General features: G+C 35.4%; 2 protein-coding genes across 4 annotated transcripts; one reads left to right on the forward strand and one right to left on the reverse strand.

The window, feature by feature from the left end:
- The first annotated feature begins 206 nt into the window (after nucleotides 1-206).
- si:dkey-81h8.1 (uncharacterized protein LOC100034657 homolog) lies at nucleotides 207-17,896 on the forward strand. 3 transcript variants are annotated; one of them, XM_056480076.1, is made up of 10 exons: nucleotides 207-331; nucleotides 3,282-3,506; nucleotides 5,648-5,777; nucleotides 8,326-8,442; nucleotides 8,556-8,612; nucleotides 11,850-11,987; nucleotides 14,025-14,075; nucleotides 16,170-16,283; nucleotides 16,405-16,470; nucleotides 17,759-17,896. In XM_056480076.1, the coding sequence occupies exons 3-10, from the start codon at nucleotides 5,682-5,684 to the stop codon at nucleotides 17,891-17,893; spliced, it is 774 nt and encodes a 257-aa protein (XP_056336051.1). In that variant the 5' UTR covers nucleotides 207-331; nucleotides 3,282-3,506; nucleotides 5,648-5,681; the 3' UTR covers nucleotides 17,894-17,896. The 3 variants fall into 3 exon arrangements, with proteins under 3 accessions (XP_056336051.1, XP_056336050.1, XP_056336052.1); XM_056480075.1 differs by lacking the exons at nucleotides 207-331; nucleotides 3,282-3,506 and adding an exon at nucleotides 3,529-3,654; XM_056480077.1 differs by lacking the exons at nucleotides 207-331; nucleotides 3,282-3,506; nucleotides 14,025-14,075 and adding an exon at nucleotides 3,529-3,654.
- An 8,700-nt stretch (nucleotides 17,897-26,596) lies between these two features.
- On the reverse strand, nucleotides 26,597-57,832 carry thbs3b (thrombospondin 3b). The gene is made up of 23 exons (XM_056479297.1): nucleotides 57,400-57,832; nucleotides 54,256-54,462; nucleotides 51,313-51,566; nucleotides 47,212-47,314; nucleotides 46,605-46,631; nucleotides 46,405-46,487; nucleotides 44,264-44,315; nucleotides 44,031-44,179; nucleotides 43,582-43,719; nucleotides 43,353-43,427; nucleotides 43,105-43,257; nucleotides 42,186-42,296; nucleotides 41,582-41,689; nucleotides 40,115-40,274; nucleotides 39,907-40,025; nucleotides 38,448-38,500; nucleotides 37,966-38,159; nucleotides 37,515-37,693; nucleotides 36,211-36,259; nucleotides 35,637-35,833; nucleotides 34,678-34,850; nucleotides 30,946-31,085; nucleotides 26,597-30,821 (listed from the first exon to the last, which is right to left on the reverse strand). Exons 1-23 carry the CDS (start codon nucleotides 57,476-57,478, stop codon nucleotides 30,766-30,768), a joined length of 2,859 nt encoding a protein of 952 aa, XP_056335272.1. The 5' UTR covers nucleotides 57,479-57,832; the 3' UTR covers nucleotides 26,597-30,765.
- Between the last annotated feature and the right edge of the window lie 6,177 nt (nucleotides 57,833-64,009).

Consider the following 64,009-nt stretch of genomic DNA (forward strand, 5'->3'; position numbering starts at 1 on the left):
GAACAAGTGAATTTTCCTGTTTGTCTTTCGCTTGGATCTCGGAGTCCAGTCGAAGCCCAATATGTGAAGTCTGTCACAGGACTAGATGCTCTCCTGCACGCCACTGTTTTTGAAAGATTCTGTTTATTTTTTTATAGCCTAAACCGGCTGTTTTGAAAATAAAAATACTGATTTAAAGTGTTTGAAATGCAAGTTTTCTTTAAAACATAGTTACTTTTATTTCCACTAGGTGGCATCTGAACCATGGTTTCATTTATGTGGAGTCAACACTCAAGTCAATTCACTGCCAATACAAACTGATGGTGTTTAAAAGTGCCGTCAAGTCTCTATTGTAAGTGCGCTCTGTCCTTGCCTTTTTGCTTTTTAAACACAGTACCATTCAATGAAACTGGACTACTGGTCAAATGTTAGAGTAATTAAGATTTAATTCTTTTTTATTCTGCAGAAATTATTCACATGCTGATTTGATGCAAAGTTATAAATAAGACAGTTTAGAAAATATTGTTTGCTAATTAATTTTGTGGAAACATTTTTTCAGTATTCTTTGAAACGGTAGTTTAAAAGAACAGTATGCATAACACTGTTATAACTTTACTGCATTTGATCAGTTTAATGCATGCTTGCTGAATTAATTCTATTTATTAATTCATTTATTTATTGGTTTTTAAATCCACTTTGTCATGTATCACAGTTTGCACCAAATATAACTATACACTATATCAGGGGTATGAAATTACTATTAATATGGCTTAATTTAAGAGAGAATATATAATGATAATTCTCAAATTAAGAGGAATTCTCCTGTTTAGTAAATGTAATGTGTATTTATATAGCACATTTATCTTGTATGGCCATACACCCAAAGTGCTTCACAATCATGAGTTGGGTCTCTCCACCCCACCACCAGTGTGTAGCAGCCACAGGACCACGGCGCCAGTGCTCTCATCACACATCAGCTGTAGGTGGAGTGGTGAGACAGTGATAGAGCCAATTCAGTGGATGGCGATGATTGGGAGGTCATGATGGTTAAGGGCCTAGAGGGAATTTGGCCAGGACACCAGGGTTACACTGCTACTCTTTACAAGAAGTGCCATGGGATTTTTAATGACCACAGAGAGTCAGGACTTCGGTTTATCATCTCATTTGAAAGATGGCGCCCACTGACAGTGTAGCGTCACCATCACTCTTACTGGGGCATTAGGACTCACACAGAGTGCAGGTTGAGCTCCCCTTGCTAGCCTCACAAACACCACTTCCAACAGCAACCTAGCTTTCCCATGTGGTCTCCCATCCAAGTACTGACCAGGCTCAGCCCTGCTTAGCTTCAGTGAGTAACCGGTCTTGGGCTGCAGGGTGATACGGCTGCAGGCATAAATCTAGTTTCACACAAAGTTAAAAAAGCAAACTGTTTTAAAAGATCTTTTTACTAACTAGTTATTTAACTGACTATATTTTCGATGCTGTTAAAGAGCCCCTATTATGGGTTTTTGAAAATGCCCTTCCATGTAGTGTGTAACACAGCTCTAAGTGAAGTGAAAAATCCAGCTATGGCTTAAATCTGAAAGTGGACAGAGTTTTAAACTATTGATTTGTCAATAAAAGAGTCGACTCATAGTGCTTCAAATGAATCGTTTTGATAACGAGTCTTTAGCCGTTTTGGTGTGACATCAATATGAAACATAAACCCTGCCCAATTGTTGCGCATGCAAACCCTGGAACATTGAAGCCTGCTGTCCTGCCCACTAACACAGTAGCGAAGAAGAAGACAAACCAATCCCAGTTGAATCAAGTTGTGAAGACGCTGTGCTCAGACAGTTTGAGATACCTGTTGTAATTTGTTATTTGTCAGTCCGACAGTATTTAATTGGATGAACATTTTTTTGTTTTATGCAGAATATATAAATTCATTTAGATCATTTTAATCGTTACTATTGGAATGTGCAAAGACTTTCAAACAGCACAACAAAAAAAGTTTCTGAAGACAATCACCTACTGCACCTTTAAGGTAATTAGAATAAATTACCTAATTTACCTAAATGCATTGCCTGCAATAAGTGTTATGGTACTTCATTTAAGACATTGTTTAAAGCCCAGGGATAATTAATATATGGACAAAATTAAAATGCATAGTTTCATATATGCTCTATTGTTTATTTTGTGGTGTCGCAAAATACATTGTGGTAATGCGTTTTTATAATTTATCTGAATGCAATATTACACGAGGATGCAGACATGATTAACATGAGAATGAAAGTACAATGTTACATTTTTGCATTTTATGTAGATATTTTTTGTTGGACCTGTAATAATTTTCTCTTTAAGTGTTTTACGTTTTATTATTATTTATATTATATCTCTACATTTTTAATCACACATTTGCCTGAAGCTCAAAAAAAAGTCGGAAATATGATCAAATATAAATGAGTAAATTTCTGAATATGTAGCTTACTTAAAAAATAACATAGAAATAGTCCTTTACATGTGGTCAATTAATATATAAACTTTAATTAATTTGAATTTACAGAAATGGTAGACCTACTAGGCTAGGTATACATCGTGGGATACAGTTGAAGTCAGAATTAATGATTTTTTTTTTCTTTTTTTAAGTATTTCCCAAATTATGTTCAACAGAGCAAAGGAATTTTCACAGTATGTCTGATAATATTTTTTTCTTATGGAGAAAGTCTTATTTTTTTATTTTGGCTAGAATAAAAACAGTTAAAAAACATTTTAAGGTCAAAATGATTAGCCCCTTTAAGCTATTTTTTCGATTGTCTACAGAACAAACCATTGTTATACAATAACTTGCCTAATTACCCTATCCTGCCTAGTTAACCTAATTAACCTAGTTAAGCCTTTAAATGCCCTTTAAGCTGTATAGAAGTGTCTTGAAAAATATCTAGTAAAAATATTTTTACTGTCATCATGGCAAAGATCAAATACATCAGTTATTAGAAATGAGCTATTAAAACTATTATGTTTAGAAATGTGCTGGAAAAATCTGAAATTGGGAAAAACAGAAATTGGGGGAAAAATAAACAGGGGGGCTAATAATGAGGGGGGCCAATAATTTTAATTTCAACTGTATATCGTTATCATACGATGACTTTTATAATGATGTTCGACTTTTGCCATATCGCTCAGCCCTACAAAAGCCGGTTTTGATATTTCAAGAAATTTTACAAAGAACAAATATCTCATGTCACTATGATTTGACTTGTTTCTAGTCTGGATTTATTTTAGTAGCCTATTTAGATGGTTATTTGTTTATTATTCTGCAGTGTGGAGTGAGTTGTGGAAGTTGTCCCGCATCTCTTTCAATCTCTTCATAGCGCCGCAGATCTCCATCCTCCTCCTCTCCTCACTGCGGTACTGCACTCACACCCATCCAGTTAACCGGTTGTTTCCCTTCAGATGCTAAGCGTATAGAAGAGCCAAACCGAACGCTGCACTTTCGCCTTTAAAGAGAAAAACACAAATAAACGCAATTATTTTGTGCTGCGGAGGTAAGTGACATCATCACACACGTGTGTTCGCATGAATCTCCATCTGGGACAGGTCGTGCACGCGCGCGTCCGCACCTATGACTGCTGCTGAAGGTTACATGCGTTTAGGATTTTAGGGACGATTCAGACAATACATCACTGCGCTGAGGTGAGTGGTGTTGAGTCGAGCGCTCTGTTTACTGTTATCTGAGGCGCAGTTAATATGATCGGTATAAAGTTGCATGTGTCATAGTGCGGGCCACTGCGGCGCTCAGGAGAATGATGAAGCTGCACGTTTTTGCGGTACAGCTATTTTTGGATGCTCCTCTTGCCTGCGGGCCCAGGAAACCACTCGGTGTTTAATTTGAATGTGATCATGTGAAACGGCTCTATATGGTCTAGATTGCCTGCAAAAATATATTAGAGAGCATGTGTGGTGCGCATTTGAAATGTTTGGAATACTTATACAGAGATTTGAAGTGTTCTGCTGGTGATAAATGCAGAACTAATAATAATGACACAGAGAACATTATTTGGGATTCCTCAGGCTTACACTCTTCTGGAATAATATAGAGATTTTTTTTGTGAAGATGCATATTAAAGAATTTAAGCATAGATGGGGTCTCCATCTTGTTTCTGTCCTGAAAGGGTGTCTAGACACCTTCTCGGGAGGGCTATAAGAGTTCAGAGGCACATAGGCACTTTGGGATGGGTTTTGGACTGTGATTTGCACAAAAGACTGCATCATTCTAGTCTGTTCAGGTTCATTTAATGTTTTTAGTTATATATTTTACAGATTACATTTGGTTAAATTCCCCAACAATCTTCTTATGAGGCATCTTAATGTGTCTCTACAGTCTGTCAAAGGGATGGTTTTCTTGAAAATGAAAATGATTCCATCACCCATCACATAAAAATTGTATTCTTTTAACTCAAATGCAGGGAAAATATAGAGAAACCAAAGTTTGGGATGAAACAATACAACATTTTTATAGTGAAAATTTGTTCCCGTACATGTTGTTTGGTTCTCATTAATTTTTACTTTCTTCTTTCTCTAAATATGCAAGCCAAAACATTTAGTTTGCCAACATTCTTCAAAGTATCTTAATTCCTTATAAACGTTACCCAGGTGTGGAAAACCAGTGGGATGAGTAAAAAATGATTGGTTGAATTTTACTACATGTAATGTAATATCCCATTTTGCATAATAATAATGCAAATGTAATTACATTACATTACTAGTTGATCATTTAAAGGAATAGTTCACTCAAAACAAAACAAAATTGTCTTTTACTCACCCTTCACTTATCACAAGCCTATTTAAGTTTCTGTCTGTTGTTAAAGATATTTTGAAGAAAGCTGGAAACCTGTAACCTCTAACTTCTATACTATTTGTTTTCCTTGTTGTGGAAGCCAATGGTTACCTGTTTTTCCAAAGATCAGAATATCTTTGATCAATACAATTTCCCAGTGACCACCATTATTTTTAAATGGTTTAGGTAAAGCTAAACAAAACCTGAATGTACTTTAGTTTATTTGTAATTTAATGTAAAATTTATTAGTTTTATTAATGTTATTAAGCCTCTCGTGGATAAATTAATATGACATTATAAATATGTACATTAAGCATCTTTTCAAACATTTTTTATTTAAAGATTTTTGCTTATACCATATTTTTCTATTGTAGTTTATAGTTTATTAATATTTAACTGAAAAGCCATTATATGCCTGTTGCATTCCTATATGGAGGACGTTTATGCCTGAGATAAGATGCCAATTTTGTTACTACCTTTTTTTTTGAACCTCTTCGTTGACTTAAATATTATAGATATGCACAGAGTTCACTTATTAAATAAGTTTAAGAAAACAAGCTACTGATTTTTTAAGGAAAGTCAACTAATCACATTTTACAATGCTGCATGGTTTCATTAAAAACATTAACATTTCAACTGACTTTCAGGCAGAAAAGACTGCATGCATGAGCATGGGTAAATTTTATCATAATGCTCATTCATCTATATTTTTGTCCATCTCATCTCTTTTCTCTGCCCTGTATTATCGTCATTCTAATCTAGTTTCCCATTCAGTTCAACTTTCATCTTCGTAACCAGTTGTTCTTTCACATCTTATCTGAAACGGTGTCTCTGTGATTGTGATTTTAGCATTTAACCAGGCCTCAAACTGACTGACATCAGCATGGGCATAGAGAGTCAGGGTCCAAGTCACCCTGCAGGAAATCTGATGCCACGGCAGGTCAAGACCTTTCAAAATGTGGAGCCCAAAGCTCTGGGGGTGAGTCAAACTCACAAAAAGTGCAACATACAGTATCGATTTCTAAATTAGAGGACCAGTTATTTCACCCAAGCCACTGAATTGCACATTTTTACAATCCACATTTTTCCTATGGCCCATGATGTGTTTCGTCAGTAATAGGAGTTACTTCCATTAAACTGTAAACAGCCAATGAAGCACACTACCTGACAAAAGTCTTGTTGTCAATCCCAGTTGTAAGAGCAACAAATAATAACTTGACTTCTAGTTGATCATTTGAAAAAGTGTCAGGAGGTAGATTTTTGATGAATCATCTGTTGACCTGCATCCCAATCATCACAAATGCTGCAGAAGACCTATTGGAACCCGCATTGACCCAAGATTCTCACATAAATGAGTCAAGTTTGGTGAAGGAAAAATCATGGTTTGGGGTTACATTCAGTTTGGAGGCGTGCGAGAGATCTGCAGAGTGGATGGCAACATCAACAGCCTGAGGTATCAAGACGTTAAGGCAAATACTTCAGCAGGATAGCGCTCCTCATACTTCAGCCTCCACATCAAAGTTACTGAACCCAAAGAAGGTCAAGGTGCTCCAGAATTGGCCACCCCAGTCACCAGAAATGAACATTATTGAGTATGTCTGAGATAAGATGAAGGATGAGCCATTGAAGATGAATTCAAATAATCTTGATGACCTCTGGGAGTCCTGCAAGAACGCTTTGCCATTCCAGATGTCTTTATTATTAAAGTTATTTGAGTGATTGCGGAGATGTATGGATGCAGTCGTCCAAGCTCATGGGAGTCATACACAATATTAATTCTTTTTCCACTGCACCATGACTTTATATTCTAAACTGTACATTATTTCTGTGACAAGACTTTTGTCTAAGGAAAGTCAGACATTACTGTCCTAAATAATAAAATGATTAATAATTAAAAATCAAGGCATGATCATATTTTATTTTGGTAGAATGAGTGTAAACTGAGGCCTTTGCCTGTCATATAAACCACTTCTGATACCAAATGATCAACTAGAAGTCAAGTTATTATTTGTTGTTCCTAAAACTTGGATAGGCGACAAGACTTTTGTCAGGTAGTGTGTAATAAAAGAGAAAAAAATGGATACAATGGGGTGCCATTATTCTAAAAAATTCTACTCAGAATTAACAAATAATTTTCAGCAGACCATGAAAAGCCCCAAGAGTCTGTACCCTGCAATATTACAGACATATATTAAATATTACCACAGTGTTGGGAATACAAAGGGAAAATAATCTGGAGAAACACAATGGGGAACTCAAAAGTGCACAGACACCATGTCTTATGATACTCATGTCAGATTCAAATTCTAAGCTTAGTGTTGTTATTAAGAAAAATAAAGCACAAAGCCAATCTTACCTTATTTTCTCCATGTATATTATTATTTATAACACAACTTTATTATTTGAAGTCATTTGTTTCAGCTATTTTAAACTGAAATTTCCCAAATTGGAAGAACAACCCATAATTTTAAACACTTTACTCACGTCAGAAAAGGTAGATACGATCAAAAAGTACATTTGAATAACCAACACAATCTCATGGCAATTCGTAACTTTTTGATTTAGTGGCTAATTCGTACGAATTCGTACAATCTAATTCGTACAATTTTGTACGATTTGCTCATCCCCCAATGACGGTTGGGTTTAGGGGTGGGGTTAAGTGCCACGCCTCCTTTTTAAAATCGTACAATTTCGTACGACTGAACTCGTACGAATTAGCCACTAAACTGACAAAACGTAAAATACTTACATTTTCTCGTGAGATCAGGCTGGAAAAACCCAAAAATATTATAAATTTTTTGAAGACTTCTGAACCTTTTAGTTCCATCTTGAATTTCTTCTAAAACAGGGTATCGACGAGGTCTTAAAAACTGTTAAAAAGTCTTAAATTAACTGAAATATTTTGTTGTAGGTCTTAAATCATTTTAAACAGGTCTTAATTTTCTTCCGTCCATGTAAAGCTACCCAATCGGGCCAAAACCCATCCAATCACTCTGACAAAAGTTTATTTATTAACTCTTATTTATTAACTCTATTTACCAACTCTATTTATATTTATGAACACATTGTTTAATTCTCTTTCTCACACTAACAATTGTTTTTAATGTTTTTTTAATGTTTTAACTGAGCCTGAAAGTCATCATTCCTAATGGTCAAATTGGTTAAATTTCATTCCTAATGGTCCTAAAAAGTCTTAAATTTGACTTGATGAAACTTGCAGAAATGAGCATTTCTCTCAGGCTTTGATTTATTTTCAGTTATTTCATTTTAGACAATGAAAAGAGCACGTTCTTTACTATAAAAGTTTACCATAAATACTGAACTTACACACAGGAGCCTAAGAAAAAATCTATATTTTAGAAAACAATAATGTTAATGTAAATGTTAAATTCCAGAACTCTTCAATTGACCCCCAAACTAAATCTTTAATACCAAGCAAAAGTAAATCTATTTTATTGAATTCAAATATTTCTGCTATTTTTTTGGACATCATATCAAGATTACTAACCATGTTCTGTTATTCACAGTCCATTCAGATCATTATTGCCGTGCTGTGCTTGTGTCTGAGCATCACCATTCTTCAGCTCTACGAAGAGATCCACTTCTCTCCTGATGTCATTGTTGTGATTGTGATTGTTGTTCAGGTACATTAAATTTGCACATGTTCATTAAATCTTGCCATTTAATCTGTCGTGAATGTTGTTGTTACTGTGGATGTTGGGAACTTCAGTAAATCTCTAACCTGTTGTTTTTTTAGCTGCTTGTGTCTGGATCCATTTTAATCCATGCTGGAAGATTCCCATCTCTATTCTGGGTGAGTACAAGTTCAGAGTTGCAGAATCAATAAATCTACCTGCCTACTAACTACAAACCCACCCTAAACCCATGTGACGGTCGTCATTTAGGTTTTTCCTTATTATGGTATGAGCGATTGTGTGATTGGATGACAGCTGACAGCTGTCATCCAATCACACAATCGCTCATACCATAATAAGGAAAAACCTAAATGACAACCGTCACACTCTCCCCCCATGGAAAAGATCAGTCAAAGTTGGAGGCTGTGATCTAAACCTACTTACAACAAGAAATCCTTAGATCTTCCTTAGAAGACCTAAACTTTATGCAGCAATAAAAGACATTCAACAGCTTTCCACACTAAAAACTCTACTCACCAAATAATCTGACATATACATATGGAAATCAGACAAGTGATCACTGGATCTCAGGACTATACAAATCCGAGAAATTCCTCATCTTCGGACTCTTCAACAAAAATTTTTAAACAGTTGACTAAATCAATGTTTCTTAAATTTGTTGTGCCTGTTTAAGATTTTCCTGAAGGATTTGTGCTTTGATTTGAGTTGAGTTTGTTTTGCTTTGCATATCGTTGTGCTTGTCTTTTTACATGACTATTTATGCATTTATGTTTTTGATTGGCATTTGTGTTTTGTTTTTGTGTTTAACATTTTTGCTTTCTGTTTTGTTTAGCTTTTTGTGTTGTTGTTGTTGTTGTTGTTGTTGTTGTTGTTGTTGTTGTTGTTCTGCCTGTTTGTTTTTCGATGTAAATTTGGCTTCTGTTTTGGTTGGCATTTGCGTTTTGATTCATGTTGCATTATGTTTTGCTTTGTATTCTGTTTAGTTTTCTTTAGCTAAGGTTTTAGCTGTTTGTTTTTGTTTGCTTAGCTCTTTTTCTGTTGCTATTTCATTTTTCTTTTCTTTTGTATTTTGTTTCATTTTGCATTAAATTTTACTTTTCATGATTGTTCCTTTCGAGTAGCTTTGCGTTTGTTTTACTCTGCATTTTGTTTTATTTTCTTTATTCTGTAATTATTTTGTTGAATTTTTTGCTTTGCTTTTCATTATTTAGTTTTGTTCTATTTGAAACTGCGTTGCTTGTTTTGTTTGAAGTTTTGATTTGATTTGTGTCTTGATCATTGTGTATTTTTTGCTCTTTTTTACCTTTAGTTGAGTTTTGTTTTGTTTTGTTTTGTTTTGTTTTGTTTTGTTTTGTTTTGTTTTGTTTTGTTTTGTGTTTTGTTTTGTTTTGTTTTGTTTTGTTTTGTTTTGTTTTGGTTTGTTTTGGTTTGGGTTGGGTTGGGTTTGGTTTGGTTTGGTTTGGTTTGGTTTTGTGTTTTGTTTTGTTTTGGTTTGGTTTGGTTTGGTTTGGTTTGGTTTGGTTTTGTGTTTTGGTTTGGTTTGGTTTGGTTTGGGTTGGGTTGGGTTGGGTTTGGTTTGGTTTGGTTTTGTGTTTTGTTTTGGTTTGGTTTGGTTTGGTTTGGTTTTGTTTTGTTTTGTTTTGTGTTTTGTTTTGTTTTGTTTTGTTTTGGTTTGGTTTGGTTTGGTTTGGTTTGGTTTGGTTTTGGTTTGGTCTTGTCTTGTCTTGTCTTGTCTTGTCTTGTCTTGTCTTGTCTTGTCTTGTCTTGTTTTGTTTTGTTTTGTTTTGTCTTGTTTTGTTCCCATAGTTCCATTTGTGTTATTTTATAGTCTTAAAGGGCACCTATGATGAAAATCATCTTTTGTAAGCTGTTAGTTTTGTTCTGTTTGAAACTGCGTTGCTTGTTTTGTTTGAAGTTTTGATTTGATTTGTGTCTTGATCATTGTGTATTTTTTGCTCTTTTTTACCTTTAGTTGAGTTTTGTTTTGTTTTGTTTTGTTTTGTTTTGTTTTGTTTTGTTTTGTTTTGTTTTGGTTAGTTTTGTTTTGTTTTGTTTTGTGTTTTGTTTTGTTTTGTTTTGTTTTGTTTTGTTTTGTTTTGTTTTGTTTTGTTTTGTTTTGTTTTGTTTTGGGTTGGGTTGGGTTGGGTTGGGTTTGGTTTGGTTTTGTGTTTTGTTTTGGTTTGGTTTGGTTTTGGTTTGGTTTGGTTTGGTTTTGGTTTGGTTTGGTTTTGGTCTTGTCTTGTCTTGTCTTGTCTTGTCTTGTCTTGTCTTGTCTTGTCTTGTCTTGTCTTGTTTTGTTTTGTTTTGTTTTGTTTTGTTTTGTCTTGTTTTGTTCCCATAGTTCCATTTGTGTTATTTTATAGTCTTAAAGGGCACCTATGATGAAAATCATCTTTTGTAAGCTGTTTGGACAAAACGGTGTGTAGGTATAGTGTGTCCACTGTCATATTGGAGTGATATAAACCCAATAGGTCTCTTTTTTAAAAATTTGCTGACGTTAAAATGGGATCCAAATCCCAATGATTTTGAGTCCCACCCCAATGTGAGGTAGGAGTGCGGTTTTCCCTGCCAATGCCTACAATTGATTGGCAGGTACAATTTCTTTATAATAACATGTATACACATGTCCACAGAACATTTTTTCGCAAATAAACTGGGATAAAAACATGTTACAACTCTCTGTGATCAGCTGCACCTCAATAATTAAGTGCATGTTTGTAATAAAGATAGTAAAACCAATATGTAATTCTCAGCCATTATAAACAACATGGCTGCATGGTGTCAGTAAACACGCATATATGTGTGTGTGTGTGTGTGTGTGTGTGTGTGTGTGTGTGTGTATCGCAAATCACATTTGTGTGTGACTCATCATTGCAGAAAGGCTTGAATAGATTCCATCACAAATATATAAAATAAACTTACTTGGTATTTCTGACTAGTGACCTTATTTTAGCTTCATCCATGTCTGTCTCTATCACTGACAGCTGTTAGTGGAGTTAAAGGACTGCTGACGTAACGCATGAGAAACAAACACGCACATTGGAGTGGTGGGCAAGGAGAAGCAGCTCATTTGGATTTAAAACCACAGGCTACAAAAACAGCTATGTCTTCAGACACCAAAATGGGCAGATTCTACATTATATAATGAATAACCAATGGGTGTTTTGAGCTGAAACTTTACAGACACATTCTGCAGACACCAAAGTCTTATTTTACATCTTGAAAAAGAGATAAAATAGGTGACCTTTAAAGAAAGGTGTGTCAACTTTTTGACTGATGCTGATCATTATTATATCACTCTTTTCTCAATACTGCATAGTGATACTGCACTTTGTATATTTTCAACAAATTACAGTAATAGTCCTATGTAGTAAATGTTGTCCCATTGTGTCAAGGTGAAAGCCACCCTGGTTGCTCATCTGGTCAGTGCAGCGTTCTCCACTGCTGTTCTTGGGCTTCTCTCTCGTCATCTGCCTTACCGTCAGGACACGTACCACTGTGAGCACTGCCGGAGACTGGAGATCTACTCTGTGGTGAGCTCAATGATCACGCCTTGCATTGTTTCTATATCTGCGCACATATAATAGATCTGTAGATCTTCACACTGTATGTTGAGGATCAATGCATGTTGGTGCAGTGGGAAGGATGAAACAGTGTAAAGCGGGTCTGATGTGATGAACTGGCCACATCAACTTTCTTGTTACAGTTTTTTCTTTAAGACATTTCCTTGATGCCTTTTCAAAGGACTGTACCCAAGTGCAAAACATTGCATCTTCAAATCTTTCAATACAAACTATAATGATGGGATGGAAGAATGCTAAATGGAGTTTAAGAACCATTTGTGTGTGTTTTAACTGTGAAATTAGACTTCAATCATTAACTGTAAGTAACTTCATGTCAACCAGCAGTCATTAGAGTATTTTCTTAATATCTGCTTTATTTTGATTGACCCAATGTACATTCTAACTTGAAATATTTTTGCAACTACATGCTTGTATTTTTTTTTATTAATTCTTATCCCTAATCCTGAACCCAACCTTATAATATAAATCTCTATACTCTTTAAGAGTTAAATAAAGTGTAGTTGCAAAATTGTCTGAAGTAGACTGTTAAAACAAAGCATTTAGTATTGTTGAATCTTATTTTAAAGTTATAATTAGTGATTACATTTTCTGTTTACATATTTAGTCTGGAGGGGCTTGATGAAATGAAGGGTTATGTTATTGGCATGGATACAATGTTTTTTTTAAAGATAGTGAGATGATGTTGTTGTTTAGGATTAATCAGATAATAAGTTTAAATTCTGACCCTGGACCACACAAAAAGTGTTGGGTCGGACAAGTAAATATGTATTAATATGGGTCAAAATGATCTATTTTTCTTTTATAAAAAATCATTAGAATATTAAATACACATATTGTAAATTTCCCACCCTAAATATATCAAACCTCTGCATTACCAGCCTGATCTCATGAGAAAATAGAACTATTTTTTGCTTTGTCAGTTTAGTGGCTAATTCGTACGAATTCCTTGAGTTCAGTCGTATGAAATGTAAGATTTTAAAAAGGAGGAGAGGCACCAAACCTTACCCCTAAACCAAACTGTCATTGCGGAATAAGCAAGTCATACTAAAATGTACGAATGAGATCATACGAATTAGCCACTAAATCAAAAAGTTACGAATTGCCGTGAGAGAGTGTTGGCGTTACTGAGATCTTAATTTGGACAATCTCAGGACTTTTTTTTTCTTTAAGATATTCACGTTGTATTTTTGCCACATATTGTCATATTGTCCTAGAAAACCATACATTAAAGATAAAAAATTATTTATTCAGCTTTCAGATTATATATAAATCTCAATTTTTGAAAAAAGGACCCTTATGACTGATTTTGAGGTCCAGGGTCACAATTGGAATGCAAATTTGAGCATTGTACAGCAGTTGTACAAATGGATAGCAGTGCTTTTTTACATAAGATATGATACAGTTATATGTAGACATTTCTCCTATTTATTTGTTACCGCTTTGTAAGATAATAGTTGGCCTATAATATATTTAGTTATGACAGTAAAAACCTTAAGGATACTGATCCTTTGCACTTGGTACAGGCTTTTTCCATTGCTGGAGAAATGAATAAAAACAGTGCCCTTCAAAGGTATTTGGACTGAAACACTAGAATTGTTACACAGCAAATATTTCAGTTCTGTGCAAATAATGATCATATTGGCACTGCTCCTGAAGAAATGTGATAATGGGATGTGAAATATTGTTTTCCCTCCTATTTTTACTCACATGCTGTGCATATTTATACACTTTTGAAAAGTTTTAAAGGTATCAGAAATATTTCAAGCTTATTTCTGTTAATTAAAGTTGTCTAATTATGCTTGGTTTTTGTCTCAAGTCCAAAACCTTTCTGAGGGCACTGAAGTTTGTCAAGGAAGCCAAAAAACTGTAACAGTTTTTCTTAAATCGGCTAATCGGGTGTGCTTGCAGCGATATTTGTATATGAATAATCGCTTTATAGCTATATTTATCAAATGACCCCGGTTTTCTGTGTCTGCTTTTCCAAAGCAACAATATTGTTACAGGAAGTGCACTTATACTGTCGAGAGAAATTGTAAAGTAAGTAATTCTTACCTTCATGTTTTCTTTTTGTTGACATGAATGTGCTTAAATATTTGCTGATAGTAAAAGAAAAACAGGTAACTTAAGGAGTAATGTTTTCTTAAAATTGTATGATTGTGGCAAATTTTTGTAGCAATTTACGAACAAATGATATGATGGTGGTATATGAAGTGGTTTAGTATGCCAAACTTCACCCTAAAGTTGAGGATCTTCTTATTTTTTTTATTGTCTTTATCTAAAAAAAAGGTATAGCTTTGTGTACATTTGTGTTTCACTACTGAATGCATGTGGGTGATCTTGAAGATTGTGTTGTCAGTTTTGCACTTTGGGCCAGTTTTCTGAAAATGCTTCAGAATGAAAGATACCTCTAATTATTTTGAAATAATGTTATGAAAATTCAGACAGATTTTCACTGCATTTAAACATTACTGCATTAGCTGCTGTATTTATATGTTTGTGCACATGTTTGTTAGTTACATAACTTGAGGCCAGATTTTTTTAAAAAGACCAATTTAAATAAGAGCTCAATTCCAGAATGATGAGCGTAGAAGTTTATGTGGATGATTTTCTGTGCAATTTTAGAACAACCCAAATTAGAGAACACAAACCCAACATCTCATTTACATATACCAATGCAATAAATGCAGCTCAAATTAGCATAGTGGCAAATAATCAGAGCCATAAGATCTGGTACTATAACCAGACAAGGTGCGAGATTTTTTGTTCTGTAACATTTGTGAGGGGGACTAGTCAAATACCAGCCTGATTTCACGAGGAAACGTAAGTATTTTACGTTTTGTCAGTTTAGTGGCTAATTCGTACGAATCCATACTAGTTCAGTCGTACGAAAATGTACGATTTTAAAAAGAGGCGTAGCACCTAGCCCCACCCCTAACCCCAACCATCATTGGGTGATGAGCAAGTCATACTAAATTGTCCGAATTAGATCATATGAATTCAGACGAATTAGCCACTAAATCAAAAAGTTACGAATTGCCATGAGATTGTGTTGCAAAAACAGTAAGAAAATAATAATTTTAGTCTTAAAAAGTGACATGATATATTATGGTACACATATTGGGCAAAGGTATAGTTTTATTTTATTTTGGCTTATTAGCTTATTTATTGTTCAAAAAACAATCTTCACAAAATAGACTAGATTAATATAAGGAGCCACATGACAATGAGAAAAACCTTTTACATGCATGAAAGACATCAGATCTGGATAGCGCTCAGCTCGCATGCCTTATGTTCACTCACAGTGAGCAATATTCTGTGTTGCTTTACTGTATTTATTCGAGGTCATCCACAAGATGTACATTTTTGAATTTTGAGGATTGTGCTGGTATCACGTGACTCATAGTTGTTTGTTCCCAATCATCTTTTGATTCCTGAAGCAAATTGTTACAATCTGTCCAGCTCTAGACAGTGTGCAACATAATCAAGTCCACGCCGTCAATCTAATAATTCCAAAATTTTTCAATTCAAATATTTAAGTAATTTAAACAAGCATCAAATTCAAAATAAAAATCTTGCAAGCAAACAAAAATTCTGGTGCTGAAGGAGTTAAATCAGGCAGCCCAAGTCAAGAAAAACCGCAAGCTTCTCTCGATAGAACAAACGAGGAATCCTTTTATCATGCACTTTTCCAGCAACGCGGCACACCTGTAATGTACTCCAGCCTGCGCACATAAGGGAACAAGTGACCTCAAGACAATAGCGCCATCTAGTGGACATCCCAGGACCAGCAAAAGAGAAGAAAAACCCGTAGCAAAATTAAAAAGAACATATTTGGCAAACAATATATTCTTGGAGGATGTGTTTCTCAGGCATTCCAAATAAATATATGCATGGCAAAAAAAATCATATACCACCCACTCTCTGGATGTAAATACACACAGTAATGTTAAAATGCCCAAAAGACTGCTGTTAGTAAATCTAGTCCTATATATCTTTTATTTGGCATCTTACATACATGTGTACAAGCACTTCAGCTTACTGTAGTAATCATTGTGTCTTGTGCTTATGTTGGTATTCGACAGCGATGTAAAATGGCTGTGTTGTTTTGTTGTCTTCTTTGGTCGTTCTCAGCACTTGATTGATGGCTTCTTGGCTACACTGGTTCTGTTTCTGGTGGTGGAGTTGACGATCTGCATTGTAGTCATCCTGTTTGGACTCAGTGCTCTGGCTAAAGGTGGTGTGCAGGTCAGTTAATAATGTGCACAATAAATATAGGACATAGGAGGATATTATATTGTTTGGTAGACGTTGCTTGAGCAAATTCTTTTCTTGGTTGTTGGTTTTTACTTGTATTTTTTGCCTCCAGCTTCCTGGTTTCAGACAGCGAGAAGCTCCACCTCAGCCTGAGGCCATCACCCCAAGCCAACCTCAGGTACACAGTGCTGCCTGCGTTGCTTAATGATGAGAGTTTAAATTCAACCTTCCCACACTCAAAACAATGACTACTACTTATTTATAATGAGCTGAAACAATATGATTCTTGAGTTTGTTTTGGGGCAACTTGATTGTTAATATACTTAAATTGGTTACATGTAATAAGATAACTTAATTTCTTCATGTTTTTCCCAAAACAAACTGATTGTTTGGAACCGAGCATTTTTTACAGTGTAGATCTAGCCAGTAACTTTATTATATGGTTTCCTTGTTATGCATCTCGTGAGGTATGAATAATTTTGTGCATGACTGTATGTATGAAATCTCATGCTCTCATGTGAACTGTATCTAGGCTTGCAAATATAGCAAAGACATTCAACAACCAAGTAGCATGTACACTCACCGGCCACTTTATTAGTACTTTCTAGTATCGGGTTGGACCCCATTTTGCCTTCAGAATCCTTCGTGGCATAGATTCAACAAGGTACTGGAAATATTCCTCAGAGATTTTGGTCCGTATTGACATGATAGCATCACGCATTTGCTACAGATTTATCGGCCGCACATCCATGATGTGAATCTCCCATTCTACCACATCCCACAGGTCCTCTATTGGATTGAGATCTGGTGAATGTGGAGGCCATTTGAGTTCAGTGAACTCATTGTCATGTTCAAGAAACCAATCTGAGATGATTCACGCTTTATGACATGGCGTGTTATCTGACCTCTAGTATCAACAAGGCATTTGCGCCCACAGAACTGCCTCTCACTGGATATTTTCTCTTTTTCAGACCATTCTCTGTAAACCCTAGAGATGGTTGTGCGTGAAAATCCCAGTAAATCAGCAGTTTCTGAAATACTCACACCAACCTGTCTGACACCAACAACCGTGCCACGTTCAAAGTCACTTAAATCACCTTTCTTCCCCATTCTGATGCTCAGTTTGAACTGCAGCAGATCATCTTGATCATATCTACATGCTTAAATGCATTGAGTTGCTGCCATGTGATTGACTAATTCGAAATTTGCATTGACGAGCAGTTGGACAGGTGTACCTAATAAAGTGGCCGGCGAGTGTATGTTTTGCAACTTTAAATTGTATGAAGATTTTAGCAAGACATGAAAAAATTGGAACTGCACGCATATAATAAACAGAATATGCATTAATGTTGTTGCTAATAGTTCTAATTCTTGGAGTGAGTGTGTCTTAGCTGTAGCTAGGTCCAGTTGTAGAAACTGTTAATCAAACAAACTTGCTTTCGTCCCAATCCTTTCAAACCCTGTAGGTGGAGGTGATGGTGTCAGAAGTGGAGACGATGCCAGAGCGTGAACCTGAACCTAAAACTGAGCCCATAGAAGAACTCCCCAGCCCCCCCACTGAACCTCAGGTGGCCCCCATTGACTCTTTGACAGACGTTTGACACTCATGTATGCCTATGTAAAATGTATGTATATTGCAAGGCGAGGGGTGCTAGTAATCAATAACAATTTAGCTTTGAGGGTTTTGTATTTTAGTTGTGTATGAAATTGACCTGATAGGACTGTACAAAATTGCGGTATGCCTAAAGCTATTCAGCTAAATTAACCTGTTCATATTTCACTCCTCCATATCATTCCAGACCCATAACTTTCTTCTGTATAATGAAAATGAATGGGGACCAGTTTTCAAGCTAAAAGATCAGAAAAATCTACTTAAAAGCAAAAACAAAAGTGGTCCATACAACTTTTATATTAAATCACAATTGTTTTTGAGGTACAATATTTTCTGCCATTATTCCTAAAGTCTTTTATTCCCTATTATAATGTATAAGTTGAAAGTCTCCCCAGACAAGAACAAATGTAGGGCAGGGCTTAATGACAGGCAGTTGATTGGATTGTCACAGTAGATGTTTGTGGTTTGCTATTGGTGGATCTCATGCTAGGTGCTGTTTACTCCAATGTGTTTTCGTTTTAAAGGCATATGTTTTTGTTATGGTGTCCATACTATTCTGGCCTCTTTGACCTGTGAAAACTGAGCATTTTGAAAACGCTAATGGAAACACTGGGGTTCAAGACTTTTGAAAACATCTAATTTACTGTTATGGATGTTTTCATCCAGTCTGGGGTGATTTTAAGTCTTAATTGGGTCATAAATTGTGTTTCAGACAAATCTTATTTTGAGAAAATGCTTTGAATTAAAAAAAAAAAAAAACTCAACGATACACTCTGAGTACATGTACTACTCTTTTGTTATGGTAAGGATTTAAACATCCATTGAATTAAACCGCTGTAAAAATGCATCAGATAAATATTTTTTAAATTAGTTTTGCATAAATCTGTTAATCAACCCCAGTCCTGATCAAAACTACTAAAAAACCTAGTAAATTGCTTAGAAAATGACAGGATTTTAACTCTTTAATTGGCAAATTCATAAATGATGTCACTGATTTGGTGAAAAAACACAAAAATGACGCATTGTCAATATAAAAAGTAATTGTGGACTGGATTTTTATCAAAGTCTTGGACATGTGAAACACCATTGGCTTTGATGCATTGTTTTTGATTGATTTAAATTTTGTCTCTCTAATTACTGTTGGTGGCTGTTTTTGCCCCATTGACTTCCATTATAACCTCTTTCCATTTATAACCACATTTTTTGATTATAAAACCATGACACAATATAATCATGCATTTTTGATTGTTTGTGGTTTTCCCTATTGGGAAGAGGTAAAAATTGTAATTTTTACGGTTGATCATCAGTTGGCACCATTAACCCTTTAGATAGGCCTGTGCAGAAAAAACAGCAATATAAGCTGTAGGCTTCAAAGACCTACACGGGAGCATATAAATTGACTGGTGCTAAACCAGATCCTTGAGGAATACCACAGGGGAAAATGAGCTGAGGCAGACATACACTTACCCATCTGAACAGAGAAACTGTCAGATATTGCATATTATTCCCTGATTTGTCAAACCCCTCTTGAATGACACAAATGGTAGACTGCAAGTACAGATGCCGGCAAAATATGCGCATGCCCAGTGAGCATGAAAGGTCACATTTTAGGCTGTATGAGTGCATGGGGATCATTTGCTGAAACACAGTTAAAATGGCAGTCTGTACAAGGAGCCTTTTCATTCTTAAACACAATTTTAAAACGAAACCGCTCTAGAGTAAACAGCACCTGAGTCCCTGATCCCACACTCGTGACAATAAAAAATCATTAGGTATATTGTTCATGAAGGAGATGGAGTAATTTAGTTGATAAAGATTGTAAAGGAACAAGAATAAAAAAAATCAATATGTGCAGATCAATAATTTATAAAAAGCCTAATACTCCATTAAAAATAAGAATTGAAAATTTTGATTTGATAATGACTAAAAATCTTGCTTAACTGCATTGGTCAACAATGCTCACATACATTATATAAAGAAGAAAAAGACACTTTTATTATTTAGCTTTTTGTTCCAAGGAAGAACGAAACATTTGTAAAAGTTTGAGGTTATGAAATACATGAGATTGAACTTTCATTTTAAGGTGAATTATCACTTTAACATTCTATTACCTGCTGGAAATGGCTGCTAAGTGCTGTTAGCTGATTTACTTACAGCTGATTAACAAAGCAATGCTCTAGTCTAGTTAGTCCTCAAATATCATGGTTATCCTTTAAACCAAGGGTCACCAAACTTGTTCCTGGAGGGCCGGTGTCCTGCAGATTTTAGCTCCAACCCTAATCAAACACAGCTGAATGAGCTAATCAATGTCTTACTAGGTATACTTGAAACACCCAGCCAGGTGTGTTGAGGCAAGTTGGAGCTAAACCCTGCAGGGACACCGGCCCTCCAGGACTGAGATTGGTGACCCCTGCTTTAAACCTTAATATTATATTTCTGCAAGTCCTCTTGCCTGAGACACTAATTTCACCTTGTTTTCTTTCTTAAAAAAGGATAAAAGTCTATTCCAATGACTTAATCTTAGACAATCTTAATCAATTAAACCATCATCACAGTATTTGAATTCACACTTGTTATTGTTTTTCCCCTTTGCATCTGCTTGAACTGTGGCTGGTGCATGTTTGCATTCTTTATGTAATCATTGAGAATTTACACCACGACTGAAACAAACCTACAACAGTTTTCTTTTTGAATGTAATTGGGGTGATCTTATGGCAATTCGTAGCTTTTTGATTTCGTGGCTAACAGTGTTGGTTGTAGCGCGTTAGAAGTACCATGCATTACGTAATAATATTACTTTTCCGAAGTACCGAGTAAAGTAACTAATTACTTTTAAAAATAAGTAAAATGATTTAAAAGTAAAAAATGACCTTAGTCAGGTTGCATCACACACTCCCTGCTGCGAGGGAACAGACAGTCGGCTCAACCCATCATCATCATCAGGTCTGTTTTTTCACAGCAGATGAGTCAATGTACTGTTCCAGTAACTGAATAACTCAGGATATTGGTTTATTTCGAGTCAGAGGGAGTATCTGGTATGTTAGTACTTACTGAAGACACAAACAGTTTCACAAAGACTCAATTCAATGAACTGGTTTGACCGGTTCACTTAGAAGATCCGGTTAAAACAAACGATTCATTCGCAAATCGCCCGTCATCACTACAGACAGTCAGAAACAGAAACAATGGCAGGCCGGAGCTTTACATTTTTGCTATGGATTCTTGTTATTTTGAACTCATCAAAGCAAAGAAGTGGATTGTCGTTAAGTCTAGATTATGTGTAAACTGTAGAAGCGACTACGTTTTATAATATCTTAAGAGTTTTTCGCTTTTTGGAAACGATTTAGACATTAGTTAAGGACACGTGAAGAAATGTATTCAATGTATGAAGCTCAAAGATTGATGTTGATTTGGGGATTTTTTTTATTGTCATATTGTTCATTTTGTTATTAAATATTTTAAAGGTTTAAAATCTGATTTTGCCTTCATATTAATTATTTCATGTTAGTACTCTTATGCTTTATTGCAATCTTTATCTCAGTGGACAGTGGATTTACTTAACTAATAACACAAAACGTACAAAAGTGTCAAACACATTACTTTACATGCTTTCATTAGTCTGGATTTACAGCATGTATAGCTCAGAACTCTGAAAGTTCCCAAAATATTCTTTTATTCTACATTTTTTTAAAGGAAAATGAAGGTGTAGGTCAGGGCTATTCAATTGGCGACCTGCAGGCCACATGCGGCCCAGAATCAACCTCCGAGCTGCCCAGCCCGTGGTTCCGCCCATAGATAATAAATTAATATATATTATTCATTAATTGTTATTTAATATAATTTAATATATTAATATAAATATAAAGTATATTTATTATGTCTATAGTTCCGCCAAAAACGCTAATTCCTACGTAAATTACGTAGCCTGCAACACGCAAACAATGCAGAGCGTGCCCAATTGGAAGCGGTTTACCTGAGCACGGTTCACTCAGGCTCAGGCGCGGTGCACTTGTAGGGTGCAAAGCATACCTGAGCCCGACACTGAAGACGAGACATGACTTTTAAGGGCCTGTTTTATTTAAATGTATTAATCATTCTTACTGTTTAATGAACGCAAATTGTCGTAGATTATTAAAGATGCAAACCCCTCACTGCACCACAGCTGCACCTTTAGCAAACCTCCTAAGCCCGGTTCAAGGCAACTGTACATCGTGTGAGTACGTCCTCAGATTCTGTTAATTCAGCTCTTTTCGTATGCACCTTTTGCTCTGCAAACTGACCAAAGTTAAAAGAGAAACAACGAATAAACCTTATGTTTTTCAATAAATTTGTTTGTGTTGGTTTTAAAATTTGTCCATATGAGCTGCTTTGCCGCTAAAATGACTGGCCCAGCTAACCTTCTTGGTTTGACAATCTGGCCCAACTAAATTTGTAATTGAATAGCCCTGGTGTAGGTTATATAGGTGGCTGTTAAATGCAGAGCTTCTCAATAAAATAGGTGAAAAAACACCTTTGAAAGAAACACAAGTTCTGACAGAGATTAAACCTCAGCCAGGTAAGGAAAAGTAATGCTAACTAGTTACTTTTTTGGGGGAGTAACTCAATATTGTACTTTCAAAAGTAACTTTCCCCAACACTGGTGGCTAACTTGTATTAATTTGTACAATCTCATTCGTACTGTGATTTGCTCATCCTCAAATTTGTCATACGTTGTCATACAAATGAAATAGTATGAATTAATATGAATTAGCCACTTTTGACAATATGTAAAATAGTTACATTTCCTCTTCGAGCTCAGTGACTAGTCCCAAAAACACATTTGCAGCCAATAAGCAGTAAAGGGTGTGATTAGTAGCTATTGTGGAGAAAAGGACAAAGATCCTGTTTGGTTTTGGGCCATGTTTGTTTGGGTGTTTTGGATAAATTCACTTTGGATAAATTCACTTTGTGCATCTAATGCATTTTTAAATGTGATCTCTGTACAACTCTTATTATTATTATTTAAAAATTTGAATTTAATAATCAGCAACTGAAGAAGTCAGAGAAAATCTCTGACATTCAAAACTGATAAGCTACAAAATAAAAAATAAATAATCACAGCATGACTGACGTAAGGATGCACTGTTTAGATGTAGGCTGTAAATCTGCTTTGAATAAACCCTCATCTTCAGCTGTCAAAAACTATTTTGCAGGTAATATTATGTTAATAGAGAAATGACATCCAACTGATCTGTAATAACAAGCAATAAGCTTACCTACCTAAACATAATAAAGAAAAACATCTCTGTACTGTATGATATATTAATATGAATTATTCATTCATATTTACTAATTCCTTGGCTTTTCAGTGTTACAATCTGTAGTAAACCTAATGGTATTTACTTTCTACAGTATATGAGCCTCTTTGCTCATAAGAGAATGAAAAATAAAATCATTTTAATATACCAGGTTTGAACTATTGTACAATATTAAAGGGTTCCACGGTAAAAACAGTGGCATGATTTCCCTGTAGACTTGATGTATACTGTATGTACTTAAATGTAAAAACAGTGGTGCTTGTACACCAGTACATCTTGAACATCAGTTTCAGTGCATAATGACTTTTCATATAATAATCATTCTGCATTCATATCTTATGGATGATCAAATGGAGAGAGTAAGAATATGGCTTTGTGTATCACCTGTGCTTTTGTTCGCTTGCCATTATTATTTCACAAAGCTTAACAGTTATTGTAGTCACTCGTTCACAAGACTCACAGAATGTGTTTTTTTAGTATCTGAACTATTCATATGAGATTCAATGTTAAAATACAGTCATAACTCAAGGAACTACTGTTTATTACAGATCTAACAAACCAAAGTGTTTTGTTTTTCTGCATTTTATTTACTTTTATAGCTCTTTAGTGTACAACATTTGTGTGTTTTCTGCTGTTCGCGCATCGTTTAACTGTGATCTGCTGCTTCGACTTCAGTTTCAGCTAGATGGAGATAAAAGAAACTGGTGTGTCATTTAACAACTCTCATGGTGTATTTTAGATGCTGAATGGACTTATTAAATCACTTTTATGCACTAACAAAATCAGATTGCTGTTTCTTATTTCCCATTTTTTCAGCATATGAACAAATGACATTAATTTCTGATGCCTTTTTCCTACAGAAAACCTTTTTAGTAAGTTGTCGCTGCAACACAATCTCACTGCAATTTGCAACCTTTTGATTTAGAGACTAATTCGTTTGAATTCGTATGATCTCATTTGTACAGTTTAGTACGATTTGCTTAATCCCCCAATGATGGCTTGGTTTAGGGGCGGGGTTGGGTGCCACACCTACTTTTTAAAATCATACATATTTGTACGACTCGACTCTTAAGCCGCCTTTCCACTGCATGCAACAAGCGACAGACCTGCAGTCATTCATTTCCAATGCAGTGTAGTCCGAGAGCTGCGTGGAGTTCCAATCATCTCCGTATGTGGAAAATTCAGATTCGATTTGAGCTGCGGATACGTTAAAACATTTAAACTCCAGCGACTAGACCGAATACGACCGGACGACCGCATGTGATGTATTCCAGGGTTGTCCAAGCAGGTCCGTGCGCACGAGATGAGAAATAGGAGGGTTTTTTTTTCGAAATTTTTTTAAATCAGAAAAAAGTCTATATTAAAAATATTTCTATTCATAAATAAGTAATAAAAAATATACATTTTTATGTTGTCTACATATTCCCTCCAAAATTTTTAGCGGTCTATGTCTTTCTACGTTTCTATGTGTACTAAACATTTCCTGTCAGGTGTGTTGAAGCAAGTTGGAGATAAACTCTGCAGAACATCGGCCCTCCAGGACTGAGTTTGGGCAACCCTGCACTAAACTGACAAACGTAAAATAGTTACATTTCCCCAGGAGATCAGGCTGGTTATTCTCATGATGGTTTAAAATATTTATATGACAACTGTATTCTCTCCAAACACATGCAAACAACACAGATTGAGGAAGAATATAATATCTTGTATAAACGACTGGTTTTATTTGTGACAGTAAATCAGCTTCAGCTAATCTAGAGTCATCACTGACATTAGCTGATTTTGGTTGCTTTAAATGCTTGTGATGTTAATTATCTGTGGATTGTTTACTCTTAAATTACACAACGACCAAAAGAGATTTGGTAAGATTATAATGTTTGAAGTGCAGGCCCGTAGCCAGGGGGGTTCGGGTGGTTCGAAAGAACCACCACTTACTGACAAAGGTCCACACTTTTCCCATACATGAGCTCATTTGTCCAATTTTGACTAACTTGCCATAATAAATCGTGAAAATAACCATCGAAGAAGGCTTTAAGACTGAGCGGAATCCTCTTATGGCTTTTGCTACAGCGTGACTTAGAATAAGTTGAATGTGCTGGCCAGTTTGTGCTTGCCTAAAAAATGACAATAGGCTAGTTTTTATTTTAAAACTTAAACAGCATCCTGTTTTTCTAATGATGTAATACATTTGTATTTGGAAAAATAAGTATTATTCAAATTTTTTTTTCTTCTAAATCTTTAGGAAATGTTTTTGGTACATCAAAAAATGCAGTGGTTGATGACAATCTGACAAACTAATCCAGCTAAGAATAGTGCTTGAAAAGTATTTAAACCTCATAATTAAATAGAAAATGAGGCTAATTACTGCAGAAAGGTCCAAATTTTAAGAATATAGAGTGACCCCTTTCACCAGGCTGACCACGAGCCTGAAGTGTGAATGTATTTAAGATTGAGTTGAAAATCAAACAACAGAATTTATAAGGTGCTATATCAAACATGTTACATTTGATAATAGTTGCTCTCTGAATAGTTTGATTCTAGTCCTCCAGACTTTCAATTTTATCATTCAATAAACTATCAAAGTACATATCAAGTACGTGGTAATTATAGCACAAACCAAGAGCCAAGATTTAAGCATCTATTAAAAGCACAAGCAAGAACAGTTTTTCAATAGTAATACGTTTTACATCCGAGTTACACTACTAGAACACATACATATAATTAAATGCACAAAACCCCCTGCACTAATAGACATTAATTATCTGCAAATAATCACTTGTTTATCTTATGACACAACTGGTATTAAAGATTGAATAATAAAGAGCAGCACCTCTGACTGGAAATCAAACACAAACCCTGGCTGACAAGTTTTGGTATTAGTAATATCATACTGATAACCAGGTTTAAACAATGTGTTATGTTTAACACCGTAAATAACAGTGATTATTTGAACATACTACATTCTGTTACTTTAAAAGTGTTACATTTTATTTCATACTGTTATTTCTTGTCTTGCCATGTTTATTGTATGAAGGTTTTTTTTCTTTTTAAACAATAAAGTGGTTATTTTTGTTTAATGTGTGAACAAATGCATTATCGTTGCTTGAAAAGATTTAGATTGTACCACCGAAAACACTGTTTTGAGGATGTTTTTGTTACCTTTTTGGCCTTTGAATGAGTCTGGAAACTTGGCTGTCTATGGAGGATGAGGGAGCTCTTAGATTTCATCTAAAATATCTTCATTTGTGATCCAAAGATGAAGAAAGGTCTGAGGAGTTTGGAACAAAATGAGGTTGAGTAATTAATGTTTTGGGTGAACTGAGAGCCCAATGTCAGAGCCCAAACTAAGCCATAAAGAGATAAACATGGTCAGCAACAGTACTCTCGGAGAGACATTTCTACACCTTTTAATGATTTTATTTAATGTGGGTCAAGAGGACAAACACTCAAATCTTACATTTTGTGACAACATCCATTTAAAAAGCAGAATTGAATCCTGTGCCAACCAACCCATGTAAATCTCATATACTGAATGAATACACTGGATAGCTTTAACGATCATAACTCAATATCAATAATTGAAGCGTTCTAGGAACAATGTTTTGCTTATACTGCCATGGCATTTACCTCACAGCTTTCTGAGCACCTAATAATAGCTTAAATCTGGGCTACACCACACAAAGATGCCTGACTTTAAATTTTTCATTAAGTTTCTTCACTAAATTCTTGATGCATAGTGTGTACTAGGGCTGAAAATTAACCAAATAACCTCAAAATCCAGCCTGATCTCACGAGAAAATGTAACTATTTTACGTTTTGTCAGTTTAGTGGCTAATTCATACGAGTTGAGTCATACGAAAATGTACAAAAAAAGGTGGCGTGACCCAACCATCATTGGTGGATGAGTAAGTTGTACTAAATAGTACAAACGAGACTACGAATCATTCCGAATTAGCCACTAAATAAAAAGTTACGAATTACAGTGAGATTGTGCTGTCAAAATCACAACCGCAGTGTAAGTACGAAAAGAATCAAGACATTAAAACGAAACATTGAGCTTATTTTTCATAGACAAATGTATATGAATATAATGTAACTACAGTACAGTACATCAGGATTTGCTTATCAGCCATATTTGCAAGCCATCAATTTCACAGTGAACTTATTTAGTCATATATGTTGCCTCTATTTACAATCCTAAAATAGATCGCTTAATTGCTTAGTAATAATAATAGTTTTACAGAGCCCCTATTATACATTAAAAAGGGTCATATTTTGGTTTTAAGGGTCTCCAACAACAGGCTGATATGCATGCAAGGTCAAAAAACACTTTCATTGTCTTATAATATGCATTTATTTTTACCTAATTATCCCAGCGACTCCCATTTGATTCGTTCAGTGATTCATTTGTTCCAAAACCCCTCCTTAGCGTGAAGCTAATCTGTACTTATTGGACCGCTGACCGCCTGTTGCGATTGGTCGACAGCGTTCAGCGCGAGACAGAGTGAAATGCCCAGCAAGGCTTATCAACAATATTGAAGTAGTCAGGGTGCATAGTGTATGTGTCAGCATAGCTGCCAACACTGTTTTTCCTGAGTCTCTTGTATTTCAGACCCATCTCCCGCCACCCTCCCGTTTTGTAATTTATCCTGGAAAACTCCCGTAATTTCAACCACCCACTGTGAATTTTCAGTGACAGATGTCGGCAGGTTTGTGTGTGAGCCCAATGCAGTGAAACACCAGCATATTGCTCTATTCTTAACCATAAGTAAAACAGTGACGCATATTCAGTATTAATCCACACAGCGGCAAAAGCTGAACTATTTTGAAACATGACCGCTGCATGTGTAAGAGCAGCTGACGGTGGCCATAGCAATGACAAACGGCAGTGGAACGTGAGCTCACAAACGCATTTAAATCCATAAACGAAGCTGCACGCGTCGCGTTTTCAACATGGCATTAGGCGCGATATGAGAACACAAAGAGTTAACCTGATACAGTACAAGCGGTTACAAGTAACAAAACACAATTAAATACATAATTTGCCAGATAGAGAAAACAAGGAGGCAGCCATTTTAATCGCACTTACTTACACTTGTGAAATGAAGGAAGAAACTGATCCATGATCCACTGATCCATGTTTTGATAAAGTCCCATACATCAACAGTCTTTTCTGATACTTTCTTTAACAAACAGCCGACAAATGCTCTGTTGTAAGCATGTAGATTGCAGAAGCACTCGAACAACACAAGGCTGGACTATAATGCTGAGGTATTTTTGCAAAAATAAACCTCAACAACTGACTCTTCCCAGTTCCATTTTTAGGTGGGAAAATAACATTAACTTTCCCTCACACTTCCAGTAATATCCAGCTGAGCACAGCGTCTTCATGACTTGATTCAACCGGCCGGCGTCTTCTTCTTTTTCTTTGCTATTGGGCGGGGCCGCAGGTTTCAATTTTCCCAGGTATGTGCACGCAAAATTGGGCGGGGCTTAAGTTTCATATCTACGTCACGCCAAAACGGCTAAAGACTCGTTATCAAGACGATTCATTTGAAGGACTATGAGTCGACTCTTTTATAAATGCATCAATAGTTTTAAACACTGTGCACTTTCAGACTTAAGCTGGATTTTTCACTTCACTTAGAGCTGTTACACACTACATGGAAGGTCATTCTCAAAAATAATTGGGGCTCTTTAAAGATGAATGAATGAGTATTACAGCCATGCCTGTCTAGAGTATTGGTTCCCAATTCTGGTCCTCGGGGACCGCCCCCTGCACATTTTGTATGTCTATTATTTGACACACCAGGATCAGTTCATGGATTTCTCTGTTAACCAGTTGATGATCTGAATCAGGTGTGCTAAGAAAAAAAACACACAAAATGGGCAGAGAATTGGAATTGGACTGTAATTAGGAACGATTGGTCTATAGCAGGGGTACCCAAGCTCAGTCCTGGAGAGCCGGTGTCCTGGAGACTTTACCTCCAACCTTAATCAAACACACCTGAACCAGCTAATTAACCTCTTATGCTGCGGTCACAATTGAGTTTGTGTGTGCGAAATTCTGTTGTACAGCTCTGTGAATATGGGCGGGATTAAACAAGATGATTGAACATAAAAAAGCAAGCGATTGGTCCATGTTTTAAAATCCTGTCCAGAGAGGTCATGATTTGATCTTTGACTGGTCTCACTCAATCATGTGATGCGATTTCGCAGGTCAGAGTTCACCAGCTTTACAACACAGCGAACTGCGAAACTTGACGCACGACCTTGCGTTTCCGGTCTGATGCATTCGCGTGCGTATGAATGGATGTCTAAAGGAAGAAAAATGCAGTGTAACCATAGCTTTACTAGATATACTAGACACTACCTGGCAGGTGTGTTGAAGAAAGTCTAAACTCTGCTGGACAGCGGCCCTCTAGGACTGAGTTTGGGCACCCCTGGCCTATAGTTTTCTTCATATCTTACGTTCTAGTCTTACATCAGATTTTATCACTGGTTTACACTCAGTATTATCTTATTTATCATTTTCGTTCAGTCATTGGTGGTTTTCATCATGTGATCCCTGCAGTCCTGTATTTAAGCCCTCATGTTTGCCATGTTAGATTGTGGTATTGAAGTATATTATGCACAGTCCAGGTCATTGATTTAAGTGACCTGTTGATTCCTGTTGAATTTCAACATTTCTTGACTCTCACCCAAATACAGTATATAAAGTAAACATATTTGCTATACCACATCAAAATACTCAACATTTCAAGCATACATTTACTATGCAATCTTGCAGTGTAGTGTACAATTGTAACTGATGACACTTCTACTCTTTAAAATTTCACAAGATAAAGAAAAACTAATTTAAAGGGTTAATTAGTTCACCCAAAAATGAATATTCTGTTAATTACAAACCCTCATTCCCAATCCTTTATATTTGGAACACTAGTTAGGATATTGTATATAAAATCTGACAGCCCTCACCCTACATAGACAGCAACGAGACATTCAAAGTACAGAAAGTAACCAAAAACATTGTCAAAACTTTTCATGTGACTTCAGACTTCATCTGGAATCATACGAAGTTCCAAGAACACTTTTGTATGACAAAAATAAAACTATAAAATCGAATTTTTTCACTGCGCATTAGGGGAGGGTGCCCTTTGTAAATGTGCACTTTGATTTGAGAGAGAAGACATACAGTATGTACTGTAAACAGTCATATTTACAGTATTATCTATGCACAAAAGTGTTCTTGGAGCTTCGTATGATTACAGCTGAATCACTGAAGTTACATGGAATGTTTTGACAACATTTTGGTTCCTTTTCTGAACTTTGAATGTCTCTGGAGCATTACCGTTAATGGAGGATGAGGGAGCTCTCAGATTTTATCTAAAATATCTTAATTTGTGTACTGAAAATAAATGAAGGTCTCAGGAGACTGGAATGACACAAGGGTGAATAATCAATGAAAGAATTTATTATTTTGGGTGAACTAACCCTTTCATTGTGATATCTTCCTACCTCTCTGAACACACACAAACACACAGCTTTTGACATGAGGTGATGATTATGTCCTCATTTTTATCTGCTTGTGGTACAGCATAAAGTCATCTGGTATAGAATCTGTGAAATACACAAGAGAAACAAACGCTTGTATTATTATTTTGATTAATTGTGTAGCACTAAAAAAATTAATGTTCTAAGAAATGAATTAGTCACACTGACCCAGAGATATTAGTCTACTTACCATTGCATCTGTAGCCGAGATTGGACCATATGACATTCTCCTGAGAGAAGCAGAAAACACCCAGCCTTCCTCCTCTCATAGTGGAGTCAATCACAACTCCTGAATCTGCCACCAGCGCTGTACCTTCATACAGTCTTAATCTGTAGCACAGACGTGCAGAACACAGTCAGTTTCTACAGAACTACTCTATCATTCAAATGTTAAATGTACATTTTTTTAAAATTGTTTATTTGATCCAAAATACATTCAAATCAGTAATTATATAGTGCTTATATTTCAATTTTCATGTTTTTTTTCAAAGCTGTGATTTATTCAATTCAAGTTTATTTGTATTAAATAAACACTAAATATTGTTTCAAAGCAGCTTTACAAAAGGTGCACATTATTGCATTGCATTTAAATTTAGAAAATTTTAAAAATAAAAAAGTTTTTAGTTACCATAAGTTTTTAGTTACCATAACTTAATTAGTTACTAATAACTTTAACAAGTTAACTAGTAACTAATAACTTTTAACAATTAAAGTTATTATATACAAACATAGGTAATCTGCAGTTATATAGTATATAGGCAGAGATGTATAGTAACGAAGTAGAACTACTTCACTACTGTACTTAAGTACTAAAAGGCAGTATCTGTACTTTACTGGAGTATTGTTTTTTTCTCCTACTTCCACTTTTACTTAAGTATATATTTTTGATGAGTTTAATACTTTTACTCCGATAGATTTTTTATGAGCTGCATCGTTACTCGTTACTAGAGGTGTCAAAATGGTCGATATCGGTTCAGTAATAGATCATAACGGGGTATTACGTACTGACGTCATTTATCTCCTATGCGCGATGTCGCAATACTATGGCGAAGGACGGAGGCGCGAGGGCGAGTGAAGGCGGCACAGCACACGAGCCGCTATTTCACTACTACAGAGAAATGTTGTGAGACTCCATCTCTGCCTCTCTGACTTTGGACATTTGACCCGCTGGCATGTTTGTGAGGTAACTTTTCATCTCCTCTTGGCTGTTAAAGCGATACTTGTGGATCCAGACCTGGGCGTGTATGAGGTGCAAGTTTTCTCCACTGTGTCTCATATAGATTACCTGTGATAACCTCGTATTATACATACATAGACTGGAACCGCGGCTGTTCTTCCCGCCATCAGTGAACAACGCTTTCATTTCTAAAGCCGATAGCAGCCCTTTCTGTTGAGAAGGTGAAGACAATAACTAATCAAAGGGGTGTAAGACCTCGCCTGTCAGCATTTAAAAAGCAGGCGGGAGAATATTTACATTAGTTTATTTGCTATAAATGCTCATGCTGTCTTCTGTGCATGAGTTTTGTTTGATACACTCAGAAAGAGTTTTTTCTTTGAGCGGGTCAAATTAAGGGTACAGTTCATATATCTTACTGCTGTGTTAAAGGACACAATTGTATTACAAGTAACCATTTAACTGTCACACCAAGAAAAAACCAATATAATTTTTTTATTTATTGCATTTCTTAACTCCTAATGTCGCTTGTTAACACAATCAATACATTTTCCCCCAACACATCCCATAATTTCTAAAATATCAGCCTCTACCAAATGGTTGAGATGTTGGTTTATGGTAAAAGTACCAGAATGAATAAATATACTATAAAAATCTAAAGTTTAAGACCAATTTAATTAAAACATAATCAAAATGAAACATTTTTGAATACTAAATCATAGCCATAAGCCATAAAATATTTCAGATTTTCATTTAACACAGTAATATACACGTTTTCTTTTTTTTACAATAAAATCAAAATTAAGTGAATTAGAACGTTCGTTTACAGCGTTTACAACCAGTAATTTGTGCTCCGAAAATGGGTTTCAATAGCGTTTTGAGTGGATTATGGACTGTTTTTGTGACACACAACTTTGAAAAGTTTGTTCTTTTTTAACTTTGTTAAAGCTGTTATAATCTGTCAGATCTGTGGTTCAAGCGTGAGAGAAAAACAGTATTGTAAGTCATGTTTCTTTTCGTTCTGCTTAATGACGTGCCCCCCAAAAATAGATTTAAAATAAACAAAACAATGATGTCTTTTGACTGCATTCTTTAATAACTACATTACACAATACTTGTACTTTTACTTTCAGTACTTGAGTAGTAAATTTTGAAATAAACTACTTGCAATACTTAAGTACAAAAAATGTTGAATACTTTAGTACTTCCACTTAAGTATGGTGCTTAAAGAGCACTTTTACTTCTACTCAAGTCACTTTTTGATAGAGTACTTGTACTTTTACTTAAGTCTGGGTCTCTAGTACTTTATACATCTCTGTATATAGGTGATGTCAATGTGTGCATGTTCAATGAAGAGTATTTGTATATTAGGTGTATGTGTTTTTATCCACTTCAGCCATCAGTCCTTCATAAATTATTATAATAATATGCTGATTTTCTGCTTCAAAGTTTTTTTGAAAACAGAGGTACATTTTACTTTTTAGGATACATTGATGAAAAAATAAGTAAAAAAAATAAATATTTTATTGCTTATTATTATTTTATAAATGTCTTTATTTTATTTTACCCTTGAACATTTTTATTTATCCTTTATAAATAAAAAAGAATGCATTTAATAGATTTTTAATGGTACTGTACCACACAAATATGAAGCAGCTCAATGATTTTCAACACGGCTACTAAATGTTTAAATAAATGTTTCTTGAGCAGCAGTAATGATATCAGAATGATTTCTGAAGTTTCATTTAACACTAAAGACTGAAGTAATGATGCTAAAAATTCAGCTTTATAATGAAAGGAATAAATAAAAATATAAAAGTACATTTAAATAAAGCATTTAAAAAAAAAAAAAAAAATATATATATATATATATATATATATATATATATATATATATATATATATATATATATATATATATATATATTTCTGTGTTTAATATGTTTTGGATCAAATAAATATGGCCTTTCTTTTTACAAAATCCAAATGTTTTGACATTAGTGTTCATGTTTAAAGGTTTAGAGCTCTATTTTAATGATCTAGGCGCAGAGTCTAAAGCGGAGGGTGCAAAAGCATTTCGTGAATGTCCGAATCCACTTTTGCTATTTTTGAAACGGAAAAACACGGTTTGCGCCGTGGCGCATGGTCTAACAGGGTTGTGCTTACTCTCTTAAAGAGTTATGGGTGGTTTTGAGCATAACGTGCATTAAACCAATCAGAGTCTCATCTCCCATCCCTTTTAAGAGTCCGTTGCGTCGCGTCATGGCTCATTTGCTATTTACATGGCGACTTTGTGCGTGGAAAAACTGAATGGAAAAACTTGCTTCACTAGCAAGAAAACAGTTAAACAGACCATCTGCAGCGAGAATAAAGAATAAGCCTCCTCCATTCGACCTCTGTACTTTCTCTTTACTAAACGCAAAGATTTGTTTCAAACCTATTTGTGAATTTAGTTCTAATTTCCAGCAAACGAATAAATGAACAATAATGAAATGTGGTAAAAAAAAGTTATATCCAAACACGTTCTATTCTCATGCCCCACATGATGATGCATACTTCTCTAAAACCCGACAGATGGACAAATCTAAACTTGTTTTTATTATAAAACAAACATAAATATGCATATAATAAATACTAATAATAACAACATTAAACGAAAGGAAATTGTCATAATTAAACTAAAAAAGCCCCACGAGATGAAGACGGCATGGAGGTAGTGGTTTTTATATTTCTGTAGAAATCTCTCACCTTATATATCCCACCTGTGGGCGGTGAGAAAGGTGCCAGCGATAAGATGTTCTGTCCTTCCAGCCAACATTTCTGGGGTCCTTCCAGAGCAAAGTAACTTCCCCTGGTGTGTCTCCTGTGTGCCACAGGGCATTACGCAGATACTCACCCGGACCGGTACGAGACTTCACTGCCTGGAGAAAAACAGAGAGAAATATCTGGGTTGCAAACAATATTTCTGGTTGCTTTTCTGTTCTTTGAATGTCTTGTGACCATTCCTGCCAATGGAGGATGAGAGAACTCTTGGATTTCATCTAAAAGAACCTAATTTGTGATCTGAAGATAAATGGAGCTCATGAGGATGAGTAATTAATAACATTGTTTTCATTTATTTAAAGACCAAGTAATATTTAACATGTGTTGATCACTGTTGTTAACTAATGCATTAACTAACATTAACTAATACACCCTTATTGTAAAGTGTTACCAAAACATTGCATATGTTCAGTGCTTTAATTGATAGTCTTTGCTTTTCTTAGCAAGAATTCACTGAATAATTTGCATATCATCCTCAAATCAATTACCAGCTCTAATTTTACTTTGAGAGCTGCAACTTTGACTTTAAAGGAAATCACCAGTGGTTCCCTCAGAATATTCTGTGAATTTGATTTATTTTGTGGTAAACAACCTTTCAATAATAACCAGATGTGCTGCTCTACAACATAAATTACACCCATTTATGTCCATAACACACTTTTAAAGCTTTTAAGTTTATTTTATAGATGTCTGTTTAACTATATGTGTTGTTTTGGGTGCATATAGTTTACACTGCAATGAAAATGTCCAAGTATCATAAAGTTACAGTAACTTTATTCCATAGAGTAAAAATCTCTATGGAACTAGTGACAAATCAGCCTTTGTTTTTTTTTTTGACATCATGGCTGCAGCACTTTATTTTTACTTTATTCCTTTACTCTCACCTTCAGCTGTATTCCAGGCTGAGCCAAGGCTTTGAATGGTAAATTCTGCCAGTACGTCTGTTCTGTCTGTTTCCACATCACCACATAGAAGCTGGATGAGTCCTGATAGCCAAAGATGAAGCCCACGTAATCATCATCAGTGGCTGTGTTCACATGGATCGTGCCCTCAAAATCAACACCATTAAATGCTGTGTAGCCTAAAGAATAAACAAGAAAAATGAGGTTAAAAAGAAGTGTAAGGAGTACTTATAAAAATCTACCTTTTAGTACACTACAGAATAAAGTGAAAATGTCTTTCTATAGCACATTTAAAAGCAACAGTTTTGCCAAATTGCTAAACAAAAATAATACAATCAATTTTAAAAATCCATGCATCACATGAGAAATGAAAAAAATACGTAATATATACAGTATATTTTCACTAGTTTTGTTATTATTTGTATGTTTTACACAAAAATACTCTTACATCATAAGATGTTTCGGTTTAGTTAAATTTTTACTAGCCAATTCTTTGTAATTATTCATTTTTACATACATGCATGCAAAGTAAATCTCAATTTTTTACTGTACATACCCACAGCCAAACCAGGGTCACTGTTCATTGTCTGCACAATCTCCATTCCCTAAAACACAACATTCAAAAGTTCACATTTAGCTGATAATTGCTTATAAAGCTTGTTTGGCATGCTGACTCGGGAGAGAGCCCTGAGCTCATAAGATCCTCGAGCCCAGGGCTCCCTCCCGTTTGCAAGGCGAGAGGGGAGTTTGAGCTCAGGTAGATCTCGAGAACTCCCCTGTTGTAGTAGCTGAAGAACAGATAGTGATTGCTCTCAAGAGATAATTACTTACTAGGAGCATATCTATGGTGCCGATTTGGATTAGTCAATTAACGTAAGTTGCATGTTTTTGGACAGTGGGAGGAAACCCACGTGAGCACAGGGAGAACGTGTAAACTCCGCACAGAAACAACGGCTGGCTTGGTAAGGACTAGAACCAGTGACGTTCTTGCTGTGAGGCAACAGTGCTAACCACTGGGCCATCGGGCCACCCATCTAGGAAAGGAGGAGAAGTAGGGGTGGAAGGAGGGATTCTTCAAAACGAAAATGGCTGTTATATGGAACTTAGGGTATTTATAGTGGTGAATCATAAATTAAATAATGCGGGGCCAGCCGCAAGCAATCATAAGCACGTAATCCTCTCGAAATTAGTTTATAAATAAACTTCACTAATTGTTGTATAATATCTTTATATCTTAAAAAAATTAGTTCACCCCAAAATGAATATTATTTCATGATTGCTCACCCTCAAGGCATCCTCAGTGTATGACTTCCTTCTTTTTTTTTATAAGTTTATAAACTGTTTTGTCTAACTTCTGGCAACCATCAGCCAATGTCTTCTTCTGAGGCACATTGTTGGTGTATTTAGCACCATCAGCTGGATTTCTGATTTGTCTCTCTTTACTGCCCAATAGCATTCTTTTCAACTGTACTAAATGCATTTTAAAAAGTATTTCAAAAGAAGAAAAAGACAACAACAGTAACTTCTCACTAAAAAAATTAATAAATAAAATTTCCTTTTTTTTTAGATGGATGTGCTTTACTGGACTTCTTTCGGACTGCAAAGAAAAAAAAACAACAGCCAACCTTTTTCCATTTTAGAGCTGGAAAAGCCAAATATAATTTTCAAAACAACTTCAAATGAAAGAAAAACGTCATATACATGTGGATGCCTTAAGGGTGAGTAAATAATGGCAAGATATTCACGTTTGGGTAAAATGACCCTTTAAGTCTATTACGTACAAAACAAAGACAGCTCAGAAACTAGTTGATAAAATAAGGCCTAATTTGTAATTCATGTACACTTGTTAGTGATGATCACCTGATTTAGTACCACCCAGTTGGGGTCAATCTGAGCATCTCCTTCCGGGTCAAGAATGACTGTCTGGAAAGCTCTGAAATCTGTCATAGTGACCTCTGCACTTTCAGGACACGCATCTAACAGGTCAGTCACTTTATCGTTGTCGAAGTCAGTTTCACACACGTCACCAACTCCATTGGCTGACAGGAGAGAAAGTCAAAAAGAAAGATGTTCACCTCTAGACTGAGCAAGTATAATGATAGATATGTATAGTGTCAAAATTGTATATTGTGTTGTTAATTGTATATATTTAGAAATAAGCAACAAATAACCAACAGCTAGATTCACCATGCTAATAATTGGAAATCCATGACCACAGTCTGTAAATATTACACTAATACACACATTATATACATATATATTAGTAGCATTCAAATATATATTTTCTGAAATGTAAAATTAAGAATCACACCATCAGTGTCTTTTTGACTGGGGTTGGGAATGAGTCTGCAGTTATCTGGGCCTGGAGGGAGAATATCGGGGATGCCATCGTTATCATCATCATCGTCACATTCATCCCCGATGCCGTCATTATCAGAGTCCAACTGAGAACTGTTGGGCACTTCAGGACAGTTATCCCTCGTGTCCTGATATCCATCACCATCACTACACACAGACAGTCATTTTCATTAGTGCTTTACACAATATTGTACTAGCAGAAACCACAAACCAGAGCAGATATGAAAAAAGTGACATACGCCAAATCAAAAATAACTTTATCTTTCAAAATGCGAAGCTGTCAGATTTACTAATAAATAGCAGCTTGGTTTGGATGTTTGAGTAACCAGAGCTTCATGAACTGACAGTAGACTTTCGTTACTGCGCTTATAGAACTGTAAAAGGTGTTTTGTCTGTTGTTGTGTAAAATAAGATTTCATTTAAACATATACTTACATGTCCTTGTTTGTATCACATACATCTCCCACCAAATCACTGTCCATATCTGACTGCAAATAAGCAAAAAAATTACTGTATTATTACTTGAGAGGCAATATCCTTCATTGGCTCAAATGACACTACTTGTTCACAATAGGGATGTAAAGATTCACCGTGAGCCGGTTAAAAATCGATTCAAATATGCGATGATTCAAACCGGTAGAAATGTTCAACGAATCGTGATACATTTTTTGAACAGAGGGGGCGCTGTGTTTACAGGCGCAAACTCGCTTTACCTGCACATCAGCTGCGAGCAAGAGGTGGAGCGGCAGAGTAAAATGACAGAACAAAACACAAACTGTGGGCAAATACTGCAAAACGTTTACTTACACTAACAGAACAACGAATATGAAGCACATAAACCGTCAGCACAGTGAAAAACTACTGTCACAGATGTCTTTACGAAAAAAAACTATTAATAAGCCAAAGCACATGGACCAAATGATTTGCAGCTCCGCTTGCTCCGACAAGTGCTACGGAGATCACACGGTGCATCAGTGTTTTATAGCGAAAGTCTGAAGATGTTTTTGACAGAGAAAGTTGTTCTGTTACAGAACCAGTTATTAGGTATTTTTACCTTCTCCTTTTCAAATGACTTCATGCATATTTTAATAATTTGCTTATTATTATTGAATATTTAAAAATGTTCAAGATTATCTCTTAAGTGTATCACACTGATACTTGTACTAATTAATTGTACAAGTAATTTCAATTATTCACCTTCATTATCAACTCCTGTTGCTGTACTGCTATATACTTGGTAATTTTATAATCCTTTTTTTATGCCAGTGGCCAGTGCCCTGGAGCAGAGGGTCTACTGATCACCTCTGTACACACTGCTGTCTGTAGCAGGGTGGTGCTGACGTCACAGGCGAGCACTCTGAAGGCACTGTAGTCCATTTATAGCCTAATGTTAGCTTTTCAGTTCTTGCGTTTGCATTTAAGACCCAAAAGTGAAGGATCATTCAGTTGGACAAAACATGTAAGTGTAATGAACTGTGTTTGAACACAGTTCTTATTATTTGCAATCTTTGAAAAGCCTATGGGAAAATCCTATTGGGATTTTATCCAGGGATCCAGTTTTATGCTAGCAGCTCATTGGCCTTCAAGGTGACGTCATAGTTCCTCCACTCTATTCTATATTTTGTCAGGTAATCTGAAAAAGCCTTTTTTTTTTAATATTGGGGTGCATCAAGGTTCAGTGCTTGGACCTCTCCTCCTCTCTATATCAGTGAATCATAAAACACACTTCACTAGCTTCTGCACAGATGGCAGGCGGCTTTATTGTTTTGGATGCCCCTACTATCTCAGCTAGCTTTTTTAAAAGCCTATTCTTGATGATGGCACTTCAGTTGTCTCACTAGACAGTCCCCGTTCTTCTCTTCCCCATAGTTTTAAATTGTTATCTTTGTCTAACCTGCAGTGGATCGTTGACCTCAGGACAGCTGTCACATGCATCACCCACACCATCTCCATCTCTGTCTGTCTGCATGGGGTTGGGTATTTTAGGACAGTTATCCAAAACATTAGGGATCCCTGTAAAGAAAATCAGTGGTAAAGACAGATGAAGCAGCAGAACAATGCTTTAAAACCAAAGAACACTTAAAAGGTGAATGGGACTGTACCATCTCCATCAATATCAGTGTCACAGATGTCTCCCTTGCCATTGCCATCAGTATCAAGCTGATCACCATTAGGTACGTTGGGGCAGTTGTCACAAGCATCCCCATAGGAGTCTGTGTCAGAGTTCTGCTGGTCCTTATTGGGCACCAAACGACAGTTGTCCTGGAAAATGATATATAAGCTATGGCCAGTTCATTTAAACCAATGTAGAAGTGTGATTTACGGCAATATATGCAAATCATATATGACATACAAGTTCATGTATGGATTTCACTAATACACTACCTGACAAAAGTCTTATCGCCAATTCAAGTTTTAGAAACAACAACAAAACAAGTTAGCTCTCATTTTATATATAAACAAGTAATGAAACATTATATGTAAAAAAATCTACACTATTATCTAGTAGACTACAGGCTAAATAAAAGACTTCACTGTGGTCACTGTGCGCACATGTCTGTTTACAGCATTGATATGATCTGTTGTTGAAAAGCCTATGTTTCCTTTTTAATAGTCTATATTTTCTTTGAAATCTGTAATACTATATTATCCCTCATCATCGGTAAAATAACCAGCCTTTGTACTCAAAGTATTTCAAATGTAGATTTTCCTCAGATACTTAAAAATCAGTATTTACTAATATATTTACTAATAATATATTAGTAATTTAGCACATATGCCTATTTGACAGAGGTTTGTGATACAACAATTTACAGTGGCGCATTAATTATATCCTTATTTTCCATGGAGCCATCCACCCGCACAGGGGTGCGTTTCCAAAATACATCCAAGTTACATTCATTTATTCATTTTCTTTTCAGCTTAGTCCTTTTATTAATCTGGGGTCACCACAGCAGAATGAATCGGCAACTTATCCAGCACATTTTTACGCAGCGGATGGATCGCACCTGGAGGAAACCCACGCGGACGCAGGGAGAACATGCAAACTCCACACAGAAAGGCCAACTGACCCAGCCGAGGCTCGAACCTTCTTGCTGTGAGGTGAAAGCACTACCTACTGCGCCACTGCGTCGCCCCATCCAAGTTACACTGGTTTGTTAAATAAAATAACAGTATAAATATAATTAAAAGTGAAGAAGCCTATATTCAATTCCCTATTCGCAGCACTGAAAGTATTCCAGATTACCTCTGAAGAACGAACTCGGTCAGAAGGACGAGAAAACTCATAAATATTGTGAGATGATGATTGCACGACCATTTTTACTTTCTTTTTAAAATGATAGTATGTGTATTTGTCGCAGTATGTCAAGATAAAATTGCATAAAACATCTTAATATTTTAGAGAAAGTAGTCAAAGTTTGCATAACCAACTATTGCTCTTATTCACCCATGACCCTCCCATAGTTAAACAGTAGCTTACTTTTTGATTACCTGACCCATGGATTAAAAAAAATATTTTTCAAGGAAATCAGCTGATTTAACCAATTAATTTCTACTTGATCAGAAACCTCAACGTTTTTAATTCCATCTCCATCTGCATCCTCGTCACACTGATCACCAATGCCGTCTCCATCTGTATCCTCCTGACCAGAGTTTGGAGTGTTTGCACAATTATCCTGCACATAGAACAGTTAGAATTAACAACAGATATTAAAGAACATGTTTTAATAAAGAAGCACCATGCTGTCATCAGCTAAGCCGAAAGGGTTGTATGTATTGAATATGGTAAAAAAAGAAAAGTCCAATAAACAGTTGGTTCACTTTTTAGAGTCAAATTCTTTACATTCTTATTTTCTAACTACTTGCAGTCTAACTTAAACTTGTTGTTTGAACTGGTGTTGTGCTGTACTCATGCAGGTCAAATTAAGCAAATGTACACCTGTTTAAACAACATATTTGCACATTTTGTATCAATTAAGATTTAATTATTTCATCAGATGATAAAGGAATATTACAATCAATACTGTTTAGTATTTTTCAGGTGTCTGGATTGAATAATACTGAAGCAGACAGTGAACTGGAGAATACATCAGGAAAATTTTGTGCAATTAAATTGACGATGCATTCTTAGTAAATTCTATGCTAGAAGTCAGAGGACGTAATGTAATGTACCGCTCTGCAATGTTTGTCATTGTCCATGCATGGAAGAGGTTGATCAGGGTAACCATCAATGTCTGAGTCTGGACCACAGATGTTCCCATTACCTGCCCAGCCAACATTACACTGCAAAGACAAAGTGGAGAGATTTTTTGCATATAATTTTCTGGAGCTTTTGAAAGTAAAAGAAAAAGCAGTAATAAAAATACTAAGAAATTTGGAACTAAGTTTATATTAAGTATCGCTAACTACTATGTAATAACACTGAAATTAATCATTTAACACAATGCATGTAATGTGTATGTAAGTTTTTACATTATACCTGCATTTAAAATGTCTTTATACAAGTACATCTATAATTAATTTTGCATTACATCCATAATTACATTGTCAACTAAAACTTCAACCCCTTAACCCACTTTTGATCATAACAACACCACTAAAGCTGCTCTAACTGTACCCACATCTTAATAGATGTTCTGCATTATTAATACCTAAAACTGTGTTTGGAAAATTCTAGGTAGACAAAATGTAGTCAAAAATGTTACAGAAATTGGGACTAACTTCGTCTTAAACTACTAACACAGGAATTAATCGTTTGACCCAATGCATTTAGTTGTAAATATTTGTTATTAAATCCTAATACTAATATTATTACTTAAATTGTTAGTACATCTATAATACATTTTTGTATTTACATCTGCAATTACTCTTTTAACCCAGCTTCTTACTCCACTTTTAAAAATAGGAATACCGCCAAACTACATTATTTAGTGCACTGTTCCTAAAACTTTGTGAAATAACATAATAGTAATGCACTGGATTACACTTAGTAGAATTTGTCATCTCACTTAAGAGCTTTATTTACAAATAAAAGAATTCCAGGTAGTAAATTGTCTATTTTTACTATGAAAAATAGTTTGCAAAGTCTCACCACACAGGACACGTCACTGCTGCGTCCCATCACACAGTGTGAGTTGACATCACATGGGTTATAGCCGAGAGTTTCACATGTCCTCCTTGCAAAACAGCCTACAGTCTGATTTCCCACAAATCCTGCTTTGCATTGGCCACACTTGAAGAATCCCTGTAAAGAGAGAGACGTTGGTTTTTGTAGTGGGATACTTGTATTTAATTGGTTTTAGCTGCTCTGCTTGATTAAATCTTAGCAGTTTTACTCACCACTGTGTTTATGCAGACTGAGTTTGGCACACATGAACCGGAGAGCTCAGCACACTCGTCTATATCAACACAATGCTGACAAAAATAAACAATTTTTACTCAGTGAAAACCTGAACAAAAGTTAAACTGGTAAAATGAATCACAGACATACTATATAGTCCACTTAGGTCATATCATTTGATTGTGGTTTTGTTATCCTGACTAAATTTGGATTTTGACACATTTTTACCTGCTTGTGACTTTTGGCAAATTCCAAACCAACCCCTTTGAGTGTTGGACCGGTGAATCCTATAGGACAGGACTCACAGGAGAAACCTTTAGCTGTGTTCACACACAACTCTGTAGAGAAACAGGGCTGAACAGTGCACTGTGACATAGAAACACATAGAGAGCAAAGACTCAAATGAAAAAGGAACTGTAATGTCCACTTTCTGCTCCAGCATACAATTTATTATTTTTACTTGCATGTCATGTGCGTTGCTCCATAGTCTGTAAATATCACATTGTTTTTGTTTCAAATTTATTTAGAATGATATATACTTAGAATGAATATTCTTTCCTTTTAAGCCCTCTTTATAAAAGTATGTGGAAAAGCATACTACTTTACAGTAAAGAGGCTTTGTAAGCTTTTCCAAAATTCCACAAAAATATTAATAATAAACTATGAAAATAATAAACCTCATCAATGTCCTGGCAGTGTGTCCCGTTGCCCGTCATGCCCTCTGGACAGGGGCCGCATTGATATCCTGGGTATGTCATGCTCTCCATGCAGCTTACACCAGTATAGCATGGGTTAGGAAGACACCGCGACTGAGGTTCATGAAATCCTGCTCAACCAAGAGTAAAGCAGATCGTCATCTAGGACATGGTTATTAAAACATGAACTGCCTTTATTCTGTTCAATCACGTACCACACACTTGACATTCAAGAATAGTGTTCCTGATCAGAGACATCTCTTTAGTCTGAAAAAACAAACAAACAAACAAACACACAAACAAACAAACAAACAGGAAAGAAAATTTCATTTTACTGTTTATAATCCAGTTGACCAATCGCAACAGACTGGGTCATCGGACCAATCATTGCAGATTAGCTTCGCGCTAAGGAGGGATTTGGGAGCAAATGAATCGCTAAACGATTCATATGGGAGTCGCTGGGATAATTCGGTAAAAATAAATGCAGATTATAAGACCATGAAAGTGTTTTTTGCACTTGCACGCATATCAGCATGTTGTTGGAGACCCCTTAAACCAAAATATGACCTTTTTTTAATGCAAAATAGGGGCTCTGTCATTTAAATTCATTTCATTCTTGTTATCCTTTGAATTTAACTTGAACACAATTTACTCTTGTTGAGCCAATCTTAATCACTTAGTTTGAAAGAAAAACCCAGAACATTCTGTTAACTATCACAGTGTAAATTAAACTACATTAATATCATTTACTGGTTTTATATAAAAGGGTTGGACTGGGCAAGTAAAAATGTTGATTCCAAAATTGGTATTAGTACAGTTATTGCTCAATGAGTGACATAACAGTCATTATCCTGTGTAAATGCATATTTGGCCTAAAATCAAAATCTCGATTAATTGAACATTATATCTCGATTGCAATTAATGAATGATTATTTTATTTCTTTCTTTGCCCTTATAGTTTACTGAGAGGTTTAGTACAGTAAATAAACCCACAAATTACAAGTGAGAGATTTCTAAATGAACGGTACATTACTTGACATTATCTACTATGATTATTTACTGGACATCAATGTTGAACAACTGAAATTAAAACACACATTGCCTAAAAAGGGAAAATAACGTGCACTTATGGACACAAAATCAATTATTGTCAGTGTTTTTCATAATAAAAGTAGACAATAAGCAATATCTCTTCTCTCTTGTATATCCTGTAAATACTATTTAAACACTGCATTTCTTGCATCTTCTGTAAACAAATATTTTAATGTAAATAATCACTTTAATGTAATGGATAATATGCTGTCTCAAGGCATCTCTGGCGCAGCTTCCAATCATCGTCAATGTAAGGTTCAAGAATAGGTCCATTGTCCTACATGACCAGAGATCAGATGTGGCTGAAAATTGGCCACAGAAATATAAATCCACCTCAGCCTTTAACAGAGCGGGGTCATGTGACTCCATATGGGGTAGGGAAAGTAACAGAAAAAATCGTCCTGGAAAAATTTGAATTTCAATTACTTTCAATTAATCGCCCAGCCCTACTTACTGTAAATTGCAGATAAGTTTTTACGCTCAATGGTTTTGAACTTATGAGAAAGAGGGTTACTGTGAATAATAGTTGATGAAAACGCATTTGCCTAATGTGAATTCAGCTTTCTTCATTATGTTTGCCTTGTTTGCTGATGGAACTGAATCTATTTCACATTTGAGTTCACATTGAGCTTTAGAAAAGATTTGCTTCCCGTTAGGATGTAAACCCAGCTATTGTTATCAATAAAGCTGCTAAACACTAAGCACGACCACTATTTTTCTGCACAGAAGTACTTTCAACTTTGATCGCTGGTTAGAGTCTTGGCTCAGTGCTTGGTCAGTTGGCATTTCTGTGTGAAGTTTGCATGTTCTCCCCATGTTTGCGTGGTTTTCCAGCATATGTTTTCAGCATATGTTTTACGCAGTGGATGCCCTTCCAGCTGCAACCCAGTACTGGGAAACACCCATACACGCTCACATTCACACATACTCAAACACTACGGCCAATTTTGTTTACCCAATTCACCTATTGCGCATGTCTTTGGATTGTGGGGGAAACTGGAGCACCCGGAGGAAACCTGCGCAAACACGAGGAGAACATGCAAACTCAACACAGAAATGCCAACTGGTCCAACCGGGACTCAAACCAGTAACATTCTTGCTGTGAGTCGACAGTGCTAACACCGTGCTGCCGTTTTAAATTATTTTATATTTTACAAATTTATGCGTACAGAAGGTAATGAAAATTATTGGTCAAGAACAGTGTTGTTTCATATTATTTTAAACAAGTAATTTGAGCAAGCAGCTTTTCCTGTATTTCTCTAACCTGTTCTCTGATATCCTCTCTCAGCTCTCCCATGATCTGGTTAAAGATGATCAGCTGTCCAATCAGAGCTTTGGTGTGATCACCTGGCCATTATCAAGAAAGTCATCACAGCATGAAGATATAACAACTTTGAATATACATCAAGTGTTTATGTGATGGCATGTTCTATAGTACAAACATACATTATTTTTGATACTTACCAAGAATGGCATTAATGTCACTGACCACTGTAAAGAAACAATAATTACATATAATCAATATATCAACGTTAAACGGTGGTGCAGCTTATATTTTTGTGGAAATGTGATACATTTGATCAAGATTCTGTACATAAAGTTTGACACAGCAGCTTTTATTAACAATTTCAATTCCTTGACTGTCCATTTAACATTCCGTGTATATTCTAAATATGTGGGCATTATTTTTGCATTGCCACAAGAGGGCAGTATGATCATATGACAGTGGTAGGAATTAATATTTCGTATTATGGGATACTCTGCACTATGTACATCTTTAAAACACATTGTAGTATGTGGTGACATTTTTTAGTTTTTAGTTTTGTAATGAGCATACTGCAGTGCAAAGGAAGTATATTTATTTTATGCATATTTTTATTCAAAATTTGAACTCCAGACAAATAAATATGGCACTTTATATTATTCATTGTTTATTTGTTACACTCAAAATGACCAAATGAGACAAGTGCTTGTTGGACACATTATCCAGCATAGCATATTGTGATATATTGAACATTCAGTAGGCTACTCAAAGGACATCATTCGCTGATGCTGTAGGGACCGTCCCTACCTGCGTTGTTTATAGCTGAATCTCCTTGAAATGGACAGTCAATGAGGAGACCAGCAGTAGCCAGGGAGCCTCCAAGAGCCAGTTTAACAGATTCCACTAAACCCTGAAATATAGACATCAATATGAGACATTCACAGTACTTCTGATGAGTATGTCTATCTTTATTCCTTTGACCTATATATAGACATATATAGTATGTCTATTTCTTTATTATTTTTTCAAGACTCTATTGAACACATTCTGTATTATTCTTTCATAGCTTTGTATACTGAAGGCAGTGCTAATTAGATATACATAATAAACTCACTGCAATATGAGAGTTTAATGGGTGGTGGTGATGTGGTTGTGAAGACCTTTTGGGTAGTTGTGGGGTAGTAATTCAAAACAGATCACATATGACATTGCCTTCCATAGTATTTTTATTTACACTTTTCTTATCTTTTGAGCTCAGCAGATGAAATAAATTCATTAAGGTTTGGAACAACTTGCAACCGAATGAATGGTAAGTAAGTGTTACATTTTTGGTGAAGGTAACCCTTTAGTTCAGGTCGCAATTCACACAATAAGATATTAACTGTTCATTAGTAGTTATAAAGTATGATCTTATTCTGCATCCCTAATCCTACCCAAAACCTAAACCCAACTTCTATCTTACTAACTATTAATAAACAGATAATTAGTAGTTTATTAGTAGTGTTAGCTAATGGTTTAATACCGTGAGTTGTGACCTAAACTAAAGTGTTACCATCTACTTTGATGTAATTACTTTTGTTCATCTTTAACATCATTTTATCATTTTTTGTCTATACATTGAAAGTCCATGCAACCAAATTCATTACCAAGAGAGCTCAAACAAGTTAAGAAACCACTTGTAAAAGCACTTACAATCTGGGAAAATATCTTTATCAATATCACATCAGAAGCACACACAAATTCTCACAACACATGCAAATACAACATGTTGCAAATAGTGCAGACCATAATAAAACAATATCGGGGACCCCAAAAATGGACTAACCTGGGGTGCGTTTCTGAACACCATCGGAGCTGGTGTTTGGAAGCTGGAGCTGTAGTTAGAAACAGTTAGAAACAGTTCCTGGCTGTGTTCTATTCCCAGTTATCCCCCTATGCCGTATTCATTTAGAACATTCTAATATTTAAACTTGGAATATATATATATATTTTTAAAAAGTATTAAAGTCATCTCTCTTAGGTGTAATTTGCTTTCAAAGTATTCTTACAGTTCAGTTTTAGGGATCTACATGTTTTCAATTGCGCTCCCTTCGCAGTGCACTTTGAAAATATTGATGTCATTTTGAACACAGACGTGGCTCAAGGCGAAAGCTATAGGTGACCTATTATTTAAAAAGCGGAAATTATGTTACGTCGCCAAAGCTTGTGAAAACAAAAAACATAGCATACGTTAATGCTTTTAATTTGTAGTAGGTTATTTATTAAGTATCTGTACTGTTTATGACATGGGCCTGTTGGTTAGAACAAAATATAAAAATAAATAAACAATACTTAATAATCATCATCATCATCATTATTAAAGTAGGATTAAAAACAATTCCTAATAAATATTACATTTCATTTCTTAATAAATAGCCTCATTATTTATTTATTTATATGGTTTATATATAAGATTAGAATACGTGTTAGCTTTTGTAAGTGAATTTATGTTAATTTAGAATAGAATATCTGATGTTCTCAATAATATTTGTAAAGGAAATATTGTCTCTATATGTGCCATACATATAGTTCAATTAATATGGAAAATGAGTGGATGTTTTTACCAAAACTAATACTGGATTTGTTTTAATACATGTGTGTGTAAAACATTACTATTTTCCACAAAAAAGTAAGGGATTCTTCTCTAAAGAAGTTGTTACCACCCCACTTAGAGCATCATTGTGGGCGTTTTACGTTATAACTAACGTGGTTCAAATGATGGATCTGCGAAAGAGAAACTATGGGTTTTGGGAAACACTCGTCACTACATCGTTTTTTCCCAAACGGTGCATCGTACAATGATAGTTCAGCTGCAAGTTACGTCATTTCGGAAATGCACCCCTGGCTGCTACTGTTGAGTTTTTTGTTTACTTTGATGTTCTTAATGTTCGTATGTTTCCTTATGAAAATGTACAACATGCTTGTTCTTACAGTTGTTCTAAGAGTAACGCTTGCTAACATTGTATTTAAATAACATTTTAATTAACCTTAATTGTGCAATTTATCATATTATTAGGGCTAAAAGTATAGAAACAACAAGGAACCACATGACCAGGATGTTATAATAAACCAAAAAAATCTGACCCTAAACAGGAAACATGTGGGTTCATCAGTTTTTGCAGTTCCACGACACATTTCTACTGTGATCTGCACTAGTTGTAGCACACTCTCTATTTGCATGTATGTGTGTTTTTTGTGAAATTGAAGATGTTTTCTCATTCTGTTAGAGTTTCGCTATATGTATATGTTTCCTTAACTTGAGCTGACACTGAATTGTAAAAGTTATTATTGGAGTGTTTCAATCCGACTTCTGAAGAATCCCAGTTACTTTATAAAAATTTTTTCAAACATATAGAACAAGAAATACATAGAGCACATTAATTATGGTAAACAAAAGCACAATTGTGCTGGGGTGCGTTTCCTAAACAACAATGTATCTAGCGGCTAAACTATCATAGTATAATGCATCATTTGGGAAAAGAAAGATGTAGTGACAAGTGTTTCCCAAAACCCATAGTTTCTCTGTCGCAGATTCATCGTTTGAATCACATTAGATATAACTTAAAATGCCCATAATGATGCTCTAAACAGGATGTTAACAACTTTTTTAGAGAAGAATCCCATAATTTATTTGTTAAATTATATTGTTTTACACACACATGCATTTAAAAAAAAATTCAATATTAGTCTTGATAAAAACAATCACTCGTTTTCCATATTAATTGAAATATATGTAAATGGCACACATAGAGCCCATGTTTCCTTTACAAATATTTATTAGGAAATGAAAAAAAATCCAACTTTAATAGAAATATCAATAATAATATTAATGATGATGATGATGATGATATTATTTATTTATTTATTTTTAAGTCTACTTTTACAATTTGACACATGCAAACCACTGCAGAAATGATTTAAGGCCCATGTCATAAACAGTACAGATACTTAATAAATAACCTACTACAAATTAAAAGCATTAACGTATCCTATGTTTTTTGTCTTCACAAGCTTTGGAGACATAACATAAATTCCGCTTTTAAATAATAGGTCACCTATAGCTTTCGTCATGAGCCACGTCTGTGTTCAAAATGACATCAATGTTTTCAAAGTGCACTGCGAAGGGAATGCAATTGTAGACACGAAGATTGCTAAAACTGAACTGTAAAAATACTTTAAAAGCAAATTACACCTAAGAGAGATGACTTTGATGCTTAAAAAAAAAAATTATTCCAAGTTTAAATGTTAGAATGTTTTAAATGAATAGGGCAAAGGGGGGATAACTGGTAATAGAACACAACCAGGAACTGTTTCTAACTACAGCTCTAGTGGAGTAGTCGCAAGCATACAAGTTTGTGATGCAGTTTGTGAATGTTCATTGGAACGACGTTTTTTTGGGAAATCATTGAACTTTGTAACGACTAAACTTACGACTTTAGTTGGCTACCCATAGTTTTCGGAATATTACCCCTGCTTGATGCAAAAGAGCAAACCATATTTGATGAAATCTATAATATGGTTGAGTAAAGTGAACCATAAGTTTAAATCAAATCTGTTCATCAAATAAAGTGATTATTTCTTTACAGAGGACTGGGAATAAACTGCTTGATCTATATTAATTAATTTTATGCTAGAATTTTTAACTTTTTTAGGCATCAAAGTTTTGTTTGTGTAAACTTTCAAAAGACATGATCAAATTTCTGAGTTTTTATTAAAATTGTCTTCATTTGGGATTTAAAGATGACTAAACTCTTATGGTTTCCAAGAACCTTTATCCTTCAGAATGAACTTTCACTATTAATTTTGCTATACAGTTGCTTGGATTCACACAATGACTATAAAAAATGAATTTAGGCCTAAAAGAATCACCTGTATCCTGGCATAAGACTTCTGTCCGGTGCGAACATCCACAGATTCTGCCTCTGATGGGAGTCCCACAAATGAAGGCAGTCCCTGAGCAGAGTCGACTAAACGGCAGTTCACATAGAGCTCAAGGTTTATGTGACTCCGTCTTAGTCCACCAATTCTGAGTATAAGTGACTGCGTGCGTCCCTCAGCGAGAGCAGGGTTTTGTAAATTTACAGTATGAGCTTTGCCATCAGAACGCAAGTATCGCACCAGTACTGAGGAGAAAAAGCAGAATTTATCTTTACAGAGACAGAAATCATAACCTAAGGCTTCTGGGAACATACTGAAACACAAGGCCTGATATGGCAATATCACGATATACAGCGGGTACAAAAAGATATTCAGAAATTCTGTGTTATATTGCAACCATTTGCAAAAATCATTGAAGTTCCTTATTTTCCTAATTAATATACACACAGCACCCCATATTGACAAAAAAACACAGAATTGTTGACATTTTTGCAAATTTAATAAAAAAAGAAAAACTGAAATATCACATGGTCCCTATTCAGACCCTTTGCTGTGACGCTCATATATTTAACTCATGTGCTGTCCATTTCTTCTGATCATCCATAAGATGATTCTGCACCTTCATTTGAGTCCAACTGTGTTTGATAATACTGATTGGATTTGATTAAGAAAGCCACACACCTGTCTATACGAGACCTTACAGTTCACAATGTCAGAGCAAATGAGAAAATCTGCTGCATTTAAGGTTCCCAAGAGCACATTGGCCTCCGTAATCCTTAAATGGAAGACTAGAACCCTTCCTAGAGCTGGCCGTCCAGCCAAACTGAGCAATCGGGGCAGAAGAGCCTTGGTGAGAAAGTTAAAGAAGAACTCAAAGATCTCTGTGGCTGAGATCCAGTCGGGAGATGGGAGAAAGTTGTAGAAAGGCAACCATCAATGCAGCCCTCCACCAAAGGGCCTGACACATGAAAGCCTGGAGTTTGCTAAAATGCTGAGAATGAAGATTCTCTGGTCTGATGAGAGCAAGATAGAACTTTTTGGCCTAAATTCCAGGCAGTATGTGTGGAGACAACCAGGCACTGTGGAGCATCATGTTGTGGGGGTGTTTTTCAGCTGCAAGGACAGGACGTTGCAATCGAGTGAAAGACAGATGTGGCCAAGTACAGGGATATACTGGACAAAAACCTTCTCCAGAGTGCTCAGGACCTCAGACTGGGCCAAAGGTTTACCTTCCAACAAGACAATGACTACGTTTACATGGACACCAATAATTCGATTTTAATGTGATTACACTCTGATTAAGAGTCTACCATTTAAACAGCGATTTTTAATCCGATTAAGATCATAATCGAACTAAAGAGGAATCGAATTAAGATGTGTGGAGAATGCCGATTTTAGTCGCGTTATTGAAGTGCAGTACAGGTGTGCAAACACCTTAATCGAATTATTACCGTCATGTAGGACTTTTCGCTGCGTTTTGCGACAGGATAGTCCACACACATACACACACACACACACACATGTCTGTTTGCACCTACCCAGTCAGTGCAGACCACAGACACCTGCATCGTGAAAAATTTTTTTTGTCTTCCATTCAGCATGCGGTATGAACTTCCATTAAAACAACACTTCCAGCAGTTCATGGTTGCATTTAATATCTCGTTTGTCATGGAGGGCGTGCATGAAATGTTCGTGAATTAAAGTGAAAGTGCCAAACTGCAGTTAAAGTCAACAAATTAAAAACGAAACACCCAAAATTGCATGAAACTCCAGAGGAAATGCGGATAGCGCGGTGACACAATGACGTTAATCCAATTATTTGTTAAAACATGTAAAACGGGATCATGAAAGTAACATTTAAAAAGCAACTCATGTAAACACCTTAGTCTTATTAATCTCTTAATTAGATTAAAGCAAATAATTCGATTACTGATGTCCATGTAAACGTAGCCAATGTCCCTTGGCACACAGCTAAAATAATGAAGGAGTGGATTCACAACAGCTTTGTGACTGTTCTTAAATGGCCCAGCCAGAGCCCTGACTTAAACCCAATTGAGCATCGCAGGTCGTGGAACGTTTACCATCCAACCTGACAGAACTGGAGAGGATCTGCAAGGAGGAATGGCAGAGGATCCGCAAATTCAGGTGTACAAAACTTGTATCTTTTCCAAAAAAAACACACAGCTTTTTTAGATCAAAAGGGTGCTTCTACTAAACACTGAGCGAGCAAAGGGTCTGAATAGGGATCATGTGATATTTCAGTTTCCTTTTTTAATAAATATGCAAAAATGTCAACAATTCTGTGTTTTTCTGTCAATATGGGGTGCTGTGTGTATATAATGAGAAAAAAAATTTTGCTTAAATGATATTAGCAAATGGCTGCAATATAACAGAGTGAAAATATCTAAGGGGGTCTGAATATTTTCCGTACCCACTGTCTATCATATGGACATAATAAAAAGTCTATCATTTCATATTATGCTCTGTTTGTTTTATGCTGTCACAAAATACATTATTTACTGTAACACTTTTTTATAATTTATATGAGCACAATATTACAAACCATTATGGGGATGCGGACAAAAACATGAAAAACAGCATCGTGAGGAAGTTGCAATTGGTTTTTATTCAGTGATATTTCTTTATTTTTATGTTGGACCTGCAATGATTAGTTTTTGAAAAGTGTTTTATATTTTATTGATATTTATTTTATATTTCTCATATATGAATGAGTACATTTCTGAGTATATACTTTAAATGTAAAAAAAAAATAGTTCTTTACTATGGTCTATTAATTGATTGAATTTACAGAAAAGGTGTTATACAGTGCTATACAGTATATCATTATCAGGATATGAGATGACTTCTTTCGTTATGTGAAATGTTTCTTATATCGCCCATGTCATAATATTTGATGACTGAAAGAACACTTACATTTGTTGATCTTGCCTACAACAGCAATCTCTAGGTATTTCTTGTTGTTGTGCTTATCATAGAGACCGAATAAAACGCCTCCGAGTTTGGGTGGCAGCATGAAGGTGGAGGTGATGTACAGATCTCCAACTGTCTGCAGAGCTCCAGACAGATTCTCTATAGCTGCTGCTGTCTGACGCACATCATGAAGCTCCAGCACATTGATTACTGAGAGAGAGGAGAGTATTAAAGGTTAGATAGTTTACAGTTTATACACATTAATAATCTGCCTTCATTGACATGGGTAGAACAAGGGTAGAACAAAGGTAAGAACAAATTTACATGCTTGTGCATTAAAAGGGATATTTTACCCAAAAATGAAAATTCTGTTGTCATTTACTCACTCTTTACTTGTTTTAAACCTTTGTGAGTTTTTTCTTCTGTTAACCACAATTTTTTTTTTGAAAACTGTAAATATTAAGTTCCATACTATTTGTTTTTTCTACCATGGAAGTCAATGGTTACAGGTTTTAAGCTTTCTTCAAAAATGACTCGCTTTGTTTTTAACAGAAGAAAGAAACTCATAAAGGTGAACAACCAGTTGAGGGAGAGCATTCTGCCAACTATTCCAGCTTAAGTTTTGCGCAGTACTGGGAAACACCCATATACACTAATTCACACGTACACACACACTCATACACTATGGCCAATTTAGTTTATTCAATTCACCTATAGTGCATGTCTTTGGACTGTGGGGGAAACCGGAGCACCCTGAGGAAACCTACGCCAACACGGGGAGAACATGCATGCAGACTCCACACAAAAATGCCAACTGGACCAGCTCAAACCAGCGGCCTTCTTGCTGTGAGGGGACACTGCTAACCACTGAGCTACCGTACTGCCCCTAGGGAGAATAAATAGAATAGATCTCTTTAATGATAGATGTTGTGTATATGGTGGAAATTTTCTGTTGGTATTAAAGAACAATTTCAATGCTTTTACAATGGAGAATAAAATTAGTTTTCAATTTCAAGGTACTGCTTAGTCCTAAAATATGTTATGAAGTACAGTAAAAATATTTGAATTAAGGTTATATATATATATATTTTACATTTATTTTTACTTTAAATCTGCATTGTAGGACTTGACCTCCGCTCTGACAACATCAATGTTAAAACTATTTATGAAAGTAACTTTTATATATATATATATATATATATATATATATATATATATATATATATATATATATATTTACATTTAGTCATTTAGCAGACGTTTTTATCCAAAGCGACTTACAAATGAGGACAAGGAAGCAATTTACACAACTACAAGAGCAGCAGTGAACAAGCGCTATAGACAAGTTTCAGGTTTGTAAAAGTCTAAGAGCAAAACATTAGTAGAAATTTTTTTTTTTTTTTTTTTTTTTTTGAGAGAGAGAGAGAGAGAGGGCACAGTGGTATAGCCAGAGAGGCAGTTGCAGATTAGGAAGGAAAGTGGAGACTAAACAGTTGCGTTTTTAGTCGTTTCTTGAAGACAGCAAGTGACTCTGCTGTTCTGATGTAGTTAGGGAGTTCATTCCACCAACTGGGCAGATTGAATGTGAGAGTTCGGGAAAGTGATTTCTTCCCTCTTTGGGATGGAACAACGAGGCGACGTTCATTCACAGAACGCAAGTTTCTGGAGGGCACATATATCTGCAGAAGTGAGAGCAGATACGAAGGAGCACAGCTAGAGGTCACTTTGTAAGCAAACATCAGAGCTTTGAATTTGATGCGGGCAGCAACTGGCAGCCAGTGCAAACGGGTGAGTAGCGGAGTGACATGTGCACTTTTGGGTTCATCAAAGACCACTCGTGCTGCTGCGTTCTGAAGCAGCTGAAGAGGTTTGATAGAACTAGCTGGTAGCCCGGCTAGCAGAGAGTTGCAATAGTCCAGTTTGGAGAGGACAAGAGCTTGAACAATGAGTTGAGCAGTATGTTCAGATAGGAAGGGTCAGACCTTTCTAATGTTGTAGAGAGCGAATCTGCAAGATCGAGCAGTTCTAGAAATGTGGTCAGAGAAGTTCAGTTGGTCATCAATCGTAACTCCAAGGCTTTTTACCATTTTGGATGCAGTGATGGTTGCTCCATCCATCTGGATTGAAAAGTTATGGTGAGTCGGGTTGGCAGAAACTTCAAGCATTTCCGTTTTCATGAGGTTACATACATGTACCCCATTGAATTTTTTGGTTTTTAAATATTTCCCAAATTATGTTTAACAGAACAAGGAAATTTTCACAGTATGTCTGATAAATTTTTTTTCTTCTGGAGAAAGTCTTGTTTTATTTCGGCTAGAATAAAAGCAGTTTTAAATTTTTTATGAACCATTCAAGGTCAAAATTTATCCAACGTATGTTTTATCCTTCCATTATGATCTGCATAATTTGCATTGATTTTTGTATTTGTGTGTTATGAGAATTTGCTTATGGGTGTGTTGTCAAACTGATGAAGATGTTTTCGTAATTAGTGTGTTTTTCTTATTTGCATGTGTTTGCTTAACTTCCAGTGCATTTGAGCACTCTCGACCACCATACCAAATGGACCCTTTAAGCCACAGCACTGTGATTTCTAATTTTGCATCTTTATATTAAATTATCTGTAAAAACAAAAAACAAAAAAAAAAACATAAGACAGGATTATGTAGAGAATTTCATTGGGTAATGTAGAGGATGCTTTTATCCAAAGCAGGATGTGCAATAATGCAGAAATTAACTTTAAATTTTGTATTTAACTAACAAGTCAAACACAAAGGAATAATTTATTGGGTCACTTATGACCCGTAAAAAGTACATTTCGGACATCCAGTCTTTGTACAGCTTTCACATAACTGCCTGATATCTCATTGTTTGGAGGCATTGTCTTTGAGCAGTTAGACAGGGTCGCTGAGGGAGCATGAAATGAGACAATAAAGTACAATTTAGAGTAAGGCATGAACAGTTTAACAGTGACACCCCTTTTATGTTAAGAATGTGAGAACTGATTTTATTTAGCACCATTTGTTATTTATACAGTAAACTTTTTTTAAAAGCTGAATAAATCCAATAGAATAAACTAAGCTACTAGTTTCCTAAATTTATTTTATATTACATTTTAAAATGTGGATTAAAATGTAAACAAAAACTCACCTTTAATTTCCGACGACTGAGAAAAGTGGACAGCAACATACAGAACAAGCAGGTTTGGCACAATTTTCCTCAGCTCCATCCTCTTGAACCGAGTCCAACAAAAGCCTACAGTTTAATAAAGCGAATGTAATCCAGTTAAGTTCCTCTTTGTCCGTCGTAAAACACACGAACAGCTCGACGCATCGGCGACCTTCATAACATCACGTTCACCCACTGACCGCTTTCTCGGCGTCTCTGTGACCTGAGCGGCCCGGGGTTCAAAGAGTCTGCACGGGTGAGAGTCTGCGGGTCCACCGAGACTCTGCAGCGCGCAACACTTTCTTTCCCAAATGAGAAACAGAAGTTGAGCTGCAGGCGACGGCAGGGGGAGAGATAACGAGCCTTGTCAATCAACCTACAACTATTTATTGCGGGTCTCTCCCGCTGCGTCTTCAGTTTACCGCGCTGAGCTCCTGTCTGACGATTGAATTTCACCGTGCAAAAGAAAATATCTGTCAAAGTTTTGGTTTCCGACAACTAAATATAGATCTTCTGAGCTTGGGCTTAAGAAATGCGTTAACAAAGGCATATGTATATCAGACTATTTTAATGCAAGACGTGGAGTCAAAGAAAGAGCCACCAACGGGATTGTTGCCTGTAGATATAATAATATACGAATTACTTTTTAGGCGGTTCAAACATTGATAGTAAAATTATAAATATACGATTTATACTTATAATACAAATCTAATACTTAGCCTTTAAAAAAGTTTATAGGCAAAACAATACCACTGTACTGCCGAATGCTTAATTTTGATTGGCTGATGAATATTTTTTAATCGATTGAACTGACAATACAAGAACATCCGAACAAAGTCCAAAGGATCACAGACATATCCTAAAAAAGGTCAATGATATACATAGTCATAAGAAAAAATATAATCAAATACAAATACAAATAACATACCAATAGACAGAAAGGGAAAAAAATGAAAATAATAAGAATTATAGTATTAATAGTAATAAAATAATGATACTAAAAATTAAGCACCTAATCGTGGATCTTCTTTAAATGCTGTATAAAATTTCAGGAGTCTTAGTTTTTTTTTATCTTAATGAGATGAAGTGATTTTGGGAGGGAGTTAAATTCTATTCTAAAATGAGCAAAAATGGGTAATCATATGCTAATTTCTGTTTGTGAATGAAAAATTTGCCAATCAAGATAAAAAAATATTATGTGTTCCAGGGGTTTATCTTTTGGCTTATTATTTCTTTCTTCTTTTCAGCTTAGTCCCTTTATTAATCTGGGGTCTCCATAGCGGAATAAACCGCCAACTTATCCAGCACGTTTTATGCAGTGGATGCCCTTCCAGCTGCCACCCATCACTGGGAAACATCCATACACACTCATTCACACACTTACACTACGGACAATTTGGCTCACCCAATTTACCTTTACCACGTTTTTGAACTTGTGAGGGAAACCGGAGCACTCAGAGGAAACCCAGGCGAACACAGGGAGAACATGCAAACTCCACACAGAAATGCCAACTGACCCTGCCGGGGCTCGAACTAGCGACCTTCTTTTTTTTACTATTATTTTTTTTAGGGGTTTTCACCTTTAATGACAGGACAGTGGAGATTTACAGACAGGAAAGCATGGGGAGCAGAGAGAGGGGAAGGATCGGCAAAGGACCTCGAGCCGGAAATCGCACCCGGGTCGCCACGAGCACCTGGGTGCTCTATGTCGACGCACTACCCACTAGGCTATTGGCACCGACTCGAACCAGCGACCTTCTTGCTGTGAGGCAGTTGTGCTACCCACTGCTGGCTTTGGTTATTATAATAAAAAAATTATGTTTTTTTTTTGACTAAAGCAATTCACAGGATTGGCAGAATCAAATATATGAGAACTTAGAAGTTACCAAAATTGCTTGGATATTGGTCTGAGTCTGAGATATTTCTGCTTGTTTGCAGAAGAACAGGAGCTGTCGATGTCCAAAAATTTAGAAATACTAGAATTCACCAAATAAATTTAATGTAAAATTTTAAAATGTATTTCTTTTGCCTTGTTAGAAATGCAGTATTTCCCAGGTAAAAGCCAGGTTCTATTCCAGTCTATATCCTCAACCAAGGACCTCCAGTAAAATTTTCCGCTAGATGAAACTTGCCTTTTAAATTGAAATTGGCTGATGAACATCCTCAGGTAAGCTACCCATTTTCCCTGTAAACCGTAAGTTATTTGCATATCACTGGCCTACATTAAAATGTTTATTTGACGCCCGTTAATTCACAGGCTCTAGGACTATATGTATGTTACAGTTATTATGATGTTATAATGGTTTCTTATTATCTAAACATACTTTTTAACCAAAATAATTACATATGCAAATTAAGCACTATTCCTTTTTTCTTTTATACATTTATTACTCAATTGCTTAATCCTACTGTTTTGATGCAAAGACACTTTAATCAACCTTATCACTATCCTCTATTAAGCATTTTCAGATGAATTATGCTAGAACCTTTCTCAGATGCTCCTAACATATTCCACTGTAATCAAACAAACAACGATGCAAAATATATTTAACCTTTTCCTCCCATTCTTCTTCTTTAAAACACATGGCACTTATTTCTATTATATTAGTCTATAACTCTGCAACAACGCCACAACCAGTTTCATAACAGCAAGTCTATATGGCAAACTTTGTAACTGACAAAATAAACTGTGAGCTGACCGTGGTTGACCCTGACACAGTAGTAGTAATCTTGAGTCTTTGTACTGACATTTGAAACACTCACATTACATACAGAGAGCTCAAAACCCAAGGGAAGTGGATGGCAGCAATTTTCAACTCAATTCTTTCAACTTGAAGCTAAATGGCAGCATAATTACAAATCTACCAAGATCAAGATATATATGAAGATCAAAATATATATGAATAACATAGATAAAAGTACATGCAACCATTTCATCTTGGCACCATATCTGCACATCGATAAGTTAAATTACAATTTGCTGTAAAATTTACAGTAACTTACTGACAATTTTGGTTGTCTATAAACTTATAAGCGCACTGTAAAAAAATTGCAATTGTAGCGTTAAAATACAGCACAATTGTAATTATGTATTTACAGTAAGCATGTAAATTTAGTCTGACTGAAAACAAAATTTGTCAAACAGTAAATGTACTTTAAAGAGCCCCTATTATGCACTATAAAAGGGTCTTATTTTGGTTTTAGGGCTCTCTAACAGGCTGATATGCATACAAGGTCAAAAAACCCTTTCATTGTTCTATAATATGCATTTATTTTTACCTAATTATCCCAATGACTCCCATATGATTTGTTCAGCCATTTATTTGTTCCCAAAGCCCTCCTTAGGGCGATGCTTATCTGCTCTGATTGTTCTGATGACCCTGTTGCGATTGGCTGACTGCGTTCACGTGTGTAGGAACAGCTGACGATGGCCATAGCAACGTCAAACAGCAGAGGATCGCAAGCTCACAAACGCATTTAAATCAGTAAAGAAGTTGTAAAGTTCCTGTCAAGCTCTGGCAGTCCTATACACCAATAGTCTTTTCTGATCCTTCCTTTAACAAACGGCCGACAAATCCCTCATTGCAGGGTAGATTATTGCATTAATCATCAGAACGTTTACTCATTAATGTCCACTCATCTTCAGCCATGATCAATCCCACACACACCCGCACTCTGCTAGTGTTTGAAGGGAAAGGCATGTTCACGTTTTACCGGATCCGGCACTTCATATTTGGTATTGTTTCACATTGCTGTCGATACGAACAGGCAAAATATCCAGACGAACATGGCAAAATATCCAGACGAACAGTGAATCATTTAAATAACTCTGAGTCTAATCTTTTATTACAAAATCTATATTTTTAAACAAGGTGCACTTTCAGATTTAAACATCAGCTAGATGTTTTCATTCACAGAGCTGTGATACTCACTGTATGGAAGGTAATTTTTAAAAACCCATATTATGGACTGTAAATTTACATAAGTTTTACGGTATTTATTACAGTGTAGTTCATAACAAAGTTGATCATTTCACTTAATGAACCCTCAATGTATATTCATTTTGTTTTGTTTGTGTTTTTTACTCTCAAAGTATAATTTACTATCCATTTAATTCTATTGTGTTCTAGATCACAGTTTTATTTATAAATCTACTTTCGAGAGTTCCGACTTAGGTATGCTTGGCATTAATATCAGGTTTGGCATGCTGTCCAGGGAGAGAACTCTGAGCTCGGAGATAATCGAGCCCAAGGCTCCTGTCTGGTCAATAAGCAAATAAGGGGCTCCGAGATCAGGTAGGTCTCGAGAGCTCCCCTTAGAAAAGGGAGGAAAAAGAGGAGATGGGGTGGAAGGGGGGATTCTTCCAAAACAAAGATAGGGCAGTAGGGAAAAAACAGTCTCTTTATTGTAAGCTTGGATCACTCTGATTGGATTATTATTAATTACAGACGAGTAGCCAGTTGTGCTCAATAATATCACGTGCTCCTCTCAAAATTAGTTTATAAAACTTCCCTTAACATCCTATTTAAAAAGGCTTTTTTATTAAAAAGTTACAATTGAATGGTAGGGTAAATAAATTAACAGAATATTTTCAATTTTGTATGAACTAACCCTTTAAGATGGAAAAAAAAAACAGGAAAAATACACTAACATTGATTTTTTTGTTATTATTATTATTATTATTATTATTATTTAAGGACCAGCAAATGGGTAAATGTGTAATTCTGTCATGATTACACTGTTGCACATTTTGAAATGGTTAAACTCATATGAGCAACTAAATTAATGACTCCACTGTGCCTTAAGTTTCCGCTGAGAGATTGGGAAGGTAAAGTGTTGTATAATGGCCACAGACTCCAGTTTAACTGCAATGTTTGGCATGAAATAATAAAGTTCTCATTCTCTGGAGAACTCTTAAAAACGGTTTGATTTACAAAACTCCGGGTCTTGAGTGGTCAAAGAGGTCCTAGATGGTTGGTTTAGGATAAGAAGACAAGTTTACTCTGCAAGTTATCTTGAAAATGATAATAGCTTGACAGTCTGTTTAGTCTGCAGAAAGGCATATCAGGTCACTGCACCAAATTAATGCAATATTTAGAGTTAAATATAAAGTCTAAAAGTCGTGAAATGCTACAGTGCAGCTGTTAATGTTGACAGGCTTTCATGTTTTCTGTTAACAGTCTGTTTCTACGATGATGTATTTATATTCAGCTATGGGAAAAACATGAAGCCACTTGAAAAATTTCTACTTCTTTGGATTTTTTATGTATGGGTTAGAGTATAATGTTAATATTTGTTTTATTCTATAAAAGTCTGAAAACATTCCCAATGTTAAATTAAAATGTTGTACATTATAGATTTTCTTTTACATAAGAAAAATCACAATTGGTCAGCATAATAAATTCACGGTGTGTGATTGAACTTTAGGGTTCACCACCAAATATTGATTTCCAAACTCTTAACTCATGACTGAAAAAAAAAAAAAAAAAAAAAAAACTGTAATAAATAATAATAAGAATTATAAATGTATAATTAAATTTTTTAACATTCTTCTTAACCTGCTATATTTATGTTTGATTACTTTATTTTAAAGGCAATAAATAGAACTTTTTTGTCACTATAAAAGTAAAATTACTGAGTTTTAACACGAGTCAGATAAAAATGCAAATTTTAGAAGAAGATATCAAATGGCTTTTAGAGGTTTTAGCATCTGAACTCTTCACACACACACACACACACACGCACACACGCACACACACACATATATATATTAAAAAAAATATATATATATATATATATTAAAAAAAAAATATATATATATATATAAAAATATATATATATATATATATATATAAAAAATATATATATTAAAAAAAAAAAAAAAATATATATATATATATATATATATATATATATATATATATATATATAAAAAAAAAATATATATATATATATATATATATATATATATATATATATATATATAAATGTTAAAATCGAGATTTTAATCATTTTAAAAGCAGGTAAACTGTCCAACTCCAACCATCATTAGGAGATTTATGAATAAGAATTAGATCATACAATTATGATGAATAAGATCCTAAAATTGAAACACTTAATCATAACAGTATGAATTGTTCTGAGATTGCCTTGGTATCAGGCACTATATCACAATTTAAATGTTACATGTGGACCAGTGTGAAAAAAATGGTTGGCTGCAGTTCACTGAAATGATCACTGCTGTTGCTATTAACAAGTGTTTCAGAATTCTACATTCGACCTCTTAAAGCCTGATTTATACTTCTGAGTCAAGTGCACGTGGATGGTCCGGCGCAGTCTTCACAGTCGCATACCCTTAACATTGGCTTGAATTTAGTTTTAATATTGACTAAATGTCTGAAGCAAATTGCACATAAAATTGAAAGTGCTTTTCAAAACTGTCATTCAATTCTCCAGGATTTCTCTGAGATGTGTCTTTTTCTTTAATGGTTCATCAGGAAACGAAGCCAATCACAGTAGCAAACCACCTCACATGGATAAAATGATAAAGTCATCATGTTTACAACAGTGAAAAATTTGCACCTATGATCAA

Source organism: Danio aesculapii, chromosome 19, assembly GCF_903798145.1.
Source record: "Danio aesculapii chromosome 19, fDanAes4.1, whole genome shotgun sequence".
In the NCBI taxonomy this organism is placed as follows: Eukaryota; Metazoa; Chordata; class Actinopteri; order Cypriniformes; family Danionidae; genus Danio; species Danio aesculapii.

Coding starts and splice junctions, on each gene's coding strand:
- si:dkey-81h8.1 (XM_056480076.1), top strand. CDS start 5,682: ATGGGCATAGAGAGTCAGGGTCCAAGTCACCCTGCAGGAAATCTGATG. Junction 5,778..8,325: donor TGGAGCCCAAAGCTCTGGGG/GTGAGTCAAACT, acceptor TGTTATTCACAG/TCCATTCAGATCATTATTGC. Junction 8,443..8,555: donor TGATTGTGATTGTTGTTCAG/GTACATTAAATT, acceptor TTGTTTTTTTAG/CTGCTTGTGTCTGGATCCAT.
- thbs3b (XM_056479297.1), bottom strand. CDS start 57,478: ATGGAGCTGAGGAAAATTGTGCCAAACCTGCTTGTTCTGTATGTTGCT. Junction 40,026..40,114: donor CACTGATATTGATGGAGATG/GTACAGTCCCAT, acceptor TTTTCTTTACAG/GGATCCCTAATGTTTTGGAT. Junction 35,834..36,210: donor TGACCCTGGTTTGGCTGTGG/GTATGTACAGTA, acceptor TTTATTCTTTAG/GCTACACAGCATTTAATGGT.